This window comes from Rousettus aegyptiacus, unplaced genomic scaffold, assembly GCF_014176215.1.
Source record: "Rousettus aegyptiacus isolate mRouAeg1 unplaced genomic scaffold, mRouAeg1.p scaffold_m13_p_6, whole genome shotgun sequence".
In the NCBI taxonomy this organism is placed as follows: domain Eukaryota; kingdom Metazoa; phylum Chordata; class Mammalia; order Chiroptera; family Pteropodidae; genus Rousettus; species Rousettus aegyptiacus.
Genome location: NW_023416309.1, coordinates 48634378 through 48695325, shown reverse-complemented (window position 1 = coordinate 48695325; position 60948 = coordinate 48634378). Strand labels below are relative to the sequence as shown.

The 60948-nt window shown below is 43.9% G+C and overlaps 1 long non-coding RNA gene and 1 pseudogene across 2 annotated transcripts; both read right to left on the bottom strand.

The window, feature by feature from the left end:
* Window positions 1-2073: 2073 nt before the first annotated feature.
* LOC118604005 lies at window positions 2074-15066 on the bottom strand (annotated as a pseudogene).
* Window positions 15067-31395: 16329 nt separating this feature from the next.
* LOC118604023 lies at window positions 31396-47321 on the bottom strand. Of its 2 annotated transcripts, none has more exons than XR_004951627.1 (3): window positions 47063-47321; window positions 38562-38675; window positions 31396-33009 (listed from the first exon to the last, which is right to left on the bottom strand). It is a non-coding gene; the product is annotated as an uncharacterized LOC118604023 (long non-coding RNA). The 2 variants fall into 2 exon arrangements; XR_004951628.1 differs by lacking the exon at window positions 47063-47321 and adding an exon at window positions 39981-40708.
* Between the last annotated feature and the right edge of the window lie 13627 nt (window positions 47322-60948).

The window sequence follows — 60948 nt, the reverse complement described above, 5'->3', positions numbered from 1 at the left end:
TAACATAAGGGAAGATGACTTCTCACTCATGTGGTGTCCTACGTTGACATCCCATCAGCAGTTCTCCTGAGCCACGACTCAGGGACTAGGCTTCTCTGGTCTTACACTTTCCCCTCCTCTGAAGCCTTGGAGTCCTGCACATCTAGCTGCAAGAATGGCAAGAATGGCAGAAAGACAGAGTGTGGAGATGGGCACCGGAGTTAGGATCCAGGCTTAGAAATGATGTACACATCACTCGGCCAATCACGTGGTTCCACCTAACAGCCAGGGTGTCTGGGATGTGTTGTCTAGCTGTGTGTCCAGAAGGAAAAGGAAATCCGGTCTAGTAAGCATAAAGCAGTCTCTGTCACCCTGGGGCCTTCACCACAACACCAGGTACCCCCATACCAGCCAGGCCATGTCTCGGTTGTCCTTTCTCCCAAGTTTTTTCCTCTGCTGCCTTCATTTGCCCCTCCCTTTCCATTTGTAGAGACAAAAGAGAAAATTCTATACTGCTGGCCTCTGTCCAGGAACAGAGAAGAAAACGAAGCAAGGCAAACAACAGAGAAAAGTGAACAACAAAAGAATAAACTCAAATGAACCTGCTTAACGATCCTACTGTGCTGGCCCTGCTAGCAGGGAAGTGCTTCAGCTTCTTTCCTTCTTTTTCTTAAATGTCCAGATTGTGGTCTAAATTCGTAGAGTAAAACTGAAGGTTGATAAAAGAGCTCTGAAGACCCCTACATGGAAATGACTCGCCCATCAATATGTATCCTGAATCTTTAAAGAAGTCATCCGGTTCGACTCAGTAACTCCACTTCTGAGACTCTATGCAAAGTTAATGGCTTAGTTTGGAGTCTCCCAGAAGCAGAGCCTGAGACAAGGGTTTGGTGACAGCAAGCGGTTTCTTTGGGAGGTGATCCCAGGATGCATGGTGTGGGAGCGGGGAACGTGGGAAACAGGGATGAGAGGAAAGAGTATGATGGGCATATGAACGAGTTGGACACTCTGGGGGCCTGGGACTCAATCCTGTGAGGACCCCCTGACTGACTGTGTAGAACACGCCTTTCAGTTGTCACCCTGAGGAGCAAGGAAGGACTCCAGAGTTCCCGTCCCCATTGGTTGAAGGTTGCTCTGGGACATTAACGCTGACGTGTGCCCAGGTTGCACTATAACACCCTGGAATCGGGATTGCACATACAGAGTGACCTTCTCTTTTTTAACATGCCTAGAAAAAAGACTGGAGGGAAGCACAGCGAGTTGTCAGTAGTGATTCTCTTTGGTAACAGGAGTTTCTTTGCTTCTTACATTTCTATTTTCACCAAATTTTCTATAAGAAAAATGTATTCCTGTTTTAAGGGAGAAAGCAATAAACTTTATTTGGAAATAAGAGGAAAAAAAAAAGTCACCCGCCAAGCAGAAGGGAACTCAAAGCTGGCCCTTCTCACCTTCTCCCTATGCCCAACTTTTATGTGTGTCTAGCATTTCTGGTTCCCTGCTGAATCTGGAACCAACATCTAATGTAAAATAATTTGGGACATTTCTCAGGAATGACTAGGGCCTGAAAGTAGCAAGCAATTCCTGATTAAATGTGAAGTTCTTAGGGTACCACAAAGAGAGCAAGAAATATCTATCCCTTTTATTTTTCTTAAATTAACTCGTAGAAATATGAAGCCCACAGTCATGTTGTCTAGGCTAGCTCCTCTCTATACTGATTAGCTTTGAAGCTTTCTTCAATAGTTGGCCAGTGACATCGGCATCAGCAAATTTCCTGCTCCTGTTAGAAACTTACCATCCCACTAGAGAAAGGGGACCTCCACATTGGGGAATTTTCTTGCCAATCATCTCTTTCCTAGTAGATTCTTAAGACTTGGGATGAAAGATGTTACCTTAATACAAAGTGCTCTTGTGAAATGCTTTGAAAATGTAAAATGAGCTAGGCTTGAAGGGAGCAGAAATATGACTTTATTCAAAGTAATTTCATTTATTGGAATAGTTACAGTTGGCAAAATTCATCCTGAAATATTTTCCACGCAGTCTAAAAAAGTTAAATTTCTTGGACTCTTCTCCTTAGACTCTCCAAAACCTCTTGATTTTAAATAACTTCTGATAGATGGAAACATTTAAGTTCTTAAGCCCTTCATTAACTCGGGATTTGGCTACAGGTCCAGCCTGCAGCGTTGCACAACTGCAGGGGGCTCCACTCCCATTGAAGTGTCCTTTGGAGTTGTGCAATAGAGTCTGTGTAAATCCAAAAATGATTTTCAAGACGAAGTTTTCTTAGAGTTCCTGAACTTGCAATAGGGCTTTTGGATATTCCATTCTGATGAACACGTTCAAAGTTCATTATACACTTGAGGATCATGGTGATTGATCCTCACCCTCCTCAAAGTGTGTTATTCACTACTGGTTCCTTGGGATGCCAACAGGTATTTTGCGAAAGAAAAAGTCCATGATTAAAATTAAGAGCAAGTTTAGGAAAGGCTGGCTAAGTCAAGTTAAACAAGACTTTCTATTGCAGGACAATTCCCGGTCCTAAATAGGCTGGTATCGTGTATCTTCACGATTTTCCAAGAGAGCAATGGCATTTACAATGTTTCCAGATTTCTGAACACGGAAGTGGCCCACCTTTTCACTGCCCTTTCTGTTTTTGTCAGGGTACATCGTACAGCCCACAGTCTTCAGTAAGTCCACATTACAGCACTGATGCATATTGGTACCAATAGTCTAGGCAAATGGCTCTTAAACTTCAGCGTGCATCAGCGTCGCTCAGAGGACTTGTTCAGAGATGAATCCTGAGCCTATCCTGAGAGGTTCTGATTCAGTATGTCAAAGTAGGGCCCGAGAATTGCATTTCTGAGTCCTAAGTGATGCTGATGCTACTAGTACAGTTACCATATTTTGAGAGCTACTGATTTAGAGGAATTTCGTGATGCTCCAGAAACAGACAACTCAGAGAAAACAGGAGTGGTTTTCCAGTCACACAGCTGGTTCTTTGGGGTATGGATGTCACATTTTCCTATGAACTTCATGATGGTGAAATGAGACTTGACCTTTAAAGGCCAGGGTTGAAGGCCTAGAGGAGCAGATGAGATCTGATCTGGGAGCCCGTTTACACCCAGTCACAGAGGCTACAGCACAAGACAGAAGTTCACTTAGGACAGGGCTTGGGAGCACTAGCTTTGGTGTCAGACAACCTGGCTTCAGACAAACCCAGGAAAATAATCTTCCTTGAGCCTCAGTTTTCTCATCTGTTATATGGGAATCATGGGTTTTAACTGCTGTGGTTATGGAAAGAACAAATTAGACAGCCTGTGTAAAGCACTTAGCACCGTGTTCTATGGTAGGCACTCAAGAAATGGGAGGGGAAAAGATTTGCTTATTGGGAAGAAGGCAAGAATTGGGCACAGGAAGTGCAGCATCAAGGTCAGATAACAAATTTGCTGCTTTACTGAACACTGGGTCCAAGTTCCCTGAAAATACTTTTGTTTGGGATTGGTTTCTTAATATAGGGCTTGTAGGCAACTGTGGGATCCAGGACAGCCATCTCAGAAACTGCCAGGGCTCATGCTTCTCCCAAAGCTCCCCAAAGCCCACCATGACACACAATAGGTCTTCGTTAAATATCTGTTGAAGAATTAATGTATTCAATAGGGAGATGTGACCAGCTTGACCCAGAAGCCACTAAACAATAAAACGCTGAGATTCTGCTTCAGTTAGTCAAGCTTTTTCTTCTCAGAACAAACAAACAAAAGACAGAACAAAACATGAATAAAATCAGATGAGGCTTTGGTTCTGAAAGACACTGAACAGATACACTTGAGTTATTTCAAGAAAAATCAATGACTTTCCCACTCACCAGTTGATGAGCCTTCGGTGTTGGCTTGGAAACAGTGAAACCCTCCTGGCCTGAAGCTCTCCAGAGTCCATGGGCAGAGCACACGCATTCCAGCATTCCCAGCTGGCCCAGCGGTTATGAAACCATTTCCTTCTTGGAGTGCAGAGCCATCACTGCAGGTATTAACGCTCCTTCGAAGCCCTCTGCCTTCTGGCTAATGTAGCAAGTGGACAAAGAAAAGAGGAGACAAATCAGGTAGCTGTAGGGCGTGGGGCTTAGGGGAGGGGGATTTTGAAATAGCGAACAGCGCAGGCCAGCTAAGCTCAGGTGGGAGGCAGGCCAAGAGCTGAGCAGATACTCCGCTGAGCAGCAAATCACCTGGGGACTTTTTATGTAATTTATTATTAAAAATTATTATTTAATGACATTTTTAGGTACTGCCCTAAAGTAGATTCAGAATCTCCACTCTGACAGTTTCTTTTAGAGGTTCCGTGATGAAAAATCTTGCAGGAATCTATTTCTGTTTCTGGCCTGGAGATGCCATTGGTCTGAACTACCTCCAACATTATGGTGCCTGCACTAGTAGCATCAGCATCACTCAGGGGTCTCAGGGTCCAGAGAATTCCTCCCCAAGTGCTCCCCTCGGAGGACCAAACTGACAACACTGACAAGGAGAAATGTTCTTTGACAAACATACAGTACGGAAAAGAAGAGGAGCTAGAAAATTCTCCTAAATTCTTCTTATGGCTGCAGCCACGTTTCTGTAAGTACATCCTAGAAAACATTCATCTTCAAAAATAATTGCAAAGAGTGACTAATGTAGAAGAAACAGGTGCCATTATATCTGTTTAGAAAATGCCAAGATCCTTCCTTTGGGCACTTCGGCTCCCAGGAAGAAAAATTGGGGAAAGAGGACCATTTCAGTATCTCGTTAACAGATGAGGGGCCAGATCTTACAGCCTGAGGAGTGGTGAATGACTCCCACAAGCTCCTCTCTGGCTGTCTCCGATGTTCATGACAGTAGCTCTCAGTATTGCAGGCCTGTGGTAGTATCTCATTTCATTATCACAACACTCTTATGAAATAGGTCAAGGGTCGTCACATAATGGTCAGCCACCTGTTTCTATAAATCGTTTTATTGGAACATGCCTTCTGCCATTCATTTCCATATCATCTGTGGTTGCTTTTACTCTACAATGGCAGGGTCGAATAGTTATGACAAAAACCTGCAAAGTCTAAAATATTTATCATGGTCCTTGACAGAAAAAGTGTGCTGATCCCTGAAATGGGTCATTGGTTCCACTTTATAGATAGGGAAATATGGGCACAGAAAGGCTAGTGTGTCACCTAAGATCAGTTAGGTTAAAAATGACAGTGTAAGGGATATCTTTGTCCCAAGAGATAACTATTCTGTGCTTCTCCCCACCTTACCCTGTACTGCCTCCTGCTCTGTCACATTGGCCAGTTCCTAGTAAATCCATCAGCCAAGAAACACATGTTCATTTGCTCACAATAAAATGTCTCAAGCTGACCATCACACAGAGGCCCACAGGAGATTACGGAGTCCCAGAGAAGTGATAATACCACCTACCCTCTTCTCCTTTCCCAAATACTGACAACTAAGCTCCCAGCCTGCCCAGAGTTTTTAATATAGAGAGCCATCTAACATGGACAAAGGTAGCATTTTAATATCTGGATCAGCTTGGGGCTATACTGACTGTGGAAAAACTAAAGAACCAGGTAGCACCAAGCCAAAGACAACAGCCACCCTTGGCTGAGCAATACCCCAAGGGAGCCTATCTCTGGTCTAATCTCTGAGGACACACCCACATTTGCCTTGTCTGCGTTTCCATCCTTACCAATGTGTTTCCACCCAGCCTTGGCTCGATTTACCTGTAGCTGTTGTTTATGACTGAGCTGTTCTCCTGTCCAGAGTTCTCATTTGGTCCAAGTTTCTGCCCATCTGGCCTTGGCTCACACTTGAACGTTGTGGGTAACAGGCCACTCAACAGGGGTCTGTAGCTCCTAAGGAATATCAGAACGAAGGCTCTACATCTTGAAGAGAACATCCAAAGTTACCATGCATCTTGAACTGGTGCAAATAGGTCATTTTCTGCAAATGTAGTGTACACATCCTGGAAGCTGCTTGTCCTCCATTCTCTCTTTCCTTCTTCTCCCTAGCTTGGAAATGATGAAAAATGGAGGAGCCACCAGGGATCAGGATCTAGAGACTATGTATTAAGGAAGAAAGAGAGAGCTGCTCCTCCAGTCTATGATGATCTCGTGGAGCAGAGCTGTCCAAACTATCTTTAGTCATTTGAGAAATAAATAAATTCTATTTTAGTTAAGCTTCTGTGTTTTGGGGTCTTTTTATTACAGCAGCTTAGTCTATACAACACATAGGAACATGCTTATGCTATAATGCTACTTGACCAACCATTATACACAATTGTGCATCACATTATATTAAATTATATCACATATTACAATGTAACCAATTGTGTATATTTATAATATAATCTCAACCACTAACAAATAAACAAAGAAAATGCCCATGGGAAAATATGTCAAAAGCCTGGCAACAAAGGAGACAGGAAAAGCCAAGTCAGACATTGTTCCAGAAAGAAATTAGGTAGTGTTACCTCTACAGACATCAAACTAGCATTTATTGAGCACTGCTTATGTTCCCTACCAGGAGCTAGAATAGAGAGGAAGAAAGACATATTCCTTGTTTGTGTGAAATTTACAGTGAAGCTAAAGGAAAGATACTTCTAAATAATTGCAAGTATGAATGATATGAAAAATTTATTCTGTCCTTTCAAAGAGTCTTTATCCAGATATTATAATATTGGTGAGATGTAGGCTTTTCAATAATCTCAACATCCTCCAAGGACTGTTACTTTCCACCATGCCTAGTAGAAGCTGATGATTCTACCAGGAGGTGGTCCACCCCGTCAGCAATCTTTAACTGGGCAGGAGGACTCCAAGAGCTTCCATTTCACATTCCTGCCTCTCCTCTTCAGAAACCTCAGTCCAGCTTCCCTGTCCCTGGGCTAAAAAAAAAAAAAAAAAATTGGAAAATATCCCGGCCCCATTAAGCAATCTGTGTCAAGGGAGCCCTCCTTATCTGAGAACACATGGTTGGCTGTTGGGTTGCCATCTTGGGAAAACCAAGAGTGTCTATTTGGGATGGTTTTGGGGGAAAATCAAAGAAAGCTGAACAAACACATGAGTGGAAATTTGGCACTTGTCTTACACAGTAGCTTTAATTTTTGTAGCCTTAAAAAAAGTGAGAAACTCTAGTGTTCTGTTTAGCAGAAGTCATTAAATGTCCAACGAGAGCCTGTTTGAGTCAGCGAGAGGCAGTGAGTTGGCTGCTGAGTGATACTCGGTGTTTGCTGGAGACGTTATCTGCCTATCTGTTCATCTACCCGCCCTGCTCACAAGTCCAACTCTGCCAGGCACCATAGGGCAGTTCTGTCCACGTACCTGTCAGATTCCATTTTTCACCAGAAGCTTCATTAAGAAATAGAGGCTGAGCATTCTTAAAGGCACTTTAAACAGCTGAAAATAATGAAGGAAAAGTCAATGCAATTAACCAAACTCTTGGCAGTAGAGTCTGAATACTGAAGGAAGTAATTACGAGCCCCAGGCACCCATGCATTGTATTTGCCACATCATCAGGCCACCGCAAAAAAATCTCTAAAAGCTGTGCACCTCGCAGCACATGAATGAGACGAGAGTTACCTTGGCGAATTCCTCATCTTCTCTTTCTCCATAGAGAAGGCTGAATCTTGCAAGGCAAAGTCTGCAGTTGCTTGCTCACTATTCATTCTTCCTTTTGTCCTTACTAACAGAACAAGATTTTACTCAAACCGACGATGTGCCCAGATAAAAGAACCTATTTCTTAGTCTCCTTTGTAATTATAAGTGGCCAATGAAAAGTCAGTTGAGGCTTTTTGAAAAGCTGTTCTTCTCCCCTTTCTTCTTCTTCTACCTGGAATATGAATGTGATAAATGAAGTTGCGGCAGCCATCTCGTTATCATGAGGCAACCTTGGAAATGGAATGCATAAGCTTAAGATAGAGGAGCAGAAAGATTGAAGGAACCTGGATCTCTAATGACCAGGAAGCTGCCATCTTGCCAAGGGATTCTCAGCCTCTAGACTTTATGTTACATGACATAAAAATAAATCTTTAACTATTTATTACAACTGTTAATTCAGACATGTCTTTCCAGAGCAAGTCTAACTTTAACAGGTACAACATACTTTAAATTTCTACCTCTCCCACAAATCTTTCCAAGAGCCCCAATAAAACTCTAATCATCGACTGAGACACTCACTCATCAATGGACTTTTACTTAATGCCCACTGGAGGCCCAACTCTGTGGTCCATGTAGGGGGATGGAAAGGTGAGTATGCCTGGTGACTGACCCTGGGAGCACATTCCCCAACTCCCCAATTAGAATGAGCTGCTCTCCCCAACTGAACTTTGAATCTCTGTTAGGGCCATCTTGCAATAGAGGAAGCTGCTAAAAGGCAGAGAACCTGCCTTGTTTGCTTTGATTCCTCTCACAGTTCCTAGCACAATGCCCCTCCCATAGGTGCTCCATGTCTATGGCAGGGTGTATAAAGTTGAGCCTTCAGTGCAGCCCAGCCTGTGTGAGTAACTGCCTGCGTCTGACTGTCGCCATATAAAAAGTTGCCCGGTTCCGACTCAGGGTTCACTGATAATGACTGTATCTTCTCCAGCCTTGTGTTTTGGGACTCAGTCCCCCATTCCATTCTCACAACCCTCTTCAGACATGATACAGAGGAAGATGGGGTGTCCCCTCCATCTGACTCTGCCTCTGCACCCTGGCCTTGCTTCAGGTATGGCCTTGTCAGATCAGCCAGGTCCCAGCAACTTGGGAGCACAGCACATTTCACATCCCCAGGCCTGGCCACAGTATTCATGGTGAAGAAACCATCAAATCTGCCAGTCAGTGGCCCATTCTATCAACTGGCATAGAGGTGGATAATCTCTAAAGATCTGGGGTTTCATCAGAGAGGAGCCAGTGGGCCTCCCATGGTACATCTCTGGGGCTCATTTTTAGCAATGGAATTAATGGGCTGAACACACCATTTGTCCTTCTCCAGTCTTCTCCAACCCTCCAGTGTGCCAGTTTCCGAGCCAGTCATGGGCAAGGCAGGCCGCCTGTCAGCTCCTTACTCTCATCAGCTGGCGTGGGGGGCATCGAGTCTTGCTGCCCAGGCCCAGATCATGGAGGAAAGTGGTGCAATTGGAACATCGGCTCCATTCCTTTCCACCTCTGGGACTTTGGACAAATTAATTAACCAGGCTAAGTGTCAGTTTTCCTACCTGTAAAATGGAAACAACATATCCGCCTTACGGAGCTGTTATAAAGGTTAAAGGAGTCAATGCACAGTAGCCCTGACGGTCTGACTAGCACATAGCGAGCTCTCAGGAAACGGTAACTGTCATCATCGGTATTGCTGAAACCTGGCATCACCTGTCACTATAACTGTCTCACAATTTGGTGGACGTTAAACGTGTTGAAGGCTCTGATGTTGATAAAGAATCCCAGTTAGACTTTGTGGGGGGAAAGGAGGAATGATTTTTGAAAGGGACCTTTTCACTTATTTTTCTCGACTTCCTACTTTACTTCTCATTCCTCTCTCTGGTGATACTGTTTGTCCTTTAGGTCATAAGGAAACAACGAAATGGCAGTCCGAGCTCTCGTTCTTGCATCCTTGCTCGGAGCATCTTTACCTCCCACCATCTGATTGGGGTCGACTTGCTGATTTTTTTCTACTATGAAGTTTACAGTAGAGGTTCAAGTTACCTGCCCACTTAATTCCCAGGCCACTCTCACTCTTGGATGTGTCTGAGGTATGGTGAGACAGGCAGAAACATAAAGATACACGTGGGAATAAATGTGTAAATGTAGTTAGACTTTATTTGGGGAAACTGGGCTTTTGCCGCCATCCAAGTTCAACAGAGATGGCTGTGTAGACCAAACAGTGGTTAGTCGTTGACACCAAAACCCATTTGCAGCCCAAATTAGACACAACAAATCGGGAGAAAGAATTCTTAAAAATCCAACCCTTGCCACCCCACCCCTCACCCGGGTCTGCTCTAGGCATCCAAAGTAAACGGAAATACTCATGCCAGGAGGAGATGGGAGGCCAGAGGGGATATTCCTCCTCGGGCTACAGCAGGTGGAAAACACATTTGCTAAAGCAGAGTGTGTTTGGGGCTTGGGGTGAAAGAGTTGGGAATGTTTATGAGTCAAGGCCCTTGGGGCTGCCTCCCCACCATTTCCGCTTGGAAAACCGGCCCAACCCAAGGGCTGGATCATTCCGCCAATGCTACTGATAGCAAAGCAGAAAAACTCTGGGACTCAGAGGCTGTAAGTCTGGCCGAGGCCAAGCATGCAAAAGCCAGGCAGGGACATCCATAAGTGGAGTGGGTGGCCTGAGACCAAAGAGCTCAGGGGACTGTGGTGGACCAGTGATGGCAGGCCCTGCAGGAGTAGAGAGCCTCCCGCCCACCAGGGGGCACTGTCTATGTAACCCTGGCTGGTGATTACTATGAAGAAATGTAGGTCTAGTGCAGCCAGATCTTCAGATGTTTTAAAAGATGCTGTAAAAGCTTCTGAATTTCAAATGTTGGCAAGTGATTCAACACATTGTACAACGGCTGTGTACAGGCTTAGAGCTAACAAATCTGTCGGCTGGATCCAGTTTGCAGGGCAGCCCGCTTCTGAACTTTGGGTAGGAGATGACTTTTATCTTACCTCTGAAGCTTGGGGTTTCACTCTTCTGCCCAGATCTTCCTAACGCTAAATTAATCTAGCCTAAGAACTCCTTTGCAGCTTTGAGAACCGTGAAGCTCAAAAATCAAAGTACGAACCCAGACAAAAACCTTCCAGGTAGAAGCCTCAAAGATTAAACTTTATTTTTATTTTTTATGTATTTTGTCATGTCCCAGAATGGTTGGCCAAGTTAAAATCACAGGTGGAATAACAGCCGCGGATCCTTTATAGCTCCCAGGACAGGACAGGCTTGGGAAGGAAAGGAGGTACAGTAAGTAGGACACCCAAGACCACCCAGGAGGCCAAGGGGGCCTAGTCAGGGGCCAAATTTGTGTCTCTCCTCCTCCTCCTCTTAGTCTGAGGTCTGTATTCCCAAGCCATCCCTGGAATTTGGAATGTTCAGACAACAGCTCTGTTGGACTCCTTGGGGAGCCGAGTTTGGAGGGAAAAAGCATGGTGTGTGGGCGCGAAGAGTAAGTTAGAAGCTGCTCCCTTGGCAGGGTTAAGGGGAAACCCCTGTCTCCAGCAGTGGGTTATGGTGGCTCCTCTAAGTCTTTCACATTGACTAAGTAAGGACTGTCCATGGGACCCCAAACGTAGAAAAAGCCAACGTGTCTTGGGGTGAGGACTAGCATCGGAAAACACACTGCTCATCAATCCCCAATTTCAGACGAGTGCTGCAGCAACCCAGGCAGCCAGGACTTCTAAAGGTTGGCGTCCCTCTCTCCTTTCCCTGTGCAGCATGCCTTCACTACCACAGCATATCTGGGGAACGGGAAGAAGAGGAAAGCAAGGAACAAAACAAAACAAAAACAAAAACGAAGGCAAGGTAGAGCTCCCAAGCTTGTGATTAAGCCCTAAAGGGCTGCCTGCTAATCACCACCGTGGAGCGGTTCTCTCCCCGACACCGCCTTGCTCTTCCGAAGTACCTCCCTCACCCACAAGCACGCCCGAACCTTTCACTTTGTTCCCTAGAGCTTAGACACTGGGGCTGCTCGGAAAGATCTGGGAGCCTGCAGAGCATTGTGGGTACCAACATGCAAATGAGGAGCACAACCAAGCGTGTCCCACATTGCTTCAGAGGACCTGAATTTTTTATGGCTTGTATGTGCTTTTTGATGTTTTCATTGTCTCCCAGCATAACTGATATGCATTCCGATTCTGACAACTAGAAGTTGTCAGGTTTTTTGTTTCTCTTTTCCTGGAGCTGGTCTGCTCTACCTTAAGAAAGCAAAAACAAACAAACAAACAAATAAACAAACAAACAAACCCAAGGAGGATAAAAAACAAAACAAAGAAAACCCACCATAACAAACCGAGGTTACTTTAAGAAGTGAAAAATTTTAAGCAATTCAACCACAAATGCAACCAGGAAAGGAAAACATGTTGATTTTCTTAAATCCCTTGGAGGTAAACAATGCCAGCTTGCCTACCTCACTTAAAGGGACGACTTCCAAAAGGAGGAGAGGAGGAGACAGTGATATTTTAAAAATTTGATGGTGGTCAGTGGTAGAGAGCTCGCTTCAATGATGAAATACACCCTCCCCATCAGTTTGCACTTGCTCTTAATTAGTTTGGGGAAGTTCATTTGGGAAAAGTGAGAGCCTTACTGGACCCCCTCCTCTGTGCATGCATGCACCTGTGTGCGTGCGCATACACACACACACACACACTCCAAGGACTAAGTGAACTCTTAAGGGAACTATTCTCATTTTATAGCCATTTTCCTTTAAAGAATTCATCACCCATGCCAAATACCTCAGGTTCAGTGGTTTTTCTGGTTTGGCTAAAAGAAGGAATTACTGGACAATTCACAAGAAAGTCATTTCTGAGAGAATCCAGTCAATCTCCGCCTCACCCCACCTCCCCCCACACCCCCACCCCCGGCCCCTAATTCCTCCAACTTAGGTGACTCAGATCATTTAGGTAATGGGCTGGCTCAGGGAGGGCCTGTCTGAACCTGGACATGGCCCTGCCAAGCATTCCAGTTTCATTCCACCCTTAATCACGCAAAGAGAAAACAGGGAAAATATGGTAAATGTGAACACGATGGCAATATCTGTAACAAAAATCCGAACAAACCTTGCTTTTTGCTCACCTAATCCAAGATCTTGCACTCATCCTTCCAGCTTCCATACCCTCTTTTATCCAAATTCACTGCCATTCTTTACCTTCAGTACCATCCCTGTGCCGCTTTCAGCCTTGGACAACTTGTCAACCAAGGAAGGGCAACCTCCCAACTCCCCAGTGCCCCCATTCCCCAACCGCCGTATCTTAGACAGTTGAGACCCAGTCGCTCTTTCACATCGTCCTTCGGAAATTCTCCCTCCCCCAGTCCTCCAGCTTTGCTGGAATTCCTCCATAACCCCGGGGGATGGCCCCAGTTTCCCCCTGCTCTCCAGAACTGCTCCTCTGAGAACCTCTGTCTCCAGCCCCAGCTCCTAGAAGCTTACCTTACGCACAGTCAGTTTTCCAAAGTATTTCTGAATGAAAGAACGCAGCACTCCATTGTTTACAAAACACTTTCGGACATTTTGCGTCTAGTACCCCGTAAAGGCCTAAGAGGTTGGTATTATTAGCATTTTTATTTCACAGATGATAAAACTGAGGCTCTAAAAGGATGGCCCAAGGTCCCCAACTGTTAAGTGCCCAAAGTCCAGTGATCTCCCAGTGACCCAGTGACACACTTCTTCTCCAGCATAGACACCTCTCAGCCCTCTTCCATTTCAAACAATATTTTGGGGACCTCCACGATCACCCTGCCAGATAGATATCAATAATAACCCTGTTTTGTAAATGTAGGGGAGAGTAGTATATCCCTGTATTTTTAATGCAGTTCTATTCTCTTTTTTCCAGAACCTTCTTTAGAAGATCACAACAACTGTAGTGATTAAAATTGAGTTTGATCTCCCACCGCATAAGCTCATGGGGGTGGAAGGGAGGTCAGTTAGGAACTTGAAGAAGTTATGTTAACCTTTTCAATGGAAAAAAAAAAAGCCTTTAGGGACTTAATTCACCAAACCACCCTCAAGACCACAGGAATTTATGATCCTTCTAAATATACCCAAGTGAGTCTCCGGAAGTAGTCAAAATCCAGCTCTGTAAAGCATATAAATACATTTAAACTAGCAGTAAATATTTCTACCCTTCCATTATTATTATTATTTTATTTTTTTGATGACTAAATGTACCCCAAATAGGCATGGTGGCAGCCTATTCATATTTAACTTATCGGGGTATAAATAGAAGCACAGTAGGCTCGTATGCTAGATCTTGGTTTATTTGCTTTCAACTTCAGAGCCAGACAGTGCTGATTTTATACTGACAATAAACATAAAGAGAGACACGAGTGTTCTCACCTCACCTTCGGGTCCCAACCCTGTGTCCTTCGGCATGTCCAGTCTTCTCCTGCCGGTGCTCTGAGAGGTCTCCTGTGGGGGACAGAGAGAGATGGCCAATGGGCTCAGCTTTTCAAATAATGAAAAGGAAGAGGGCTTCTTCAGAAAGGCTTTGTGGCTACAGTTAAGGCTCTAGGAAAACTCAACTGGCACAAATTAGGGTGGACACAAAAAGAAACAATATTCTTAACTCCACATTAAAAGCTGTCCAAACTTCCCCACCCGACCCCTCCCCTGGCACCCTCTCGTTGCTTAGATTTCAGGCCCTTGAAGAAAATGTATTTCTTTTGACATTTAATAATGTCTGTTGACATGCAACATCCCTGCTAGGGCTTTTCTTTTTCTTTCTTTTCTTTTCTTTTTTTTATTAAATGATGTAAGTTCTGTAACTGATACCAGTTGTCATCAAACATCATAAAGCCAATCATGCCTCAAGTCATCAATATTTATTGTCCCTGGTGGGGGAGAGGCTGTTTTCAGTTTGAGGCAGATGGGTTTCATTTTTAAGCGGAATAGTTAAAGCAGACACACCTAGTATAAAATGTCAGACCAGCGGTTCTGCATCGGCCGACGTGGCGCAATTGAGATGTTCACACAGCTGAATGGGAAGAAGATCGGGAAGAGAAGGTGATAGAGGGAGGAGAGAGGAGAGAGGGCAGGCGCAGACAAAAGTAATGGAAAAAGGGAAAAAGGAGAAAGACCAAGAAGAGCGCGCAGGCTCATCCAATGCGTAGCATTCACATGAATAAGAACTTCTTTTCTAAAAAAAAGACTTGGGGCAGTGAAGAGAGACACCATGTCTGGAAGGACAGGCTGAGGACTGTAGCAAAAAGCAAGTCAGAGACAATTAAAAATGAAGTAGAAGAGAATGAGAGGAAGTACAAGAGAGCATGTGAAAGACAGGGCAAAAGAAACTAAGATAAAAAGCGAGAGCAAGTGCAAGACAAAAGCTGAGAACGAGAAAGAAAAAAAATGAGACTGTAACATAAAAAGTAAAAGAGAAAATGCAAAGGGCATGGAGAGGTCTGCAAAGAGAGAAGGTAGAAGAGGAAGTGGGTGGAGAAGTGGAGTCAGGGGATACGGGTGGATCCGGCACTGGGTACCACCCTGAGCAGCAGGGCTTGGCGAGGGACCAGGGAATGGGCCAGCATCCTGGGGGACTTGGGTAGGCTTTGGGCAGGCCAATCCCAACCAGAGGCAGCCAGGAGTGGGTGGGGTTTGTCACCTGTGCCCCATTCCCCCTTAGAAGTTCTCAGCTTACATGGTGGGCCTCTGGAGAGCTTTAGAATCTTTTTCTCACACTCTACCCTCAGGTGAGGCTCTGAGTATCTCATTCACACTGAGGCACAAATGACTGACGAGGCCTAATGGGATTTTTCTGGCTAGGCTCAAGTTTTCCTTGTTCATTTTTAGTTCTGATGGAAAATTTCAAAACATCCGTTAGTCAGGTCAGGAACATGTCAGGGGATGTGAAGCTGACGGCCAGAATTTCATCCCACAGCTAAGTCTATTCTGTCTCCTGAATAGTCTGTGGGGGCCACACTTCGCAGACCTAAAGTTCTTTTTCTTCTTCTTTTTTATTTCCTTTTTCTTTTGGAGTAATGGGGGGGGCGGGGTAAGTGTGCCTTAGGCCTAGGTGCCCCAGGACAAACCTTGGGACATGAGGTCTTTGCTTGGGACCCCAGTCCTGGGTTGCTGAACAGAAGAACCAGAAAGTGAGACTTCCAGAGGATGAAGAGCCTCGACCTTTGTTCTTGAGATTCAATGAGACTCTTGCAGAGACCGGAAACTAGAGAGAAGAAGGGCCAGGAACAGACTCGTTGCTCCACACTGTTTGTGAATGCCCATATTCTGCCCACGCTGGCTTTTGTGCTGACGTCAACATCAGAGAGAAGAAAGGAAGAAGGAAGGAAAAACCTTAATAAAGAGTTTCCAAAAAAGCTCCTGGCGAAAAATAAATAGGTCAAACCTCAAAGCAGCCCAGCACACTCTTCCTAGTGGTCCAGCCCACCACTTGCATTTTGAAATTACAGGCTTTTGTGTTTATGTAACCTGTTCTGTGAGGTAGGCTGGGGCAGGAGCCTCTCACACAGCCTGGGTGGGGATTCGGAGGCACAGAGGGTCCCTGCACGGGGTTCCAGAGCATGTCAGTAGCATCAGAGGAGCCAGATCTAAGAATCTCACTCATCTCTGCCACCTTCTTTCTCTCCTTGGGAAAATGAGAGGTGGTTCAGGGTGGGGCAGGGTAGGGGAAGGGTAGGTGCTAGTGTTCCAATGCCCCACAACAGGCCTCTTTTTCTCCCACCCTATTTTGCGCATTCCTAAGTAGAAAGATACCGCTCTCTCTAGTCCCCTCTCCTAAAATTTCCCATTCAGTATGATCAAGTGCCAAGACCTGAATGCCATCCTGGTCTCTCTCCTGTTGGCCCACATCCAGGCAGCTCTTGGAGATAACCTGGCAGCTCATTTACAGCTGCACTGAGCCACTTGAAATGGTTCCACGCCATTCCTGCCCAAGCACCAAGCTGACAGCCCCAGAGCTCACTGAGGACAGCGGCTCCTTGTGCCTCTGGAGAATGGTGCTCCCTTGGTGCTGACTGCTGGCACGAGAGCTGGTAGGAAGGTTCCTGTTTGCCCACATCTTCACTAACGTTTTGTCTTTTCTTTCTGACTTTTCTCATTTTTGGCCATTAGCATCTCATTACTATTCTAATTTGCATCTTTCTAATTATGATGAGGTTAAACAGTTCTTCATAAGCTTATTGGCCATTTAGTTTCCCCTTCTAGGAGCTGTTCATATGTTCCCATTGAATAGACTGTCTTCTTTTGTTAAGCTGCCAAATCTTATATATTCTAGAGTCTATTCCTTTGTTGGTTTTAGACAATGTTAATTATCTGTTCTCAATCTGCCACTCACCACTTAACTATGGATCTGGTGGCCATGTTTGAACAGATATTTTTAATTTTGATATTGTCCAGTTTACTGATTTTTGCCATGTGGTTTACACTTTTGGTGTCTTATTAAAGAAATTCTTACCACCCTAAGGTCAAAAAGATATTATTTTACATATTCTTCTATTGAATATATAGCATTTTTCTTTCACATTTAGGTCTTTTTTTGAGTTCATCTTTGACTGTGATTTGAATTAGAGCCACAATTTTATTCACCTTTATCCAGTGAGCCCATTACTCCAACAGAATCTACTAAATAATTCATTTCTTTTCCTCCACTGAATCCTGATGCCTCTTTATCATAGATGATGGATTTCTGAATTCTTTTGTTTATTCTATCTGTCTGTTTGTCTGCTCCTACACTAGTAACCCATTATCTTGATTATCATGTCTTCATAGAAGATCTCAATATCTAATAGAATAAAGTTTCCTTTCTTTTTTATTTTTCAAAATTACCTTAGCTATTTGTGTATTTTTAATTTTTTCCTGAATTTTAGGGTATTTATAAATGTCAAAAAAAATTATTGGAATTGATTGAACAGAATTTAAAGAATTAATATGGGCAGATCTGACATCTAAATTGCTCTATTCATAAACATATTCAATGTCTCCATTTATTTAGGTTTATTTTATTTAAATTTTTTTCTCCATAAGGATCTTATGTATTTTTAGGTAATCCGCAGATACTCCTGGTGATGGAAGGTTGTGGTAGACTATTATGAATAGTAACATGAGTTTGATTGTATTTTTCTAGTAGATTATCACTGGTATAGTGGAAATCCGATGATTTAAAAAAAACTTTTTTTGAAACTCAACTTTATTGACACAAAATATATAGGTAATTAGATGTACTCATCTTAATTATAAGAATTAATGAGTTTTGACATGTGTGTGAACCCACGTACATAACTATCACCACAATGAAAATATAGAACATTTCCATCACCCCCAAACGTTCTCTCATTCCCATTTGTAACCAGTCTTTATCCCTTCCATTCACCCAAGGCAACCACTGATTTGCTTTCATTCGCTATAGATTAGAATTGCCTTTTCTAGAATTTTATTTTCTAATTGTTCTTTGACCCTCTACCATGAAATATTGTCAAATTAGTATATTAGTTTCACTTTTATATTTATAGACTCTTAGAACCTTTTACACAGGCAATCAAATAAATTCTCCAAATAAGGAGAAATTTGCTAATTCCTTTTTAATTCATACGACTTCAATTTAAAATTTTTCTTTCCTGTATTATTGCAATGGCTAGGACCACTAGTACAATATCAAACAGATATTGTTAGAATAGATAACTTTGCCCATTACCAACCTTACTGAATAAATTTTCATCTTTCACCATGAAGTATGATGTTAACTGTAGGCATTTTTTTGTAGATGACTTTTATCAGTTTGAGGAAGTTCTTTCCTACTCCTAATGTTGAGAGTTGTCACAAATGGGTACTGAATTTTATCAAAGGTCTTTTCTTTATCTATTGAGATGATCATATAAGATTTCTTCTTTATTTTATTAATAAAGTGAATTGTGTTTATTGATTTTTAAAAATTAAACTACCCTTGCATTCTTTGGATAAATCTTTCTTGGTCGAAATGTTTTATCCATTTTACACATTATTGGCTTAGATTTACTAATGTTTAGTTAATAATTTTTGCATCTCTTGTATGGTTTGTAATTTTATTTTCTTGTAACTTTTTTTTATTGCCTTGTTTTAATACTAGCTTCATAACACGAGTTGGGCAGTGTTTTCCCTTACTCTATGTTTTGACAGAACTTGTTTAAGATTAATGTCATTTCTTTCTTAACTGTTCGGTAGACTCTATTAGTAAGGTCAAGATTTTTCTTTTTTCCTTTGTGAAAAAAATTTTAATTATAAATTTGTTTTTTAAACTGATGAGGATTTTTAGTTTTCTGTTTCTTCTTGAGTCTTTGTGTGTGTGTGGTAATTTGGGTCTTTCAGGTATTTTTTCCATTCTATTACTACATCTTCAAGTTCACTGATCTTTTCTTTTGCTGTTTTTAATCTACTGTTAATCCCCTCTATAATTTTTCATTTTAGATATATTTTTCTTCTCTAGATCGTCCATTGGGTAATTTTTATACTTTCCATTTCTCTCATCATTATGTTTATGTTTTGATTTAAATCCTCAAGAATATTTACGATAGCTGCTTTTTAAAAGCCTCTGACATTTTCATGTTTGTTTCTTTTGAACTTTTTTTTCTTCTTTCTTGGTTGTGGGTCATATTTTCCTGTTTCTTGCCATTTTAAGTACTAGTTTTTGAATGCTGAACATCATAAATTTTATATTTTTGCATCCTAGATTTTCTTGTGTTTCTTCCAAGGTGCTGGATATGTCTCACAGGCAGTTTAGTAATGTGCAAATCAGCATGGTCCTTTTGGAGGTTTTTTAAAGCTTATGTAAGTATGGATTTAAAGTAACCTTTACTCTAGGCTACTTTAGTGTTATTACTGAAGTGTAACTTTACTGAAAATCCCAGATGTTCAAGAAGGACTCTCTCCGTCAGTTAGTTAGAACTCAAGTGTTTCCCAGCCCTGTGCGAACTCTGGAAACTATTTACTTTGCAAGTCCCCAATATTCCTTTCCTGGTCTCATACAGTTTTATTCTACATGTGCATATTTTAGTAATCGGCAGAAACTCATGAAGTTCTTTCTCATTCTAACCCCCTTCCTTTCTGGGTCTCTGAATCACAAATTCCAGTTTCCTTAGCCTCATTAAACTCTGATCTCTTTCTTCTAAACTCAGCGAGGCAGCAATAAACTGCTTGAGATCTACCTCCTGTGCTATATTCCAGAATGTTCCTCCAGGCAGAAGAAGGTCAGGGATTCTAGGGTTTACCTCATTTGTTTGCCTTTTTTTCAGAGATTGAAGTCCCGTGCTGCCCATTGTTCAATGCCTAACAACAGCTATTTCATATACTTTATCCTGTTTTCTAGTTGTTTATGATAGAATGGTAAGTACTGTTCCAGTTACTTCAATATAAGTAGAAGTCAGGAATGACATTTTTTTCCATGGAGCTATCTAAATTACTTTTGCATCTGGCAATCTTGCCAAACACTTAATCCCATAAGAATTTTTCTATTGATTCTGTTGAATTCACTATGAAAATAATTATAATCACTTATAAGTAAAGACAGTTTTTCTTTTTCTTTTTTAAATTTCTGTGTTTTGCTTTTTTTCTTATATGGTAGTATTGGACGGGATACCCTATGCTATATTGTTTAAAAGAATAGCATGTATCTTTGTTTGGTTGGCAGTCTTAATGGAATATATCTGAATTTTTTTTCATTAAGTTTAGTTTTTCCTTATATTTTTGGTATTGAGTATTTATCAATTTAAGGAGAGCTTTTTAATAGGACCTTTTATTCTGAGTCAAAAATAATAATAATTAGATGTTGAACTTTATTAAAATCATCTCTGGATATATTGAGATAACTATATAATTTTTCTTTTATAGTATGTTAATATAGCGAATTACATTACTAAATTTTCTGAAGTTAAGCTATCTTTGTACTTTGACATGTGCCCTACTTTGTCATTATTTATTTTAGCTACATCGTTGAATAAGGTTGGCTAATATTGTTCTAGATATTGTACTTTTTACTGTAGCGATAGAATTGCTCATATGAAGCATACTCTTCCCACAAAATAAATTTAAGACAGTGTTCTCCTTGAATCTGATTACTACTAACAGTGACCCCTCAATGATAAGTTTTTGAGTATCTATCAGGATGAAAGAGCACTAAGAGCTATGCGTGATGAGTGCTTTGCCTTTCTGCTTCCATTTTATTGTTGTAAGCATCTCAGGCAGGCACACCATGGATGCGAACAGAGGCACTGGGTCTGGGTCCTGAAGTGTATGTCCCAGCTTTGCCCCTGAAAAGCTTTGCAACCTTACGAAAGTTATTTAACCTCTGGGCCTCATTTCCGCATCTAGATTATGTGAATAAGACTAGTATCCGCCTCACAGGGTTGTTGTAAGAATTAAATAAGGTGATGAATGCAAAGCACATAGGCAAGGGTAAGGTGAGTTACTGCATGATGATAGGAGCCGAGGTTTACTGACACTTGCCGGTGCCAGGCCCTGTGCTCGGGGCTTTTCATTTAGTTCCACATTTAGCTCTCTCAAGAGTCCTGAGAACAGGCATGCATTTCAAGCGTGAGGAAACTAGAGCTGGCCCTTGAACAACACAGGGGATTGGGGTGCCAATCCCACCTGCACCCCCGCAGCCCCTGCACAGTCAAAAATTTACGTATAACTTTTGACCCCCCCCGAAACTTAACTACTAATAGTCTACTGTTGACGGAAAACCTTACCGGTAATATAAACAGTCAATTAACTGATATTTTGTATGTTATATATATATTATACACTGTATTCTTACAATAAGGTAAGCTAGAGAAAATGAAACGTTACTCAGAAAATCATGAGGAGGAGAAAATGAATTTACAGTACCATGTGTATTTATTGAAAAAAATCCACGTGTAAGAGGACTCCTGTAGTATAAACTTGTGTTGTTCAAGGTCAGCTATATATTATAGCCCTTACCATGGGAGAGGCCTGCAGGTAAGCTTTCACTTTCTCTGTTGATGGACATGGAAGCTGATGTCCAGAGAGAGGTGATGGCTTGCTCATGGGCCCTCTAATTATAGAAACAGCACTGTTCCAGACTGAGTCCACAGCTTTCTTTGCTTTCCCCTTCTGCTTCTATTTTATTGTTGAGCTAAAAAAAAAAGAAAAAAGAAAAAAGGAAAAAGAAATTTAAAGGCAGTCTTCACCATTTCCTTAGCAGTTGGAGGCCTTCGTGGGTCCTGAGAGGGAGGCCTACCACTGGTCTTAAATGGGTGTGTGTGTGTGTGTGTGTGTGTGTGTGCGCGCGCGCGCGCGCGCGCGCGCAAGCCCGTTGTCCCTTCCCAGAACAATTCATTTCATACCTTGGAGCCTTTTGCTGGTTGTTTGTTGTTGTGGTTGTTACAAACTATCCCCATTTCACAAGTAGCCTCAAGCAACAATTAGTCCTGCGTGTAATTTCTGAATCAAATGGTAGGTTTTGGTGAGAACTATGCAAGCAGTTTGGAAGCAGATGTAGCCCGAGGTGAAGTCACTCCCTGTGTTCAAGGGGAGACCAGGAAGGAGTGGAAGGGAAAAGGTGGGTGCATAGCCCGGTATATCGGTATATGGCCCAGAGCTCTGAATTAGGGACTAAAAGAGTGGAGACCCCGTGTTAGGCACAATAATTACCCCCAAGACTTCCACACTCTAATCCCCCAGAACCTTCGACGTGGCAAAAGAGACTTGCGAAGGTGATTAAGATTAAAGACTTCGAAATGGGAGTGCCCTGGATTATCCAGGTGGGTGCAATCTAATTACATGGGTCCTTATACGTGGAGAACCTTTCCTGACTGTGGATAGAGAGGTGTCCTGATGGAAGACAGATCAGAGAGATGCAGAGCTACTAGCTTTGGAGATGGAGGAAGAAAGCAATAGCCCAAGAACACAGTGGCCTCTAGAAAATGAAAAAGGTAAGGAAGTGGATTCTCCCCTAGAACCTACAGAGGGAATGCAGTCCTGCTGACACCTGGATTTTAGCCCAGTGAGACCCATGTCCAAGTCCTGGAAGATACTAAATTTGTGTTGTTTTAAGCCACTAAGTTATTTGGTTATAGCAGTATGGAAAATGAATACAGCCTGGCTCCAACTGTGCCTTTTACGAGCCCTGACACTTTGGCTGTGCCACTGAATTCCCCGTGAGACTCAGTGCCTTCATCAATAAAAGGGGGACATATTCATTTTTTATAATCTAAAACACTCTAGGCCTGGCCAGCCCACAGGGACAGGTGAAGTTAATTTAATCATAAGATCCAAGTGTGTGACTCTGCCCTTACCTGCTGAGTCAATAGGCACCCCACAGGCCTCCTCCCGGTGAACCTTCCTGGAGGACAAAGGCCACATCACCTTATACTCTGGGAAGCAGCCTGTATCTTTCTGGTGAGGTCCCACACGTCTGCTTCAGCTCAGTCCAGCTGAAAGGACAGACTCTGCTATCAGTCAATCTCACAGCCCCTAAAGCAAGGCCTGTAAGTGGTGCTCAAGCCTCATTCTCACTGGAATCACGGGGGAGACCTTGAGAACACAGAATCCCAGGCCCCATCCCAGACCCGCTACATCGAAATTCCCATGAGGCCCTGCAAACTATCATTTTGCAGGACATTAGGAAATTTGGGAGACTGAAGATTTTGTCTGTGTTCTTCCTATACAGGCGTGCCTTGTCCTATTGCATGTCACTTAATTGTGTTTTGCAGATGTTGTGTGTGTGTGTGTGTGTGTGTGTTTAACAAGCTGAAGGAAAAACTCTCCACCAGCAAAATGAGTATGACTCGCTTTGCTGTGGTGGTCTGAAACCGAACAGGCAATATCTCTGAGGTACACTCGTAGTTATATCATTTTTATATCATCAGGGGCAAGTCATTTGTTCTTCTTCAGGTCTCATTTTTCTCATGTATAACCTGAAAGTGTTGAACTAGTGATCTCAAAGCTTCCTTTCATAACTGAAGATCTTTCAAGGACATTGTATCTTTCTTTATTTTCCAAAGACATCTTAGGATTTTATCCTATCTTGGGGCTATTGTGGCAATTGTTTGCTTTCTCTGTAGGAGGCTGTCATTGTAGATTTGGGGTCTTGAAATGGTCTAAACTAAGACAATGGCATGGACTAGAATTTGTTTTGAAATATGTAAACACGTATTTAGTTCTTTAAAAGGTAAAATAAAAACAACTCCATGAGACATTCTGATGAAAATCTAGAGATGAAAAAACAATGCCTACAAACAGCAAAGGTACAAGTCAGTGTGCCAGGCATGGGGGAGGGCCTGGATGGGGGGGGGGGGGTGGGAAACCAGAAATGCAGAAGAGTCAGCCTCTTTCATCTTCAACAAGTATAAAATCAACTTGCTCTCCCCACCTCCTTAGGTTAGTGTGGGGAGCCAACAAAGGTAGTCTACTTAGATCATTCTATAAACTGTTGAGTGTTACACGAGAGTAAAGAATTCTGCTTCTTCTCTCTTCTTGAGTGTAGACTCTTAGCAGGCCAGCCTTCTGGGACAAAGTTGTCATTTGAAGAGAAAAATGAAGACCAGAGAAAAAGAAGTGACTGGTTCAGAGTTATGATAATCTTCTCTCCTGATAATCAGAGTTATTCATCTAGTTATGCCCAGTGTATTAGTCAGGATAGGTTAAGCTATGCTACAGTAACAACCCCCAAATTGCAGCGATTTAAAATAACAAGCTTTTTTTGGTCAGTCTTTCTACAAGTACATCATGGGTTGGCAGGGGCTTCCGTTTGCTATAATCATAGACGGACATAAACTGATGGATCAGCCATCATTTCAAATAATGTAGGTCACAGTGCCAGAAAGAGCGAGAGAGCTTCGGAGGGTCTAGAATCTGTTATTTTTGCTCGCGCTCATTGGCAGGAACTAATCACAAGGCTGGTCCAGCCAACTACACGAAATAAGAGTGAAAGGAAGTACAAACCCACCGAGTGCCTGGATGGCAGAGAGCTGACACTTTTGGCAAACAGCACTATTGCCAATCACGCCCGTCCTGTAGGTACAGTTCTCTCCATTCTACATCCTCAAGAAAACTGTTCCTCACCCCACAGACTGTATTATGAAAGTTCTATTTGACTGGAACTTTGGCGTACCTCTGACTCTGATCTCTCAGCATTTTGTGCGCACCAAGATTGGTACTTCGTCTTTGAACATGTGGCATCTGGCACACGCATGGGTCCTGAATCAAATGGGTGTGGAATAAATTAAGGCCGCTTCCAAATATACATAATATTTTATTTAATTTTTGTTTAATAATGTTAATATACCATTACTATTTAAGTGATTTAAAAATTATTTAATCCCTAAAAACCTCTCGTGGTTATAACTATTGCTTTCCTTTATCTTATAGTTGAGGATGCTGAGGCACAGAAAAGTTAAGTAACTTCTCCAGGGTCACAGAGCTACCAGGTGGTGGAGCAGGGACTTGAACTTATATAATCTAACCCGAGCATCCACATGCATAATGCCTACGCTCTGCTGCTGCTTGTCGCCCCAGCAGGGAGAGAGGGCTACAGCTGAGGGCCCCTTACCACTCTTTGATTCAAACCACTCAATTCAATGCTCAGCAGGCCTCCATTTGGGCTCAGCCCTAACCTCCCCCCCCCCCCCCCGCCTTTTGGGGAACATCTTAGACTTTATACCGAGTTCTCTTTTCTTTCAAAACTTACCTATCCCACAGTTCTACCTTCCCTCGGGGGCTTGCCCTCTAAAGATCTGATGACTTCCAGGGAAGCTGAGAGGTGCCAAAGATCATTATTTTCCCCTTGACAGTTTTGCCCAAGGCTGGGCCTGAAGCAGATAATCCACCCATGGCAGGTTGGTGGCTGCAGGCAGCTTGGTGCTTTGCGATGCAAACATGCACAATCTATGCAGCTGCATTTGGAGCAACACCATCTAGAAATCGGCCTCAAAGCACCTCATCGAGGCTTTGCTTCTTCATTTCAAGTGAGGTCCTCCTATGAGGAGTCCAGGACACCACAGGATTGCGGGAGGGATGAGAAACTACAAGCATTCTGCTGTCTTGATGTAGTCTCCTGGTAACTGGCAAGTGGTTCTTCTATCTGGAGTCCTCAGAGGCCATTTGCTGGGGTCCCTGATCCACAAGCTCTTTCAGCTCGTGCTGAATCTTTGAGTGGGAATGCCAGTGGGTTAGCAAGTAAGGTTGCAGAGGTCGAGAGCTATACCCACATCCACCTTGGGGTTCCTGGACAGAGCTGCGAGAAGCAGCTCTGGTGGACATAGGAAACACCGACATGTCCAGGCTTTACGGCCTGCACTTTGTGCTGGGCCCAGGAGAACACTGAATATACTGGGGACTCTCCTCACTGACTGTCAACAAGTGCTCTCTCCTGAAAAAGAATTTTTAAAAATTCCTAAAAATTCGAAAGTAAATTCTGTTTGTGCTTTAAAAAAAAAAAAAAAAAAACCCTCCAAATTCCCAAACAATATTCAAACATGACTTCTTTGCCACTCTGGAGCAGGAGAAGGAACATCAAGTTGGAAAAAGAAGAGAAAAAGGGAAATATGAAATGACAGGGAGCCTTCCAGATGCTGGTTTGTCGGAGGAGTTGGCCAGGGAGTGTCTTGCTCTGGCATGAAGGAGCCACAAGATGGCAGCATTTCTGAATGTTCTGGATCCACCCAGGGGCCACCTCTCAGGGTGCTGGGGTGTCTTGGCATCCAATCAGAAGCACACCCTCCCTAGTGTTCAGGAGGATTAAGAGTCCCCATCAGAATGTCCTTGTTCTCAGCCAGAGATGGGAGAAAAGAGGCCCTAAGCAGAAGGAAGGCCTGAATATCCATGGTGAACATTCATCTGTTTCAACAAAATCAGCATTGAACCCAAGTGCCTGTTGGCCAGAGGCCACTTTGGATGTTGGGCTGGATTGTCTTAGTTTATCTGAGAAATGAATGCTTATTTGGCCAGATGTTGTATGGAGGCCGAGGAACTTTACAGTGTGTTAGAAAGTACATCCTCACAAACCTCAGTTCGTGTGTTCTGGAGACTTTATTCTGCATAACCTGGCACTGATACCAGCATTCAGGTTCCCGTCACAACTTCTCCCACCACCTGGAAACCTGTACCATCATTTGGCATGAAACAGTAGACAGTTTTTGCTATTAATACTCTTCCTGGTATCCGTTTTACATACCCTCTTTGTTCATTCCTTCATCACTTTTAATAAATATTTATCCAGCACCTACTATGAGCCAGGTGTTCTTTTGCATCCTGGGGATACAAGAATGTCTATTCTGCCGTCATAAGACTTGCGTCCAGTCAGGAGGTAGGGTGGACAATTAATTAATCATAATGACAAAAAATGCTATGAAAGAAAGGCGCTGAGAGTTATGGCAGGGATTATTAGCTGTTGACCTTGGGCAAGTAGCCAATGGGCTTTGTAGGGTCCCTGAGATTTTGCAAGGGATGGTCATGAAGATTCAAGATTAACTCATGTGACAGCATCTAGCATGTCGCGAATGCCAAATTGATGCTGCCTGCTCCTTTATCACTGTTGTGCCTCTCACAGCCCCAGGGGGTGCTGCTCACCTAGACTGCACATACGACTGACTGTGGCAGCTTCGACTTAACCTTCCGGAGTCTCAGTATTTCCGCAAGTTTGAGTTGGGCTATTATCTCTCGGACCTGAAAGCCTCTTGTCTAACATAGAAACATTCTCAAAATGCATCAGTAAGGTGGGTGCTGAGAATACAATGGAAATTTTATTTGAAATGTTTTTGACACTTAATATCAATCATAATTATTTTGGATTGTAAATATTAAAGATGGAAGAGAAATTGTGCTGTGCCTACATTAGATCATGGAAAAGGAAACAAAACTAAAGAAATATATTCTATAACATTATCAACAAATCCCAGAAACCTGCTTCTCTGGAGTCAGAAAGGTATGAGTTTGAATTCTAGCCCTGCCAATTACCTTGGACAATTGTCATAACTGTCACGGGCTTCAGTTTTGTGATCTGCAATATGATGTTAGTATCATTGGGTCATTATGGAGGAGTATCTGAAGAAATAAAAATCTCCAGCCTTATGACAGTGCCAGGAGGTAGGAACTGAGAGGGAGAAACATCAAGTAACCTGTTCAAGATCACCAACTAGCATGGCAAAGCTGGAGTTCGAATCTGAGCAGTGAGGCTCAGAACTTCCACCCCAAAGACAGAGTAACTTGCCCAACATCACACCTCATAATATTGTACACAAAGTGCTTCTTGTGGGATCTGATACATAGTAAACATTGGCAAATGTTAAGGAGAACCCAGAGAGAATGTTAATCAGCTGGTTGCATTTCAGGGCAGGGCCATGTCTACAGTAGTGGGGTGGGGTGGGTGGGTGCAGGAGTAGGATTTAGACTCTCCTCTGTTGTTAACCTGACATATGACCTTGCAAGATACTTAATTCCCTGGTCTTTGGCTTCTTGTATGTAAATTGAGAAAATCAGAATTATTGTTATCCAAAGGCCCTTCCACTGTAACCATCTGCTGGTCCAAGATTTGGAGCCATTTGTCACAACCAAGGTGACTGAGGCTGCATAACCAGGATGTGACCTGGAGAGGCTTTTTAGGCAAGGGGGCTGGATTAGAAGCTCCAGTCTCCCTGCCTGTCCGCCTGAAGGTGTGGGTCCAAGGCTTCCTCCTCCATATCAACACTGCTTCTAGCTGGGGTCTTCTCTCTCAAGCTTTCTGTCTTTCCCTAACCTAGTGCATTTCCAAGATCAAGGAAGAAAAATGTGACCAAAATTGGCCATCTCTGAATCAGAGCAAAGAAAGCCCAGGGTGGGTCCTCAGCCTCCTCACATGTTGGACCCATGACTAACTCCCAGCCTCTTCTCAGGACATTTTAAAGGCTTTTTATCACATCTAAAAAATGCTTCCCAAGTAGCAATAAACTCTCCCAGGAAAAAATAAGTGTCCTAATGATTTAAATGTAAATGAATGAAAACTGTGTGCATTAAACTTCCCTTGAAATATATTCAGGATTCACCATTACGGACAAATGCTTTGGGACAACGTGGGCTGTGGGTGGGAGGGGCAGAGAGCCTGGGTTCCAACCTAGAACTTCCTCTCTGGTCTTTAGTTAAAGGACCATTTGTTCCATGGTGTGCACACCCCTGAAGTCCTGGACTTCCAAACTCACGCTCGGTTTTTCACAAATGAACATACCATCTTAGGGTGGATTTAATGGAGGAAAAATTCAAGGAACAGAGGAGATCTTGTTGAGCTACTCTTGCTGTTAGTCTTTCTCTAGAAGGTGATAAACTTGGTCAAAGTGATAAACAACCTTGAACATACAAGTCACTTTGTTCATCCACTCAAAGAACATTTATCGAGGATGTGGTTCCATAGTGTAGCAGTTAGCATGTCTGCTTTACACGCAGAAGGTCTTGGGTTCATGCCCTAGTGCAGCCACAGTCCATGGTCTATGGCTATGCCACCCTGAACAAGCCCGATGTCTGCTCTAGAAAGCTAAGCAGGATCGGGCCTGGTTAGTACTTGGATGGGAGACCGTCACCTAGGAAGACCAGGTGCTATAGGCAAAAATTTAAAAAAAGAACATTCATCAAGCTCTTCATCTTCCTGAACTATATCAGAAACTGCAAAGTAACGGAAAGGAAAGAGGAATAAAACAGAGTCCCAGCCTCTCTGTCCTTTCTACCTCCGTCACGATGTCGTTGGTCCTGCCGCTATTTCGCGATGGGTCTCCCTTTCTTTCAGCGACACAAAGCCCTCAGGCCAGAGGCTTGCAGGCTAGATCAGGAGTATTTTCTCAAGGTTTTGGTTGAGGTTAGATGCATAGTGGTGGCAGTTCATCTGTCTTACAGTCCACGAAGACCCTGCCTGTTCATCAGACCCTGTCTTCTCTCGCCGAACAACAAGGCAGCCTCCTAATTTGTTATCCCAATAGTCCCCATCCAAACCATCCTCCCCCCAACCACTGGAACAATCTGCCTAGACCTCAAATATGACTTGGTTAGACCACTGTTCAGAGGGTCGGAGCTCCGAGGTGTCTATACAGTTAAATTCGAGCTCCATAGCATGGTAGACAAGGCTTTCTACAGGACCGGACCTTACTCACTCTCAAGCCTCTTTGTTCATCCCTCTCTACTTCATACTTTATATTCTGGCAATACCAAAGTACTGGTAGCTCCTAACGCCATGCATCTCATGATTTCTCATCTCTCTTCCCTGGTCATGCAGAATCCTCTTCTATTCTTCTTTGCTGCATGAACTCAAGCTCCCGGGCCATCTTTCTGAACTGCGTTCTGAGGAACACTTGGCTCTGAGAAGGTTTTGCTACATGAACTAAACGGGGTCATGGTCAAAGAGTTTGGAAGCTGGTAAGTTGGGAAAAATTAAATGGGCTTTTTCTTTCAGGGCTGCTCAGAGCCTTTCCCATGCTTTACTCATTGTTCTACTATGCTAATGTGCACAAGACCAAACCGCATATATATTTTTTGATGTGTATGTGTTTGTGTGTACAGCACATTTTTATTTTTTTATTTGTAAAAAATTAATTATTTTATGGTGACATTGGTTAGCAAAATCCAATACGTTTCAGCTGTACACTTTAACAGTAAGGCATAGATATATTTACACTGTGTGTTCACCTCCCATAGTTAGATTTCTTTCTGTCACCACATATATGGCCCCCTTTAGCCGTCTATCTCCCCTCTCCTCTCTCCCCTCTGGTAACCACTATTCTATTGTCCACGTGCATGAGCCTCTGCTTGTTCTGTTTGTTTGTTGCTTTTAGCTTTATATCCCACATATAAGTGATATCATGTGATTTTCCACTTTTCTGTCTGGCTTATTTCGCTTAGCATGATTATCTCAAGGTCTATCCATGTTGTTGTAAATGACAGTATTTCAACTCTTCTTATGGCTGAGTAATATTCCATCGTATATATGTACCACAGCTTCTTTAGCCAATCATCTATCATAGGACACTTCGGTTGCTTCCGTGTCCTGGCCACTGTAAATAATGCTGCTATGAACATTGGTGTGCAAATATCTTTCGGGATATGGGTTTTCAAGTCTTTGGGGTAAATACCCAGTAGAGGGATTGATCACAGAATTCTGTTTGTCTCAAATATTTGTTACCATCTATTGTTTCTGGGAATATAGTTGAAGAAAATTATCCTAGGCGGTAACTCATTCTACAGCTTTGAACAAATGAGTTAATTTGTTCATTCAGAGCACATTTATTATTTGTATCAAAGTGAAAAGTAATGAAGAGGCAAAGAGGAAATTCAGAGTCCTTTCCATAGAAAAGGTCAGTTCTTTTGACTATACTTTCCTTGCTTCTAGTTCTCAAGGGATCTTAAAGGTGCCAACGAGATGTATTTGAAGCCCTCTCAGGAAATATGTTAGGTAAGAACACAGAGCATGATTCAAAAACCCACAAAAAAGACATCAAGCCTCCTGCAGGAGAGCGCCTTTCAGGTTGATATGGTTTGTATGGTCTAAATTGCATTACCAACAGCCTCCATCATTGGGAGAATCCGACTAAAACTTGCCCTCTCGAGTTGGTGAGGGGGAAGGGCGTGACCTCTAAGAGCCATCCATAAAAGCTTGTTGGTCTTTTCCTATCTTAAGCCTTACCCAGATATCTGTTTTCTTACGAATTCCATCTCTCCATTACTTTCTTGCCCTCACCCGTGATGGACATTACAGAAATCTCAAAAGGACCATTCCAATGGTCTCACCCTTTGCAGGGAGACGGTGAGTTGAGCTAGTGACTTCCACTGCCCAGCTGAAAAGAGGCAAATCCAGGGCGGAAGCAGGTCCCTGTTTTCCTACACTAGATTCGTTGTTCCAAATGGTACCACTTAGGCACCAACTCTTGAGCTGCCACGCCCTTTCTTACGGTTCACACTCACAAACTCGATTCCCCTGGGAACATGTTTTTGTTAATTGAATGAATCCAGAGTTCACATGTGTTGCCTGAACGTGACATTGTGTCATATTTATTTATATTTCTCCCTGACCATCCACACCACTGCCCCCTTTAGAAACCCACTCTCATTGAGTTGCATGAAAAACAAAACAAAATCCTCCCTTCCCCTGAGAGGCCTGAATCCTGGGGAGCTGGAGCAGAGGAGAGGATTTTTGCCTCTCAAGTTCAGCAGTAAAAATGACTTTCTCCTTTCAGCCGTTGTTCCCTGATGTGACTCTGTGATCAGTATCAAATGCTCGGTAGCAAGAGTTTCTGTAGAGCTTTCTCAGCTAAAATAGATTTAACCTGCCCGCAGCTCTTTGTGAGGGAACAATGAAGGTAACAACAAGGAGCTGCTACATTGTTCATACATGAATAGTCCCGATTCTAGGTATTTGCTGTTGGGCCCTGTAGATTACCTGCAAAGAATGTCCAGCTCCCTCTGTTGAGAAAGGTTAGGCTATAGGCAAGCAGTCCAAGCTGTTTCATGGTAATGAATCAATAGGGCCTGCAATTAATGATGTCTTATTTCAAGATGGTAGGAGGTCGCCTTTAAAAATAGGGTCCGTTTTTGCCTCCAGCCTAATTGCACAGCCCGGGGTGTCTCCTAGTTGAATGGGTCAATATTGTGTGTGAGCTGGGGGGTTGCAGGCTGGAGGAAAGGGGAAGAGGGTGACAAGCAAGGTGGCTTAGGGGGCTTACTTGGGCAAGCTCTGAGGGAAATGAAACCCATATGTGTGATGATTAGCATATGGCTTGGAACCAGGTAAACAGCAGAAGCAGGCTGAAAGGTCAAGAGCATCTTCTGAGTTTTCCATCCCCAGTTTTTCAACTGGGCAAAATCTTGATCATCAGAGAGTCCGGCTACGTGGCTATGAATTAAGTCTTCAGGGACCCATGGCTAGCACACAGTGGTGCTGGCAGAAAAAAAAATCACCAGGTATCGTTTAGAGATTGCACTGGCAGAAGGCTTCGGGTCCAGCACTTCTGAATCCCAGCCATTGCACTGTCATTTACCTTAGGCGCACTATATAACCTTTCTGAGAATCCTTGTCTCATTTGTCCAACATGGATATTATTGCCTGCCTTCAGGGTTCTTGCAAAGAAAATGTGATCCCCTGCTGGAGACTTAATAAATGAGTATGGTAGATGAGACTAGTTTACCCATATCTATCCTCCCCTCTTCCTTATAAACACAATCACAATTTCGTTCAGGGCAACAGTATATTCAGCCAAGAAAATCCTGATTTCCCAGTATCCCTTGTGTTAGGGTGGCCATAAGCCACAGTTCTGGTCCATCAAAAATGGACATATGCTGCGTAAGTCTTCCCAGGGAGCTATTTTCCTCTTCTTCCTTCTTGGAATACAGTTGCAATGCCTGGAAGTGTGAGAGCCGCCATCTTGCAAGCATGAAGACAAACGCCAGGTGCTAAGGAAAGTGAGACAGAGGATAGAGGTCAGGTGGAGGAGCTGGTTAAGTTGTGGAGCACCTGTACCAGCCCTTAGTTGCCTCCCTCAGGACTTCTTGTCAGATGAGGACACTAAATCTTCATATGTTTAAGTCCCCGTCACTTGAACTTTCCCTTACATGCAGCTGAGCACAACCTCTAAATGGTACCTGGTGATTATTATTTCTTCAGGCTGGCGAAACAAGCCTTTGGAAACTTCCATGGGTACTGCCTCAGGTAAGGGGATGGAACACATTGGAAGGCATACAACCTTGTCTCAGGACCTCACTATCTTCCCCTTTATCTGTTGACCCAGGTACCTGAGCTTTTTATTTACACAAGCTTCCTTGCTTATTATTAAATCAAGGCTTGTGGGGAAGTGGAGTTAAATTAAGGAAGATCAGAGGCAAAGATAGCCATGTTACTGCAGAAATACCTGTCTGCATCATATAAGATACTGGGTTTAATCAACTCCAAGAACAAAGGCAGTGCCCAAATGAAGAAACTGCTTGCCACAGCTGACTGCAGCAACCCTACCAAGCACAGGAAGTAAATCTGGGAGTCAGCAGGCCAAAAATCATAATAGTAATAAGATTTGAAAAGCCTCATCCCTAATAAAGAAGCCTTTGCTGAATTCTCATCCCATGGAGAAATAGCCAAGAGTATGGGGCTTATCCAAAGAGACTTAGTGGGACCTTGGGAAAAGTGTAGGTACACCTAAGCTAAGACTGAGATGGGGCCCCTTGACCCAGTGGGAGAGCTCGGAGGAAGCCTTCTATTGACCTTTGAAGGTCAAGCTTCTGGTCCACAGCTCTGGGCAGTGTGGCTTAGAGGTGGCTTCTCCGAGAGAATAGTGGAGTAAAATGAGTCACAAATGAGCTAATCACCATTCATGTTTTGGCTGAAACTGCCAGTCTGACATCCCTCCTAATGGCTGACAAATGTCAGGGTGACTTGTGTGCTTTTTTTGTTAATTGAATTGGTTAATTAGGTCCCAGAGGCCTAGCTGCTAATTATGAGCTACAGCCGAATATGAGCTTTAAAAAAAAAAAACAGATGCAAGGAAGTTAAAACAAAAGAGAAAACACACACACACGCACACGCACACGCGCACACACACACACACACACACACACCCCAACTCCTTTGTGTTCTTTACAATCTGTACTGTTACCTTCTCTTAATTTTTGACCTGCCACATGTTACTACCTTCTTGATGTGTTCAAAAAAAAGAAGACAAGGAAAACTCCAATTCTGCCTTTTTCCATGAAGAGCATCTGCTCAATCAGTGCCTCGTTCATTAATTTTCTGCCAATTAGCAAGAAAAAAAAGGTAGCTGGGGGAGGGGGAGGAAAAATGTCCAGATTTGCCTAATGTGTTACCTTATGATGATGGTGTTCTCAAAAGCTGCACATTGCCTCCCATTTGAGTAAAGAGGTAGTTACTGTCTACAAGGCCCAGCAGTGACTTGTTGAAATTTAAGAAAACTTTTCCAGGATTTCAGAGAACAAGCTCCAGACACAGCGGTTTGCACCGTCCCACTGAGGAATAGTCTTCCTCAAGGTACACAAAGTACCTTCCAGCTCGTAGAGGACTCCAGAAATTTAGTGCTGAAGGTGAGTACCTCCAGGAAGTATCTCCGAACTCTCAATCACACGTTCCTGGTGTTGTCTTTGGTTTTTACATCCAATTAGGGGAGAAAACATTCAAAGTTTCAACTCCCTACCTTCAGTTCACACTGCTTCTGGGAGCTGGCAAGCCCCAAATATTTGACAAACTGGTGGATATTTTTTGGTTGGTAGGGGAGGAAGGATGAGCAGAAGCAGGGAGAGAAACTGAGGCGGGTGGGGCGGGGAGGAAAAGGAGAGAAACTCAAAAGACTTTTGTGACAGAGTCAGATTTTGCTAGCCCCTGAGGTTCAGGCAGAGATATTTGGACAGCATTCTTGTGGGCTACCAGTCTTGAATTCTGAAATCATATGGCCACAAGCTTGGGGTCTTGAAGAATGTGTATGACCCAGACACTGCATGGGACCATCATACCCTGAGAGATTTAGGTGAACTTGACTCACACTCCCAATTCAACAGTCTGCCCTTCCAGCTCAGCCACAAGTCCAGAGCCCTCCTCCCAAAGTCTTCCAATTCCCAGCTTTCTCTGGTGAAGACCTGTGTGTCTGCTCCTGGGGTGATGCCTCAGGTTGGCCCCAAGCTGATTTTTGGTTCCTTGCTGTTTCCAAGGCCTCTAATCATAACTCTCCTTAAGACTTGAGAGAGAGGGACCGTGACCCACCCAGAGCCTTCTGCCATGTGCTTGTCTCTCCTTCAACTCTAGCACCTTTCATTGCTTCCCTCCCAATCTCCTTATGAGAGCCCTCAAAATTTGGACCGCTGCACCCAACTTCTGGCTCAGGGTCACTGAAACGTGCGCACGGAAAGCCCCAAGTTAAAAGAAAAGCTGCATGTTTTATAGTGATTCCACATGAATCTCTGCATTTTTACTCATAGGTGCATATATCTGTGGGGGGGTGTGTGTGTGCGCACACGCACGCACACGCGCACGCGCACACACTTGCCAGCCAGAGTTAAAATAACAACTGACCCCTTGAAGTCATCCTGAGCAAAGCATCTCTGAAGGGTTTTCAGGAAATCATGGTGAAAATCTATGGGGATAGTTGGTGAGGTTGATCGTGCTGGAAAGACACGTCAGTGGCAGGCGGTACAGCACGCTGGTCAAGACCACGTCTCTGAGCCCTGATGACCAACATCTACTTTCTGGCCTTGACACTTGCTAGTTGTGCAACCTTAGATCAGTCACTTCAACATCTTTGAAACTCATGTTTTCATCTTCGAAATACAAATAATAATAGCACCTTTCTCTTGGGGCCGCCGTGGGGAGGAAACGAGATAAGGCCCGTAAGCGATTAGAGCAGAGCCTGACACGCACCAACTACTCAGGAAACATTAGCTACTGTATTTGCTTTCCTCTTCCACTTCGGTCTTTTAAATTCTAAAGTCCACAGAAACATCAGCTACACCAGGATCTTATCTTCAGTATCTTTAACTTGGTTTGCTTTGCTTATGTTTAAATTATTCTCAGATTTCTCTAACATATTTGGTAGAGTGGTTTCTGCTGTTCTTTCTCTGAGACTAGAGTTTTTATGACTCTTAAGCTCAGAAAGATATCAAAATTCTCTTCATATTTATTTGGGCACTGCTCTACCCTGTGGGTCTCACAAATAAGACTCGAAGGAGGACTGTGGGGTGGAGGAAAAATGGGTGTTAATGTTTCATAAGAAGTTGAATGGTATGCCCCAGTTTACCATTCATACCACCTAGCACTTTCTACAGAATTCCTCCTAGGAAGGGACCTGCCTCCTATGCTCTCTGAAGGAAGAGAAGCTAAGTCTCAGTTCTCAGAGCAGGGAGCCCAGGATCTCTTTGAGTGTCCCCATTCCTTTCTGCTAGAGAAACCCCACAATTAGTCCTGAGTTTCTTTTGTTTCATCATCAGCTGAAAGGGAAGATAATTTGGCCACTCTGTAAGGAAGGGTGATCAACCGTGATAGTGCACCCAGGACTGAGGGGTCCTTGGGCACAGTCTTTCAGTACTCAAAGGAGGAAAGTCTCAAGCAAATCAAGATAAGTTGGTCGCCCTCTTGGAAGGCAGATATTTGTTTGTTTAGCAGTCATTGCAGTTGGGGAATGTGCTAGTCCCAAGCCACCCAGGAAGTCAAAACACTCAATAAAAACCTGGGTCCTCTCAGTGCATCAACAGATGCTAAACATGTACATGTAGCTTGGGGGGATCTGAAGGCAGAAGACTTAGAAACACAATTTCTCAGTTACATAAAACATAGGCTGTGGGACTCACCCCCTTGGAAGTTGGAGTCTCAGGTGGGAACTTTTGAAAATGAAGTCCTGAATTAATAAAGCCACTCCCCACAGATTACATTATGGAACATGGAGAGAAGAAAGGAGACGTGGAAGTGACAATAAAACAAAAATGAAAAACTCATAGGGTGCTCGTGGACAGTGCCCTCCAGAGCTACTCCCTGAGGCCAGGCGGCCATGTTCTCACATCCCGACACCTGCGCCTAGAAAGCTTGCCCTTCCCGAGTGGAGCGATTTTCCAACCCTGGCTTGTAATTAAATGGCTAAACATGCTTCCTTCAGATATGCAAAGAATATTGCAAAAAGAAAGGAGGCTTGCATCTCTCCATAGAAGCTTAAGAGAGAAAACAAAACTTAGGGCAAGAGAACTAACATGCACTGAGCACCTAACATAGGCTAGACTGGTCCATGGATTATACAATATTTTCCTTTAATTCTCAGAGAATCTTGAGGGGTTAATGTTACAAATTGGATTTCACATCTGAAGAAACCAGAGCTCAGGGAGGAAATTAAGTGTTCCAAGGTCACTTAGCTAAGAAATGGCAGACCTGGGAATTGTAATAGTTATAATGATAATAATAATTTAATGGAATTAGCCAACATACTGGAGCAACAGTTAATATGTATTAAGTGTTTCTTAGGTCCAAGTACTAGGCTACAATAGTCTTTAATGTTTAATTCCATTTAGTCCTCAAACAATCTTCCAGGTTGGTCACACTTAAGTCTATTCATCAGCTGGGTAAATTAAGGGTTAGAGGGGTTGTATAAATCACTAGAGGACACCCAGTCAGTGAGTGGCGGAGCTGGACATGGAACCTCTGTCTGTCTGGCTCCAGAAACCACTGCACAACACGTGTGACCCTTCGCAGCTCACAAACACACTTTCGTACGTGTTATCATGCTTAACCACTGAGATGGAGATTTTCTGGACTAAAAACGGAGGCCAAGAGAGCTTCTGACTCATCCCAAATCATACTTGAAAGTGTGGGAGGCTGGCAGAAAACTGACTCCAAGTCTAGTGCCGCATGCGGACCGTGGCCCTCTGCATCTACTGAGAAAAAGATTTTCTTCCAAATGGTGGCTTTCTCCTCAGCTACAACAGGAAGCTTCTTCAGTAACCAGACCAACCCCACAGGAGATCACTGAGTGACTCAGAATGGGAAAGAAGATGGTTGTACTAGAGGGCCAAGACAAATGTCCCTGAGTCCCTGCCAACTGCACCGTTCTCCCCCAGACCATGCAGAAAGGCCTAGATCTTGCCTGTGTGTGGAATATTGACCAGGTCGTATTGATGTGCCACCTGCAAGTCTGCCATTCTTTATTGATAACCAATGGTGGTGCCTAAAGTTCAAACACTGCTGGGCGGCTTTCATGTTTGTAAACAGTATTGACGTGCATAAATAAGGGCCCATCAGACTGCAGGATTAAATGAGGATGGAGGCAGAACATTTGGGAGATTAAACCCGGAAGCAGCTAATTAAAATCAGAGTTGGGAACGAAGCTGTAAGTGGTGGCCAATGAATCTAAATGCCTTCCAATCCTGGACACCCCAGCACCCCAATTCGGGCTTTCCCGAGCTGGTGGCCAATAACGCTACTTCCTTCTCCTAAGGCTAAAACTGGTCCCGCACCGCCCTTGACTTACCTCCATAGAACCTTTTAGGCCAGTGACCCTGCAGTCAGCGCCAGAAGACTGGGTGGTCTACGGAGAAGACAGACATCTGACATCACCACGCTGACCCGGATTTTCCAAAACAGCCTAGAAAACAGATGCGTGAACTTGCAATTAAAAAAAAAAAAATTATTAACAAGACAAGTAAAGATAGCAACACTTCCTCCTCAACTCTAAGAGGGTGAGTTTCAAGGACAAGATTGAGTTCAGGAAGGGAGAGGGGCTGCAGATCAATTGTCCTCGTTACTTGTTAATTGATGGCTCAGCCTCAATAGGGCCATGTCGAAAATGTCCCCGGACCCAAAACATCCCTATCGGACCATCCTACTTCACTGCCAGGTGAGTTGGGTGTGTGAGGGCGGCAGCCAGTTGCAGTCTGAATATAAAGAACTCCTCGCAGGACTGACTGCTCAGGGGAAACCTCTTAAGAGCTCTAACAAGAGGAGGTGATTCATGCTTTGGTTGGTGCCGTCTTGATCATCTTTCTGTTGGTGCCTTTTTACCATCTTTAGTGTGGCTTCTTTCAAAACTAATAAAAATAATGCCCAACACTTATTCGGAATATGTTGTGTGCAAACATGATCTTAAGCACTTACATCCATTAGCTTATTGAATTTTCATTAGAAATCCCCCAAGAGGGAGAACTGAGGCACAAATACATGACGTTATTGCCACGGTGACTCCATTTTCCCAAGCAATCTCGGAGGCGGGGCAGACAATGTCAGTCCCATTTTTGAGACAAAGAACAGAAGCCTGAGGAGTAAAATGACCTGCTCACAGTCCGAGGTGAACACCTAGGAGAGAACCCTCTTCAGGACACCTACATGCCCTACTTCCGAAGGGGCGGGATGGTCCCCAGATACCATGTCCCATCGCTATTTTCATCCGTGTTCAGTCATAGGCCCAAACACGAACTGGAGGGGATGAGATGCTCTCCAACACGAGGCTGCCGTGAAGAATAAAATCAAGTATTTGAAAAAGCAAAATGTTATGAAAATGCATTGGGCAATTATTCTGATTAGAGGAACTTTTCTCCAAGACAGACCCCAGGGTGGCTTTTTTTCTGAGCTGCTCCCAACAAAGTTATCCTCTGCTGGCTTGAGCGGCAAGGGATCTGCATTGTGTGACCACACCTAGGATTTGGGCGGGAAGGGGTGGGGAGAGGCAGGGAGCCAGCTAGCGGGCCTGTGAGTGAGTGGTATCATGTTCCTGGTTTTAGGTTAGCTCCAGGCCTGGAATGCTTAGCTCATGTGGTTTTTCAAGATTAATCATAAATTACAACAAGCTACTCCTCCTTGGGGTATTTCATTTGCATCGTTTTCTCTCCCAGAGGGCTGAAGGAAGAAAAAATATCCGCTGCACAGCTTTGGAAATTAGCTGCTTGTCACTCACTGGCTCAGAGTGGGATTTGGATCTCGGGGCCTTCGCTCCAGAGCCCTGGACCGGCTCCCCATTAGGCAAGAGACATGCAGCTGGAAGGGGCCCCGCTGCCAAGGCACTTCGGGTGAGGAAAGCCAGTTGTGGGCAGCTCCGCGGTAACGTGAGCCCTGGCTCCTGAGTGCCATCATTTATCTGGAGGTCCCCAGGCACCTTCGAAACTAGGCACGTAGCCCTCCGTATGAATCCGAGGATCCCGAGTGAGCCGGCCAGCGCCTTCTCCCTGGAAAGGAAATTTCATGGTCATATCTTGGGGAAAGGAGCTCCAAGGGAAGGATTCGAGTCCTTGGTAGTCTAGGCAGGGCAGCCAACTGGAAACTGACCCAGGGTGCCTTTCAGAAGGGTAACCCATTGTCTAATTTTATATTATGCAAACTGACCCAGCCAACCCAGACTGAATGGAGTCGGTGTTCGTGGAAGCTGGATCCGGGGAGTGGAATATGTCGCCATAGTTCCCCAGGCACAGGGTCCATACTGTCTGAAGGAAGCCTGCTGGGGCCGGGGCAGCACGGCCGAAGGCACTCGGCTGATACTCAGTGCTCTGAACTGAGTGGTGGGAAAACTGGAATGGAAAACCAGGAAGGCGGACAGAAGCTATGTCATGTGGGCATAGGTGGGGCCATCACGGAAGATCAGGCCCAAGCTGGGCTCCCCACTGGCAGGTCCAGAGGAGCACGAATCCTTGCAGGCCCCCCGGTCAGAAGTGCAATGTTCTGCCTAACTTGGGCAGACTGACTCAGGAACGGGGCTGACACCAGGATCTGGAGAGATGGATCTGCTTGGATTCAGTTCCTGGGGTGCTGGTTGAGGTATCACTGCCAAGTGAGGACACATATCAGAAGTTTGACCTGTAGCCAGAGGGAGATTGATTTATTTCACATAAGCCAACCACTCTAGAAATATGTTCATTAATTTATTACTTTTTGTCCCAACTTATGATTTCCTTTGCTCCACGAGACTTGGTCCTGATTAAATTTTGACCAGTTGCAAATCCCAAATCCACCAGAGAATTCTTCCTCAGAAAGCTGTAACTGTTTCTGCTTCTCAAAACTGAAAGCATTCAGTGTTGGGCTATTCATCAAGAATAAGGGCTTCCTCCCATGACCTGGCCTTGACCTGCCTTCTCCTACCATCTCCCACCCCACACATGAGTGGAGCTAGTATACCTGCCCGGCCTCAAGCTCACAAGGTATGTTTCCCACTCCAGATGTCTCTGATACCACATCATCTTTGCCTGGAGTGTCTCTCCCTCCCCCCGCCCCCACTTTTTATTTTCCAAATTTCTTCTGATTCTGATCTAATTTGCTACCACTTCCATGATCTTAAAAAAATGAGGGCTGCCATAACAAAGTGTCACGAAGTGTTTGGCTTAAGTAACAGAAGACATATTGTCTCACATTTCTGGAGGCTAGAAGTCTGAAACGGAGGTGTTGGCAGGGTTGGTCCCCTCCGAGGGCTGTGAGAGGGAGAGCTGTTCCAGGCCTCTCTCCTTGGCTTGTGGTTGGCTATCTTCATGTTCACGTGGCGTTCTCCCTGAATGCGTGTCTCTGTGTAAAATCTCCCTCTTTTCTAAGAATACCAGTCATACTGGATTAGAGCCCAACCCTAATGACCTTGATTTAACTTGATTACCTTTGTAAAGACTCTATCTCCAAAGAAGGTCACATTTTTTGAGTTACCAAGGATTAGGACTTCGGTGTATGAATTGGCAGGAGTGGGCATAATTAAACTCATAACAAAAGGCATCCATGATTAAAACTGTACTACTTTAGTGCATGATCAGAATTATTTGATTTTGTGCTCACAGAGAGGTAATATAAAGACAGGATTATATAAAGAAGACAGGTGCGTGCTAAAATAAGAAGCAGAGGTCACCATTATCAGGCCACTTGAGGCACCCTCTTCTAAGGGAGCAAATGTTTCATGGAGGACAGAAGGTATGTTTTGGAAAATAGACCATATCAGTTAGAACAGGCTAGGTTGTGCTGTAGTAACATACATTTCCATAATCTCAATGGCTTATAACCAACACAAAGGTTTGTTTCTTGCTCATGCTGCAAGTTCGCTGTGGGCCAACTGCAGCTCCCTGTTGTCCTCACCACTGGACCCAGTTGATGAAGAACTTCCAAAAAGTTCTACCTGGAACTTTACCAATGTTGTGGCAGAAGAAAAGACATATGGCAAATCAAGCATAGCTCTCACAGCTTCTTCTTGGGTAGAGCTCACATTTCACTGCCCAAATGAAGTCACCTGGCTAAGCCTAGTATCAACAGGAAGGAATGTATAATCATCTTGCAGGGGGGGGGGGGGGGATGGGGCGTGGGTAGAAGGAGTGGGGGAGTGGGAGGGTTGGAAGGGGTTGCTATTGCAGGAAGAGGCACTGAATATAAGCATTCATGAGTCCAGTATACCACTCAAACATAACCAGCTTTCTGTGACTTGGGGCCGTCATTTTATTTCTCTAGCCTTGTTTCCTCCTTCGATAAATGGGAATCATAATACTTATTCTACCTTCCTTACAGGGCCATTAAGAATATTAGCCATGATACTAAATATGAAACTGTTTGGCAAATAATTATTAAAGCAACTCAAGGACAAAGGGCAAAAATCTGCCATATTTGAGATCCTAAGTAAATTGTAGTTCATGTCAACTGCAAAAACAAGTAGCCAGTGACAAACCAGGTCTTTCCCCTGAACCCCTGAAAGGGAGGACAGCCTGCCATGGCCAGCAGGTTCAACAAGGAAGGATGAGTTATCTTGCTGACATGTGAGTCCACTCTCTACGGTGAACTCTTTCCTTTCAACAGCTACCCTATTCTCCCACATCCCTGGCTAGTGCGAGAGCAAACGGTGTTCCACAGCAAATGAAAATGAACAGAATGGTATTGCCACCTGCATTCTGGAGCTGAGGAAACAGGCTCAGAGATATTAAGCAACATGTTCAAGGTCACATAATTAGTAAACACATAGCACTTCCTTTAAGCACTTTACATACATTAATGCTTAATCCTTGCAACATCTGTACGAGGTGAATGCTTTCACCATTCCCATTTCACAGATGAGGAAATTGAAGCACAGAGAGGTTAATTTGCCCACCATCATAAGCGGCCAGTCTTGGGAGAGCCCTGGGGTGGGACGTCTTAATATGCACATTTTTCTCTCCATATTTTAGCATCTCTGAAATTGGGATGTTTTTTAACTGATGGCATGTCATAGTTGAAGAGTTAACTTTTTTTTTTCTTAGTGGTATGTAAAATAACCGTACATCTTAAAATGGATGACATCTTACTTGGAATCGATGAAATATGGGACATGATTTCTCCTTGACCTGCCCCTCTCTACTTCCCTTCATCAATTTTAAGATTTAAAAAATGACTCTTCCTTCTGGATAGAGAGGAAACGAGACATAGATCCTATCATCATTCCTTCCCCATCCCTCTAGCCCTCTGGGTGAAGATGCTGGATGGACGCGCTGACAAAAGCTGGCCAGCTCACACGCAATGCAGCAAGCGTGGCTGTGTACTGTCCTGTGTAAGATGAGGTGTTTAGGAGAGAGCGGAGCCGCTCCAACCTGCATTTCCATGAGGTCAGAGTCCTGGCCGGAGGTCCCAGCACACAGAACCCACTTCTGTTCCCCAGTGCCGAGCGCAAATCCATTCTCTGATGTGTGGAGATGAAGCCAGGAAACACGAGTAGGAGCTCACAGGCAACTGCAGAAGGCACGTCTAAGGCTCTGCCGTTACCGAACAAGATGCAAATCTATGTCCGTTTCTTGGGGGGTAAATACTACCACATGTTCCTAAAACTCTCACATCATTTAGTCTGCGCTGACATGAGTCCCCTTGGAAGAGTTAGCATTTGGTTAGGTAAACGTTTCCCCTCTCCCCCCCTCCCACCCCCACCTCCGTAGTTCTCCATCAATATCTTGCAGATGTTGGAACAAGCCGATGACTGACTTCTTTCCCACACTGGAATGCTGGTTCAGGGAAGAATGCAGCCAAGCTTTCTGGCCGCTGTGACCCTCAGCTACGACGGGCCTCCTACATTCTCTTACTTGTGCATCAAGTCTTTGGCTACTCGCTGCCAAGTATTAAGTACTTGTTCCACAAACCTGGTGTAGATTATCACTTCGCTGTATAGATGTATCTAATAGAATTAAATAGTTGGCTCCTGACCAGTAACAGATGTGCTACATATAATGCAATAATAATGAGATAGAAACCACCATGTAATATCGAGGGAAGAGTGGAGGGCGACTTGCATTTCTCTAGTTGGGAAGTCAGCTTGGAGGAAAAAGAAACCAGAAAGGATGGCCATTTACATGCATTGAATAAGCTGCCCCTATATGTTTCAAGTTCCCCAAGGGATGCCTTTTGCAGTCCTGTGCACATACATGGCAGGGGAGGCACACAGTGTGGGGGTGGCATGATTTGTGCTGGAAGGGGACTGATCCAGCTCGATAACCATGCTGGATCAGTCCCATGCCCCCAAACTGGTGCTGCTCGGCATTGGAGGACTGTAATGAAATCATAACAGGATAGTCTCTTATAGGCTGCTCTAGGTGAGGGCTGACAAGTGAAACCTGAGCTCAGGATATCACCCACACAGACAGGGGTAAGGCAAAAGTGTAGATGAGGACAAAAAGAAATCAGGCCACTGCTGGGCAGGTCCCCAGTGTAGGGGACTCCAGAGCTCTTTCCTGAACCTCCCTCAGAATTGAGAAGAGCTGGTCCCTGGGCACATGTTCTCCCTAAGAGTTGACAGCTCTGGTTCCTGGGACTGCTCATCAGGAGACCCAGAAGGGAGTGTCCCTACAGTGAAGAAGCAGACAAACTCAACCCTAAGGTCAAAAGGCAGCCATGGGGGGTGGGGAGGAGGCGTGAATTTCTGCTACATAGCAGCGCTTACTATGAATTCAGAGCTGGGTTGCTTTATTCTGTTGCTGTACCCTCCGTCTTCTTCCCCATTGCCCTCCCTTTCTCTACACTAATGTCTACCAGTTACTTATAGTTGAGTAACAAACAATCCCAAAACTTAATATATGGCTTTTCCCCCTCACAAGTTTATAGGTCATTTGGCCGATCACCAAACTGGCAGGGGACCGATTGGCTAGTCTAGGATGGCCTTAGGTCCTCATAGCTCTCCAGCCCTCCAATAGGCTAGCCCTGCTATATTCTTACGGCAGCATCAGAGTTGTAAGGGAGAGCAAGGCCAGTTGCACAAGAGTGTTGGCGGAAATAGGCATGCACTTCCAAACCTCCACTTGCATCACATTTGCTAGTATCCAATTGGCCAATCATGTCTCATCTGAGTGAGAAGGGACCGCAAAGTTACAGGGCAAAGGGCAAGGATTCAGGGAGGCCATTAATTAGAGCCGTCGATGCAGTCATTCTATTACAGTATACTCAGAATTTTCCAGAGGCTTTCAAGTCTACAAGTTAGGTACAGTCAATGAGAAAGATCAATGACATGCCCTAGAAACCCAATCTTCCTTCATTCCATTCACAGAAATGGTCAAGGGGCAGCTGGGCCAGTTTCTGGTTGTTTCCCAATAGACTTCCACCTTCTACCTTCCCATACACTGATACTTTGGGATTGCCTGCTTCTCCCCCTTCTCTTCCCATGTCCCGACATATGCATACACACTCGAGGTAGACCCTGGTTCAATTTCCTGAGACCCTTCCTGCCACAATTCTCAGCCCGTAAAAAAAAAAAAAAAAAAAAAAAAAAAAAATGGGCGAGACACAGAAAATCTGGATGTGAGAGCACAGCAGACAGTCCCTGAGAGATTAAGTATCAAGAGATGCAAGATAAAGGTGAAAAACAGACTTAATGCTGAGAGGAGTCCAAATAAAACCAGGGCGCCCTGGGTGCAACTGAGGCCAGGACAAGATGAGGGCAAACAGGCCCACCTTGTCAGGTACACAAAATCAAGGGTAGCTTAGACAAGCGGTCCTAATATTACCAAAAGAATCGCTCCAAGAGTGAAAGGAAATGTGCTGGCACATAATAATTGCTCAATAAGTGTTTGTGGCCTGACTGGCTAGGAAACTATTCTAAGAAACCAACAGAATCTCAAACAAAGATTTAGAAACAAGGAGAGTCATTGAAACATATTTGTAAGATTGGAAACAAACAGAACGTTCAACAATAGGGACATGATTAAATAATTTATGCTACATCTATATAATGGCATATCATGCAGTTATTTAAAATGATGTTTTAAATTAAATTTTTATGACTGGAGGAGAGCCTCACCATGTAATTTGAAGTGAAAAAGCACATTACAAAAGTACATGCAATATGATGCCAAGTAGGCATAAAATAAATGTGGTTTTAACAGTGATTTATGGGAGATTTTTGTATCTTTATACATTCTATGTTTTCCAGGTTTTCCATATTGAGTCTATATCTCCTTTATGACAAAAGAAAGAAAGAAAGAAAAGAAAGAAAGAAAGAAAGAAAAGAAAGAAAGGAAGGAAAGGAAGAAGGGAAGGAAGGAAGGAAGGAAGGAAGGGAAGGAGAAGAAAGAAAGAAAGAAAGAAAGAAGAAAGAAAGAAAGAAAGAAAGAAAGAAAGAGAAATAAAGAAGTGAAGTTTCAAAAAAACGTGTATCTTAATTTTGGAACAGGGACCAAGATATTTACTTTTCGCTAATTTTCAGGCACTCTTTAAATACTCTTATATACTCTCCCGTATTTTCACTGGTAGCACTTTCTGCATGCTGTGTATAGTTGGTGGTCTCTCATCTTTCTTCTCCAACAGAACATAATCTACAGAAGGGCAAAGATTTTGCCCGTCTTGTTCACTGATGTGTCCCCAGCACTCACCATAGCCTTATAAACAGCAGGCCCCCAGGAAAATATTTGTTGGGTGAGTGAGTGAATGAACGAACGAATGAATGAATGAAACCACTCAAGGGGATTCCTTTTCCCATCTACTGAGTCAACTAGGATGTCTTGCATATCAGTATTAGGAGCACCTCGATTGATCCATAGAGAGAATTGTTAGGAGCAACTTCGATTTGTGAGTACTCACGGCCTCCAATAGTATCAGCTGCCAGTCGGGGATTTCGCATGGCACCAAGCACTGTGGTGGACAAGATGTCAATGCTTCCCGAGACAGACAGGGCATTCGTAGGGTCAAAGCAGGGAACTCAAGCAGAGAACATAAAGAAAGGCGCAGTTAAACACGGCTGCTGCTTCCCTCTCGAGACATACCATCCTTGAGATCTTCAAGAACCATAAAACTTTTCGTGACCTCCTGCACCATTTGGGGGGCAGCATCAGGAACCCCACACCTGTCCTCCCTACCCACTCCCTTGCGAATGATGCATGTTCCAGACCCTGCTTTTGTCTTCCACCGTATAGAATTCACTCAATTGTATCTCAGCCAGTTTTTTGTCTCACATGCAACTAGTGACTGCTAGTTAGCTATTCTGATGGTTATTCTATCCTATTCTTTATCCATGTCTGTGTCACTCTTTTCTAGGCACATCCAAAAAAAAAATGAGCTAGTCCTATTTATTTCCATTTTTTCTTCTTATCTCTCTCTTCCCCCTCAGACCTATGTTTGAACCCTCCCCCGTCCCTTCAAAAGTCTCAAACACTACTAAAGAGCAAATGAGTAATGTCAGCGACAGGAAAGAGAAAAGAAAGTGAGTAGCAAAATGAGCCAGAGAGAGCACATTCACGGTTTCAGGTCCTCGAAAGCACCCCCGAGTTTCCTGTCAGAGTCTTCTCACCATCCTTTAATTAAACCTGCCTTTACACAACCACCAGTGCCTGAGATAAAGAAAAATAAGCGTTTTTATCAGGTGTCTTATTGGTCTCTTGTTTCCTTATATGTGAAGTTTTCCACTCATAAAAGCACACACAAGCCGTATTTCACGTTGTAATAGCAATGGCTACTGTTTATTGAGCCCTTACCTTTGCCCAGGCAGTGTGCTTAGAACTGAGTCTGCTTGAATTATTGAATTACCTCAACAACCCATGAGCTAGGACTATTATTATTTTCCATTTTCCAGAGGGGAAAACTGAGGCTCATAGAGAGTGAGCAGCTTGTTTACAGCCATTCAGTTTACCCCTTCGTAGACTGATCTGGAAGAATAATCACCATTCATAGCATTATTTCCACCAGGAAATATATATATATATATATATATATATATATATATATATTCCTGTTCCAGAAGACTCACACTCACACCCATGCGCGCGCGCGCGCGCACACACACACACACACACACACACACACGCTTCCGCTTCTTAGAAGAGGGAGAAGTCAATGTGTGTGACACTTCTGTCACTGCGGAAGATTCCCAGGTGGGTGGCTTCTGGCAATAAGCTCAATAGATCTGCCTCTGGATTAATGCCAAGTTCTTGTGCCCTGCTAGTCACAGCGATCAGTCCACAAGGTGAACCACAAGGTCGACCAACCAAGTCCTTAGGATTTAAAAAATTGAACCCGGGAGGAAGCCCTACTCTGCCTGCCCGCCTCCTGTGTTATCACTGAAAGGATATGAGTATGGCTGCTGAAGCCTACGGAAGAATGAGGGGATGAGGCTGGAGGAGAGAAAGAAGCGAAGAAGGAGAAGCAGAAACCAACACTGAGAAAGAGAGGAGGAGGAGAGAATGAGATTCAGTCCAGTTGTCCCTAAGCTCTCTTTATTCGGTTTCACGAGCTGCCCCTTAACTGCTTCCTTCCTAAGTGAGGAAACGGAGTCAGGACAGTGAAGATCCTTGCTTAAGTTCATGCATTAAGCTAGTGACACAGCCAAGCCTGGAGCCCAAGTCCCAGACTCCCAGCGCAGCGCACCCATGTGCCCGTGGGGCTGAGGGCAGGAACACACTCAGGGTTGAGAACAGAGGAGAAGGTAGTGCTCTGTGCTTTTGGTTATGCCCAGGGCTTAGCCATCCATGCTAAGCTCATGCCTAGCTCCATGACTGCTGCTTGGCTGGCTCAGCAGCAAACTAGTGGATGCCTCATTAACTGGATCCACCTGTGGGCACTTTATTTAATTATCTCAATTGGAATGGAGTCAAGATGCTGGAGTTAATATCCTTCCACTTTCTGGGAGCTAATTATCACCTGTAGCTTGGCCCCAGGCACATACGGAAGGGGTCACCAACAGCACTGTAAATGTGTTGACTGAATCGAGAGCATTCCCTCTCATTTTGGTGGGAAAGGTGAGTTAAACATGACAGAAGGTCACAAAGCATCTGGTCCAGCGTGTGCCTCCAGAGATTAGAGCTTTGTGCCCCGGCTTGTCCATTCCCATCACCAGGCTGGGCGTAAGGAAGTGCCCAGAATCTGGGACCTAAAAACAACAACAGCTGCCTCTTACGGAGCCCTTACTGTGTGCCAAGCCCTCCTCAGCTATTATCATAAACTCTCACAACAGCTCTGACCTGGTAAGGGTCTGTCAGCTCAAAGCGGTTAAGTGACTTGCCCTGAGTTTCACCGGTAGGCGGCTAGCCTAGCATTCAAACTTCGTCTGGTTTATGTTGGAGCCCTATCTTTTCCCTGACCCTTCTGCCTCACGGTAGGGAAATGATTGCTTACTGTGTGCCAAGCACTGTGATCAATTCTGTAAATATAAAGATATATTTGCTTTTCATATATCCATTTCCTTCAAGGATCTCACAAAGGTCGTTTCGGTATTAAAATAATGAGATTTATCGGACACTGTAAGAGTAGGGTGTTGCAAAGAGCACATAGAGTGTGAAACCAGAAGGTGCGGATTTGATTTTCAGCTCTACCTCTCCCTAAATGTGCGATCTTCCATAAATCGCTTACCTTTGCTAAATTCGGGAACATGGAACTTGTCCCACATACCCTGTTTGTTTCATGGGGGTACCAGGAGCTCAAGTTAGATAACATATGTGAAAACTCTGTTTAGAAGTGCGTGGCTTTGTTTGTTGTAGAAACTATTATTATTGGCTGGACTCCAAGATTGACTTTACTCCTCCAAGAGAAAGGCTTGATTGTAGCATAATTCACAGGCGAGAGAGGTCTCTGCTTATAAAATGGGGTCTAGAAATGGAAACTAAAATCCCTGCATAAGAATTCTTTTTTCTGCCTTGCACAGTCCCAGGGGTAAACAGAAAGAGTCCCTCTGTGCCTTGAAAATGAGCCACTGGTTAATAAATAATAAACAAAAATCATAATTTACTTATAGACTTTCTGGTACCGGAATTTAAGACGATTTTCTCCCATTTTTGCCTAGAAGAGTGTTCCAAGGGAAACTGTTGGTCTTGTTACATAACAGTAGCATATGTCATTATTGTATTTCTTCCTTCATTTGTCATATATCAGGAGGGCATTTTAGGGGTTGCCCTATAGGCAAGAAATAGGATTGCAGGTAGACCAACTTGGCAGTTTATCTTACCAGGGCAGTGCCTGTTTTCCCAATAAAGCTCTTGCATAAGGAGGTTATTCAGTGTCAGATCCAAGGCAGCCAACTTGCCCCAACTTGTCTGGGACATTCATGGTTTTAGCTTTGAAAGTTCTGCTTCCCAGAGCCCCTTTAATCCTGGGAACACTGGGATAGTTGATGACTCACACTTCACATTCCCCTCCTGGTGCAGAGAGCACAGTGGGCCTGAGTCAGCAAGTGCCCCATCCCTCCTCTATCCTGTAGGGCAAATTGTTTAACTTCTCTGAGCCTTAGTTTCTCCATCTGTAAATGGGGAGAACAGCAGAACCTGCCTCTCAGATCATCGTGAGGAGAAAACGAGTGTATGTGGAAAGCACGCCACACAGGGCAGCTGTGTGGAACTAAATAATCTTAGTTGTTGTCACTGCCTGGTGCTGGCCACAAGGAGCTCACACTCAAGTCAAGGTGACAGGACAAATACTTTCCAACGCAATTTCGTGTCTTCTTCCTCTTCCCTTTGCATCTCCCTTTCTGATTTTTCCTCCTTCATAACTTCCTCTGCACCACTGTTTCTTGTTCCCTCATCCAAGCATGCAAGATGCTGTTTCTTTCACAGTGCATTATTCACTTCTTGGCAGGGAGTACCGTCCTCATAAGAATTAACATTTGGGATTTATTTACTGGCTTACAAAGTGCCAGAATTGCGTGGGGAATTCAGTTGCACAAACTCTCTTGATGGGAAATCAATGAGAAATTGAGAAGAAGGGGGTCTTGAGGATCAAACGGCAAGCCCTTCGCAATCCTTGATTGAAAACTTGGTCCTGGCTGATTTATTGTCGTTCTCAAAGTGGTGCGAGGGAGGGACAAGGTCTCTCTCTGGAGTCCCCTCGCTGACCACCAAATTGAACAGTTAGACCCATTCCCAGTCTTACATGAGATTAGTCACAGGATATTTCATTTTAAATCCAATGGAATGTTTTCCTAAATCAGACAAGACTCGTTCAACGTTTATGGCTGTTTTGCTGGAATTCTCTTTGGCTCTAGGAGGGATTTGAAAATTAAATACATTTCCTTTTGGTGACCTGGGGCTGAGCTGGAGGGAGATGAGGCCGTAGGCTTGGGCCAGCGGTAACTTGTCAGGCTTGTTCCAAGAAGTCTCTCCCATTGGCCACCCTTCCCAAGCACCTGCAGCCCACTGCCTGGCCAAGCCAGACACCTCATCCCCACAGGCCTTCCTTCCATTACCCAGCCTGCCGGTGTACCATGGAAATTTGAAGACACAACACAAATATTTTGTAAAATTAAAAAGGTGGGGCAAGCTTGAGCCATTTGGCAGAGAATTGCAAGGCTCACATGAGGCTTTCTTTTCACATCAGAACTTTCTTTTTGCCTGTGTGTTGGATAAAAATATAAAATTTCTACCAAAGTAACTGTGGCCAGAAGTTGCAGAATTTGTCTGATAGTAGTTTGTTGTTTCACTTGTTTTTAAAACAGATGAATAGATGAAAAGAGAGGCGGTCAGAGAGGAATAACGGAGAGACGCAATTATGAAGACATGAGATGGTGGCAAGAAAAACATGACTAACTGCCTAAAACTAACACTCTCTTCTCCAAAACCTACAGTGACTTCCCTGGAGATAGATGAAATCTTAAAGGTGTGTTTCCCCATTTTATGATTTCAAGTGAATTCTATTTTAATTGATCATTTCTGCCTCTTCCCTTATATCCTTTTTATCTGCAGATCATATCTGCAAGGTCTGGAAAAGTGCTTGCTATTATTAAACCTGACTTAATCCAAAGGGTTTGCGTTTTCATCCACACAAGAATGAGTGTTCCTGGGAGCATCTTCCAGGCTGTCCGATGAGCAATAATTGGGCTTAGCTGAGTGTGCTTCCTCTGGGGAGGACACAAGCCCTGACAAAGCCAACTGCAGAAATAATCATTAAATAAATGTCTGGTTCTGTTTTATCAAGTGCATCCATTAGGATGCACTAGAGTGCAAATAATAGAAAATTTCATTCAAAATACTGAGGAAGGTATTATATCCCAAATACCGAAAGTCCAGAGGTAGCTGGGCTGCCAAGTTGGTTCTGGCCAGTCAACTAGATCATCAAGGACCAGTGTTCTTCCGGTCTTTCCATCTGGAATCCATGGAGTTGACAACATCCTAAGGCAGGTTTCTCTAGTGATTGTAACACAGCTGGCAGTGGCAATCGGGGTGAAGTGTTTCTCTGTTGTGTCTCTCAAGAGACACTCTCTAGATACTCTCCAATAAAAAGAAAGACAGACTTTTTCAGAAGCCTCCAATCTACGGCTTCTCACATTGCATTGTCTTCAACTGAGTCACATGCCTGTTCCTCTCTATCATTGGCTAGAAGGAGTGATCGTCCTAGAGTTGTAGTCATATCACAGAGAAACACCATTGTGACTCAGTTAGGGGAGGAGCAGACAAACATTGTCCACCATTCTGCGGTTTAGGTGCCTCTCACATTAGATGGTAATTGATGTTCCAGGTTGTAGGACTTTCCAGGAGTTCCAGAAAGTTCCATGTTGTCAATTAACTACAGAGGTCACTCTGCAAAGATATGTAATGGTGTCCACTCCACACCAAAGCCCTCAGCTTTGACTTAAATATTATCGGATTTGAAGGAATATCTTGGCACCTTTCCCCAAGTCTTTCTCCACAGTGGCCAGTTGAGAACAGGGATTACTTCTGCCTAGTTCACCATTGTATTCCATGCTGCCTGGCCATTAGTAACTTAATCAATATTTATTGAGTGTGTGTAGCCCCCTGCCCCCAAAAATTCTAGGTGAGTCTTTTTCTTAACTTGTATTCATGTTCTTTGTTCCTCTTACTCTAAATGTTCTCTCTCTTTCTCTCTATTCCCTTAGAAGCCTCAGTGGCCTTGAAATAACCATGTCCTCTAAGAATAACAATAGCTTTCATTTACTTATTGAGCCCTTACTATATGTCCTGCCCAGTGTTAATCACTCCACAGATATTACCTCATTTAATGTTCACAAAATACGATCGGGTTTATTTATAGGTAGAGAAAATGCCTTACCAAAGGCCACATAATCTGTAAACAGAAACAAAATAGAGATTCAAGCCCGGAGAGGCACCAAAGCCTGGCACCCCAGCTGCTCTCTGCATGCATTCTCGGACTTCTGAAGCCCACAGACACCCTTCTGCTGCTATTCTCACGGTCCGTGCTCTTCTGATGATTTCCAATGTCCGCACCTAAGTCTCACTCCCCTCGCACCATGTTATGTTCTAAAGGCCAGAGGACTGTGGTTTCATCGTGCTTGGCCTCCAAAGCTCACCCTAGCAGAGATCTTTGTCTTGAGTAAATGTCATTCGCATTGAATGGCATCTGGGGCTCTGGCCTCTGGATGGCTCAACAGCAGCCAAAGCGTGGAGACTGTTAAGGTTCCCCTTGGCCCAGCCTGTGTATTTTCTATGTCTTGGCCAAACCAGCTTGCAGCAGGCACTGCCTCAGACTGTCACTCTAGAGCAAAGCTCAGTGTCCATCTTAATAAAGCATGAAGTCAGCCATAGGGTCCCAGGCTGCCTGGTTTGGCTTTTTTCTCCTCAGCATGAGCAAGCTCAGTGATCCTAGCCCCCTGGCCCTGCTGAAGACCCTTCTGCCTCGTGCTGTCCATACTTGTCTGTGCGCATAGCTCTTCCAGGCTAGGAAGGAGCGCTCAAGCTGTCAAAGAGCACCAGGGCACTGGACTCTTCCTCATCCATTAAAATACCATAAAGTTCCTGACTCCCAGCTGGAGGCACAAGAATGAAACAACTGCTTATTATGGGTCATGTACTCCAGGCCCTGCTTTAAGAGCTGTCAGCTGGGCCACACACATACACAGCCTTCTCAGGACAGCTCTGACCACTTATTCCTACAGCCCAGCCAAATTTAGGGCAAGTGTATGGCCACTAGTCTATTGGGCCAGCCATTGGAGAAGCTGGCATTGCTACAGGCTGACTGATTCATCTGGAAACCAAAAGCAATTGCTGACATCTGAAGGCCATGGGATTGGGTTCCAAGTGCTGGGTCATTAGCTGCAATCATGGGAGGAAAAAGATGATAGTGAAGGCAAAGGCAGACAGAAAGCCTATTCTATTGTTACCATTCCTAAAAACTGAGAGGCTGAAATCCCTCCGTCACCAAAGCCTAGTCCCCAGATGATGAATCAAGTTCTATCATTGAGATCGTGAAGCTTTATCTGGCTCAGTCTAGTAGATCTCAAAACCAGCTGCCACCTTCTCTGCTTATTGTTCTTTCTAATCTCATCCCTTGCCCTTTCCCCTTATTTCTGCTTGGGCAGAAAGACCAGGGGAGCAACACTCCATTCTCTTCTTGGCTCAGCACCCAGTTCTTTCCTTTCTGTCCTAGCTCTCCAGGATAGGAAGAGATTAGGATGCTCAGGACATAAAGACAGAATTACCTGAGAAGTTCAGGGAAGCACCCATGTGTAGCCTTTGTATGAGATAAAAAGGCAACAGAATGCTTTCTCCCATCCCTTATGCTCAACACAAAGCAAGTTGGAAAGGTTGAAAGATTTGATAAGTGAAAAAAACACGAAAGAAAATGGTTAGAATAAGTCCAAGCAGCTGAGTGATCACAATAAAGGTGAATGGGTCAAAGCCATCACATTAAAGGATAAAGATTTTTGTATTGGATTTAAAATATACCCAAACTGGCTTTTTGGTACTTAGGAGCCATAACTAAAATAAAATGACAAAACAAGGTTGAAAATGAAGAGATGATAAAACAGGCTCCCAAACAAAGGGGAAGCAGAGATGGCAAACCAAGGGAGAGAGGTCACCAGGCATGTCCCCACTCTCTAAGAAACAGTATATTTAAAAAAGATATGTTACTTGGCTCTATCCTTTAAGTGACCTTGAAGAAAAGAATTTAGGGAAAAGATGTCCTACTGGGATCTCCAGGACAGAATCCATGTTAAAGCTTCCCCTCCCTTCATCAGACCTGCCTCAGCCCATCACTCTGGAGCAAAGGTCAGTCAGTGTTCATCTGAGGGAAGCATAAAGTCAGTCATAGGGTCCCAGGGTGACTGGCTTGGCTTCATTCCCTTCAACACAAGCGAATTCAGTGATGCATCCCCTACAATTTTAGAAGCTGAAAGGTGTACAGAAGTCTTTTGGATGGACGATTTCATCTGTATTCTCTCTGTTTCCAAACAAAGGTAAAGATGTTAGATTAAAAACAAGTTTAGAAGTCTCTCCATGCTTCTCCCCAGTACTACCCCCAGAAAATAGCCTCTGGCTAACCTATTTGGGTAATCCCCCAGGCAAAGTCACACATGGGCCACAGAGCCAATTTTGTGAGTGTGTTAATTGGGCTGTCCATTAATGCATCCAAGTGAAACCAGCACTAAGATAAATGGTGATGACCCAGCAGAAGAACCAATGGGCCAGTGTGTGTATGTGCAGGTATTCTATAGACAGGTCTCAAAAGGCTTGGAAAATCCATTAATACAGTATGCAAATTATGAGTCTATGAGCTCCTCCTTCCCACTCCCCCTCTGCTCAGGGACAGAGGTCACAGCTTCCAGTACATTTCCAATGGATTCATGACCTCAAAATGTTTTAGGGCTATTGACTGGTATAATAATTTCAGACTGAAATGAGAATCAGTGGCTTACTTCCTGCAAGGACCCACATGCCAATGCCTGGGGGTCCTACTGGCATTTACAAAGCAGAGGTGTTCCCAAAGTTCGTAAAACTAAGCACAGAACTCAGCCCTCATTGATACGGGTTAAGGGAGCTATGGTAGAGTCTGAGGAGGGTGGGGCCTAATGAGGCCTCGCAGTAAACCAAGAGTGGGATTCCTTTTTTACTGGTTCCCTTCCCCAAACATTCCATAATCCATTCATATGGAAAAGCATTTTCTAGAGAGCTCAGTTAAACTAATCCCTTAAACTTCCCCTTGGAAAACTGGGTTCACTGGTAGAATAAATTCGGAAAATACTGCATATGTTATCCTCCCCAATGAAGATTCATGGTGCATCTTTTACAATAAACCTTCGGATAAATCCTACAGTAAAGAAAAGCACCGAATTGAGTTTAACACAGTATTTCCAAAAACTATTTAAGCAGACTTTTCTCCTCCCCAGAACTCCTCTAAGCATGCCACTTAACCAGAGTTCCACTGCACACGCTTTGGGAAATGCAAAGAAAGTCAAAAGTCTAAAGCCCTTCTCATCATTCTAGGCCAACCTCCTGGTTCTTCTCCCCTCCCCTTCCAGTCAAACTTGGTGCCCACTCTAATCCAATCACACCTTGCCCTTCCCCACCTCTTGCTTTTACTGGCCTCATACCACCCTCCTCTTTTAGCACTCTTCCCCAAGTCCTCCTGATGCTCTAAATCTTATCTATTGTTAGTCCTAGGATGCATCCCTCATTTCTTTCACAAAAACTTCTGGCAAAGAGCAAATATGCTTGGTGCGTGAGAGAAGAGGGTAAAAGTGAGGATACAGCAAAGAAGGTAAACCTCTGTGGTCACCCCATGCCATTTCCCAGGGATCTTGGACAAACTGTTCTTAGATGTGGACATCTAACTTTCCCATTAGTTCAACAATGCTGCTGCTGCCCAGTCATCTCTATGCACTTTCAGGCTAGAGGTAATGGGATGATGGAGAGGAAAGAGAGAACAAAGCAAATGTAAACAATGAATGAGTATCAAGCACAGGGTCAAGGCACACTGACTTCTCTTATTAGGGATTTACCTTCAGAGTAATGCCCTTCTGAACCCAATCAGCTCCTCTGACTTCTCTGTGCTTTAGCTGTTGCATTTTTGTAATGAGGACAGCAATCGCATCCATCTCATAGACTTATTGTAAGGATTCAATGAAATATAAAACCCCTACAAAAGTACCTGGCTCATATAGACACTTGTGAGTAGCAAGTATCATTATCATTATTATTACTATATAAAGCACCGGTTAGGGGAGTCAGTGTGCCTGAGTTCTAGGCCCAGGTCTACCTCTGGTGTTCATCCTGGGCTTGGAAAACTCTGGGCCTCAGTTTTTCTATCTGTAAAACGGAGTTCTGTTCCTCCTCAGGAGGGTGGCAGGAGGTTCAAATGAGACAAGAACTTTGTACAACGAAAAACTCCAAGAGAGTTGTAAGATACCATTAGGAGGTAACCACCACATGCAGTCTGGGTCACCGACTAATCTTTAGTCATCCTCAGCATCACATGTGACTTTTCTTTCTCCCAACTCTTCCTTATTGCTGAGATTCTAGATTCAGATGTCTTGCACTAAAGTGTCTGGTGTGGCTGCCAGGACTTCCTTTGCTGTGGCTCCAGGCATACAGGATCCTTAGGAGACTGAAGAGACGACAAAGAATATTCTGTCTTCCAAAATCTCAAAACTTCATTGACTTCATTAGTTTCATGTTGTCTGGCCGGACACCAGAGTCTTTATAATAATTCTAAAAATGGGCCTTTTGAGCAAGACTCACACGGGAAAGAGAAAAATGCTTCCGATGACAAGATTTATTCTTAAAGTTATTACTATTATTGTTATTGTTATTCTAAGCAAGTATTATGACTGTGATTATGACGGCAAGCATTCACTGTGAGCCAGGGACTATGCTGAGAGAAAAGCAGGCATTTATACACTTGTTCCTCAAAATAGCCTTCTGAGGGAGGTACTGGCATTACCCCCAGTTTACAGATGGTTAAACTGAAGCCCAGCTCGCTGCTAGCGCCATAATAACTTGCATCGCAAGGTTGGAGAGAAGGGGCCGCAATCACAGAGGGAGAAAGCAGCCCCCTCTCGTGCTGTCAAACTCTTCTGGGAGGTGCTTGCCCTCAGAGCATGTCTCCTGTCTTCTCCTGGTGGAGTCCTTTGCTTCTAGATACAAAGCCATAGCATGGAAAGCTTCAGGCTGAGCCAATCATCTTGGTTTGAACTTGGGTTCTCAACACAAGGTCTGGCATTAGAAGACCTTGCTAAAATTACATTGCTTATTGTTATTTTCTTTACCCTAAGGACAGGGTGTCGAGTTAATCATACTCTTCAGTTCATGGCACATTATCATCACTGATAGATTGAGTGGTTCATTCATTTTATTTCTTCCTTTCGATCCTTACATTCCATGTCCATTCTTCTCCTCTCGTAGTCAGCTCATCTAATTGTTTCATGTGCTCTTTTTGTTTTTTATGTATTGCTGCTTCATGTTCATCTACTTTTAACTTCTGTAGATCACAGTGTCTTATCTATTTCATTCTGTTTCTTTTCTTTTTCTTTCTGTTCTTTGAACTCGGGATCATATTTTAAGACCCATCCATGTTGATGGATACGTACATACACTGAGTCCATTCATTCCAACAATGAGTTTTCCGAGGGGAAGGTGAAGGCAAATAAGATGACGGGCATGAGGATTATTTCATTGACAAGTCAAAGCAGGAGTCTGAGACGACAAAGCGCCAAGTTCTACCAAGTGGAGCAGATCCCTGCCCTCTCTCTGGCCTGCACACTGACCTAGAAGTCCAGAATGGACTCCCACAGATACCGCATTTAACAGTGTCAACCAGACATAGGGAAGAGAAATCAAGGGATGGAGATCAAGCACAGTGAATACTGACGCAGTCACTTCTGCTCTGACAAACCCCCATCTGAGACATCTGCGGTGTTCGGCCTCACCCAACCCCGCCCGGCCGTGCTGCTGATATTGAGTGCATGTATGGCTCTGTGGCTTCAGGCCACTTCATTAGCAAGTCAGAGGAGAGTCTTCCACGTGTCCTGGGCATAGAGGCTTGCTTGGCCTGAGGGGCTGCCAAGGCTGAAGAAGGGGAGTCACGGGATATCACTCAGCCTTTTGGCAGCTCTTCTTGCCCTCTCTATACCCACACAGAACCAGAGGAATGGCTGATGTTATAATAAATCAAAACCAGTTTCATTCTTTAAAATTGAAATTTCACAGGTCATCAGCCTACCCCATGGCCCACTTCCCTTGGAAAGGATGAACAAATAATTGAAATCATATGAGCCAGTTTGATTAGAAAAGTGAATGTGGTTTGGAGTAGAGGCCCAGATTTTCTATCCTTGGCAACTAACTTAATGCCCCTCCACCCCCCACCACCACCCCGCACCCACCCACCTTCCCTAAGCCTAAACTCTTTAGAGATAAAGCTACCTTCTTGCCCAGGGAGGGACTTTATCCCAATTGAAGAGGCAAGAGGTTATCTGCCGCCCCAGGGGCCAAGGCTATTCACCACCAGAACAGACAGATGAAAAGGGAAAAAGTTCAGCCACACACAAGTGTTTCCAAACCTTTGACAGGTGTCTGCCTCCTACCCCCTACCCTGTCCCTCACCCTTCAGAAGTGACCAGTTGTTTGGTGGGCTGTAGATACAACTACAGACAACACAACTTCATCAATGACCCCCAAGGATTAGAGTTTACTATGAAAATCTATTTCATGTTTACAAAGTAGCTGCAGAAATGATGATAGAGAAAAAGAGGGAGAGAATATGGAAAGGGTTTCTTATTATGCTTCTCAGAATATTTTCTGGGCACTCTAACGCACGGTTCCTAACTCAGCAACGACTGTGCCCTATCCTGTCTGGGTGGAGAGAGCAGTTAGTTTGCTATGTCCCACTTAACAGCAAATCAAGGAGTTAGGCAGACTCCCAGAAATCTATTTTTTGACTAGATTCTACACATCCTTCTTGGACATGCTAAGCTAATACTCAAAGAAAGAAGTACCTGTCGTTAATGGATGAACATAGCTCTCCCTTAGTGGTGTTTCACCCAGAAGTTTTAGAAGGTATGCTTTGGAAGTTGAATGGCCCTTTAACTTGAGTGGCCCTGTCTAACTTCTAGGACATTATTCTCTCCCATGAGACTCAGCTAGTCACAAATCCCCCTACTAAACTAAGAACACATCCATATTGTCCTTAGGGCAATCTTCCTTCACTAACAAAAAAAGTTCTCCGGTGAGACTCTGGGTCTGGTCACAAAAAAGCAACTTCCCTTCAAAACAAAAACAAAAACAAAATTAAGTCCAGCATCTTCTCTGAGCACCTTGTAAGCCTAAAATCTTCCAGTTCCAAAACTCAGGGTGGGGAATTGGCCACAAAATTGCCTCCAGCTGTCTGAGCTTTCCTGATAACCTTTTATGACCCCACAAGCCAATCCCACAGCCATATCAAATGCAGACCAGCAATGACCTCTAACAACCTGGACCTCAGAAGCCACGAGTCTCAGAGCCAAGAGTGGCTTAAGCCAAATGTGCATGCAGAATAGAGCTGGTAAATGCTGAAGGGTCTTCTTCTTCTTCTTTTTTAATACCTCTTGTTAAACATGTTTTCCCCAAGACCTCCAGCTATCTATTGCTCTTTTTTTTTTTTTTTAGGCTTAGTAAGGTGAACTACCTTCCCCCATAGACCTCCCCTGCAAATTGCTTTTCAATAATCCCAACACAACCTGCTGGCAGCCATATTCTACATAACAATGCAGCTTGCAAATGTATCACCTGCAATTATAACTCTAGCTTTGATGTAAGACC